This window comes from Emys orbicularis, chromosome 7, assembly GCF_028017835.1.
Source record: "Emys orbicularis isolate rEmyOrb1 chromosome 7, rEmyOrb1.hap1, whole genome shotgun sequence".
Taxonomy (NCBI): Eukaryota; Metazoa; Chordata; order Testudines; family Emydidae; genus Emys; species Emys orbicularis.
The window spans coordinates 8,591,477-8,661,249 of record NC_088689.1 but is presented as its reverse complement, the minus strand read 5'-3'; the positions used below and the strand labels follow the sequence as shown (position 1 = coordinate 8,661,249).

Below are 69,773 nucleotides of genomic sequence, written 5' to 3'. Positions count from 1 at the left end.
CAGTCCCGCCCCCCCGGAGCACTGCTTTACCGCGTTATATCTGAATTCGTGCTATATTGGGTCGCATTATATCAGGGTAGAGGTTAATTTCTTTAATACAATTTAAAGGTTTGACTCAAAGCGGTCAGCAGAAAGACTCCTCTTCTCCCACTGACTTCAGAGGCTTGGGATCAGGCCCTATGTTCGCACAACCATAATATTCACTCGTATTTGTATCTTCCAGGGTCGATGAACAGAAATTACTCATAGGCTGAGTTCATTCTCAGTGAAAACATGCAGATCTACTGTGTCGTTCCCTGATAGTTAAAGTGCCACAGGCCACTTTATTATATTACCCTGTGTGAGCCACTTTGGGGAGTCCCCTGGAGAGACCCCGTCTACAGCAAACTTAACTACGGACTGGAAGCAACTGAAAACCAGGACTTTTGCCTTAAATTGTAGCCTTGTTCTTCACAATTCTATAGCAGCCGTCAGCTCAGCATTTCTATAGCAAGCTCCTATATTTTCATTGGGGTTTAAGTTATAATGCACCTGTAAAAATTTGCTATTGGCAAAGTAACTTGGCAGACAGAATTTCCACTCAGGAGCGATCGGGGGAAAGGGATCAGATTTCATAATAATTGATCCTGTCCTTTTTATGCTACACAAATCCAGAAAAAATTGAAACTGAAAATTGATAATTTATCCAGAAAAGTGGACCGTGACTTTTCTGATGAGGCACTAAGTGAAGCAATGGAATGGTGACATATTTCGGTAGCTAGAGTCCAAGAATGAGGTCATTCTGCAGCTAAACTCCACGAGGGACCCTCATTACAGAGGGAATCAATTTAAGTCACCAGAACCTACGAAAACATCTGCCATCCATAGGGACAACATGGAGCTTCATTCTCCTCTCACTTGACACTGGTTTGAATTGGGAGCAACACCGCTGAAGTCAAATGAGCTATGCTGGGGTAAAACCAGAGCAAATGAAGGGAGACTCAGGCCCATTTGCTACAGTTTGACAGGCTGCTGTGAATCCTCATCAAGAGCTTCAGAATGCTCCTAGTGAAGTGAACCAAAGGAACCAGGGATAGAAGCTGAAGCAGAGGTCCTCAGGCTGTGGTCTGCAAAGCAGTGCCAGGTAATCTTTAGAACTGCCTGTCACCTTGGGGAAGCATACATCATCCTTCAAGGAATTATGTTTCCTGCTAGTTGTAACATACTCAGGGATCTTCTAGGTTCACCAGAGGCTTTTTGGACCATCAGAAGTGAAAGACACATTGCACAGTCCTTTCATATCTTCACGAGACGTTCCTTTTGTGTAATTTCAGCCATGATCAAATTTTCAGGTGACATCATCACTAGAGGAGTTAGAAACATACAGGGGGACAGGACCAAATTGCAAGGTGACCCGGACTCCTAGAGACATAAGAACAAACAAAACGGCAGGTAACGAAGAGATACTCAGTCCTAATGAATGAGAAGACTGAGAGGAAGGATACAGGAGAGATACAAAATGGCAGAGGAGGGAAGTGGGATTCAATCACTCCTGTTGCATGAAAGTGAGTTTATTTTCACCTTGTCTCCTTAATACTATTTTCATGTAATAATCAAACACTGTATTTGCCTCAGAGAATTGTGAGATCGGGATTGAGAGGAATAGTGTGGAGTCAGGAGGAAAGGGACGTGTCCACAAGAGAACATGTATCTTGATGTTACCCAGCATATGAATTCCCAGGTTGCTGAGGGTCAGCATGGCTAGGGAAAAGGGGGCAAGGTGAAGGAATCAGAATTTCTGGCCAGTCCTCAGCTACTGGAATGGCCCATATGGATGATAGGCAGCAGGACAAATAGTAGTGAGCTTGCTCTGTCCTGTGCCTGAGACCATCCTAGTGTCCAATTACCATGGGATCAGGGCAATATACAGGTGGCTTAGAGCCACCTTTGTGCTCCCTGAGTTGTTCCAGAATCTGGCCTCGAAATAGTGATGTAAAATGTAACATCAATATTTAATACCATGAAAACCCTGTCTATCTGTATTCAGGTGTCTGTTTTCATCCTAACATGGCACACTATGCTACTTCTACCATTATGATCCAGCTTGGGCAAGCAAGGAAGGGGGTTTTCAAAGGTGTGTGTAGTTAGCAATATCTGGACCCAGACTAGAGTTTGCATTATGTTTCTCCACACACAAGTTGCAAACAGATACTTTCAGACAGTGACCCTTATTTTAGAAAGAAAGAACGAAAGTAAAGCTCCCCCCCGCAACTAAACTGAATGCACCCATCTATATGTAGCTATGATTTCAAATGTTATACTGCAGTTCTGTCTTTTACATTTTTTTCCTCTCTCCCCTTCTCCACTGAAGCTTGGATCCCAGTTTAGCTATCTCCGGTAGGAAAATGAGGATTATTTAGAAGTAACAGTCTTGGCCAAGGTTAGAGGGGAGTAAGAGTAATACAGAGCATGTTGAGATGGGGCTAAAAGTTAGTAACCATTAAAGGCAGGCAGCCTAATGTTCACACAGCTCCAGTTAGAAGCCTGTGAAGTTGATCTTCTGTGGGTGTTCCCAAAGGCCCCATGGCAGTTGGGGTAATCAGGCAATAGGAATAAGATACCGTCAATGTGGGGACCAGAGAAGTTGCGACATGGCTGTGTAGTTTAAATGTCACAGCACATTTTTAGTTTGCTTAGCAACACCTAGATAAATCATTCCTGAAGAGCATGTTATTATAGAATCATAGAAATGTAGGGCAGGAAGAGGGACCTCCACAGGTCATCAAGTCCAGCCCCTTGTGCTGAGGCAGTACCAAATAAACCTAGACCATCTCTGACAGGGGTTTGTCCAACCTGTTCGTAAAATCCTTCAATAGTGGGGATTCCTCAACCTCCCTAGGAAGTCTATTCCAGAGCTTAACTACCCGTGCAGTTAGAAAGTTTTTTCCTAATATCTAAACTAGATCTCTCTTGCTGCAGGTTAAGTCTATACTTCTTGTTCTACGTTCAGTGGGCACAGAGAATAATTGATCCCCATCCTCTTTATAACAGTCGTTAACATATTTGAAGACTTATCGGGTCCCCCCTTAGTCTTTTTTCAAGGCTAAACATGCCTCTTTTTTTAACCTTTCCTCGTAGGTCAGTTTTCTAAACCTTTTATCATTTTTGTTGCTCTCCCCTGGACTCTCTCTTCAATTAATCCACATCTTTCCTAAAGTATGGCACCCAGATTGGACACAGTACTTCAGTTGAGGTCTCACCAGTGCTGAGTAGAGAGGGACAATTACTTAGGGGCCTTACATATGACTTTTCTGTTAATACACCCCAGATATTCTCAGTCCTTTTTCACAACTGCATCACATTGTTGACTCATATTCCACTATATGTGATCCACTATAACCCCCAATTCCTTTTCAGTACTACCACAGTGCCAGTTATTCACCATTTTGTAGCTGTGCATATGATTTTTTCCTTCCAAAGTGTAGTACTTTGCACCTGTCTTTATTGAATTTCATCTTGTTGATTTCAGATGAATTCTCCAATTTATCAAGGTTGTTTTGAATTCTAATCCTGTCCTCCAAAGTTTTGCAACCCCTCCCAGCTTGGTATCATCTGCAAATTTTGCAAGCATACTCTCCATTCCATTATCCAAATGATTAATGAAAGTGCTGAACAGGACTGGGCCCAGGACTGGCCCTAGCAGGATCCCACTAGATACGCTCTTCCAGTTTGACAGTGAACCATTGATAATTACTCTTTGAGCATGGTCTTTCAACCAGTTGTGCACCACTTCACAGTAATGAGGCTGGCTATTCCTTATAACCCTATTATCCTCTAGGTCAGTGTTTCCCAAACTTGGGATGCCGCTTGTGTAGGGAAAGCCCCTGGCGGGCTGGGCCGGTTTGTTTACCTGCCGCGTCCGCAGGTCCGGCCGATCGCAGCTCCCACTGGCCGTGGTTCGCTGCTCCAAGCCAATGGGAGCTGCTGGAAGCGGCGCGGGCCGAAGGACATACTGGCTGCCGCTTCCAGCAGCTCCCATTGGCCTGGAGTAATGAACTGCGGCCAGTGGGAGCCGCGATTGGCCGGACCTGCGGATGCGTCAGGTAAACAAACCGTCCCGGCCCGCCAGGGGCTTTCCCTACACAAGTGGCGTCCCAAGCTTGGGAAACACTGCTCTAGGTGCTACAAATTGATTGATTAATAATTTTTTCCAGTATCTTTCCTGGTATCGAAGTTACTGACTGATCTATAATTCCTTGGGTCCTCTTTGTTCCGCTTTTTAAAGATAGGTACTTTGTTTGCCTTTCTTTAGCCCTCTGAGACCTCACTCATCCTCCATGGGTTCTCAAAAGATAATTGCTAATGGTTTGGAGATTGTTTCAGCTAGTTCCTTAAGTACCCTAGGATGAATTTCATCAGGCTGTGCCCAAGGGAATACATCCAACTTATTTACATATTCTTTAACCTGTTCTTTCCCTATTCTGGTTTAAGTTCCTTCCCCCTTATTGTTAATATTAATTGTGTTGAGTATCTGTTCACCATTAATCTTTTTAGTGAAGACTGATGCAAAACAGGCATTAAACATCTCAGCCTCCTTGATGTCGTCAGCTAGTAGCTCTCTTTTCTTCCTGAATAGAGGACCTACACTTTCCCTCATCTTTCTCTTGCTCCTAATGTATTTAAAGAACCTCTTCTAATTGTTATATCCCTTGCTAGGTGTAACTCATTTTGTGCCTTAATCTTTCTGATTGTGCCTTTTGTCTTCCATGCCGTGCTATTCGTCTGTACTTCTCCTTAGCAACTTGTCCATGTTTTGATTTTTGGTAGGATTTCTTTTTGATTTTCTGGTCATTAAAGAGCTCCCGATGGAGCCATATTGGCCTCTTACTGTTCTTCTCCTCTTTCCTTTGCACCAGGACAGCATGCAGGTGTGCCTTTAACATTGGCTCCTTGAGAAACTGCCAGCTCTCCTGAACTCCTTTTTCCCTTAGATTTTCTTCCCATGGTCCCTTACTTACCATTTTTCTGAGTTTGCCAAAGTCTGCTTTTTTGAAGTCCACTGTCCTTATTCTACTGGTCTCACTCCATTCCTGCCCTAGCTGCACTTGTTGGGTTGCCTGGAGACTGACTCTCCTGCAGGCCCCGATCTCTGACAAGCAGCCAATGGTCAAGGAAATCAACATCATACTAGCAGCAGTGTTTCCAGAACCTAGGCTGGGCTTGTCTGATAATTCTGGTTAGTCTGCTAATGTGTGGCCAAGTGATATGATCCTGTAGGGTGGTGAAGGTGGATGCAGGTATTTCTGTGCCCTCCAGCTAAGGAGGATGGCTACAAGAGCACACAGCATGTGTCTCCTTTGCCCTGAGCTGAACACAAAAATGGGTACCTGACACTGCAAATGGCAACATTCCTTAGAGGTTCCAGGATGTGGAACATAGAAAATCAGGGTTGGAAGGGACCTCAGGAGGTCATCTACTCCAACCCCCTGCTCAAAGCAAGACCAATCCCCAGATAGATTTTTGCCCCAGTTCCCTAAATGGCCCCCTCAAGGATTGAACTCACAACCATGGATTTAGGAGGCCAATGCTCAAACCACTGAGCTATCTCTCCCCCTGTAATCTTTACGCGCTAGTAAAGTAAAACATTTTTGAGTGTTCAGATGTTTGAACTAGGGCTGGTCAGTACCCAGCATTCCTGTTCTGCTGGAAATGCTGAAATGTCAAAAAAATGTCATTCTGTGTTGAAACGAAAACTCAAGATTTCAAAATGCCACACAGAATGGGAGTTCCAAAACCACGTTTAGGAAAACATCCCAAACAGATGAGACTCATCAGCCCGCCTGGAGACCCAACAGCCCTGCTTTGATCCCTGCTGCACTGCCAGGGGACTGGCTGTCATTGAAACCCTGAGAGCCCTGATTTGAGCTGGGACTCTCAGGGCTTCCAGAGCTGGACTATCAGAGCTTCCAGGTTCCCTGCCTGGGGAATCTGCGTGTCTCTGTTGAACTGGCATTTTCTGACAGAAAACTATTCAGCTGGAAATCTTCTGACCAGCTCTAGTTTGAGCCTCTCAAAATGCAATTCTGCATATGAGCTAAGACGAGAGGAGGAGGGTGGACGGGAGGAAGAGGAGGAGGGTGGATGGGAGGAAGGAGAGAATGTAGCAAAAGACCAGAGGGATAAATAACTGATTTGTCATGAATACCGTCATTGCGCTGTTCACAGGCCCAGTAGGCAAAATAGCTGGGACTCAGTGGTAGTGACCTTGAGTTAAAGTCCCTTAAAGGCTCTCATTAAGTGAGGGGACTGGAACAGAAAGCCTTGGCCTAACTCGTTAACCTGTGAGTCTTACCCCTGTTTATAGAGGGGGGAGGAGATGAGAGGAAAGGCACAGAGTGGACACAGTAGCCTGTCATGGGCTGACAGAGTTTTAGAAGAGAGGGGTGAACAGCCTTGTGGGCACCAATTTCATCAATCTACCTCCTCTGCTTCCCCCACACTAGGAGGTTCTTGCTACTCATCTTCCCTCCCCATGGCTCTTCATTCTCATTCACCCCTTCCTTCTGCCCACCTAATAAAGTCAAACGAGCTGCATGGCCACTGCCAATGGCCCCAGCATGATGTCAGTGCGGTAGAGGCAGCATGGCCTAGTGGGTAGAGTGCTTGATGGGGTTTCTGGCGACCTGGGTTCTATTCCTGGCTCTGCCACTAGCCTACTGAGTGACCCTGGGCAAGTCACTTGCCTCTCTGTGCCTTAGCTTCCCTGATTGTAAAATGGGGAGAATAATACTGACCCCTTATTGGTTAAAGCTAGGTGCTTTGCTGGATCTTGACCAGAATGCTCTCAGCAACTGGCAGGATCGAGCGCCTATTCAGAAAGCACTGGGGACACCTCCCATGAAATCAGTGGGGCTCGAGACTTAGTGGTATTGACTTCAATGGAATTACTTGCATGTTTAAAGTGCTTTGAGAGCTACTGATGGAAGTGCTGTATGAGAGCTAGGTATTGTTATCTGGCTGCCAAAAAGCTGCCACAGACAAGGTAGCAAGCACTGTTTCCTGCGACTCAGAAATGATGAAGTCAGCGGTGGCTGTTATGGGCCCAGGCAGCCTGTGTATCAGCATTCTCCTGGCTCTCCAGGGTACGTGTGCAGTAAACAACAACACAGTCAGGGCCCGCTCTCCATCCCAAGTGTGCCTGCTTATTCCACCAGGCCGCTGCTGCAATGAGGTACAGTTTATTCAGCAGTATGTAAACAAGGGGTTAAACCCTCTGGTATAGCACAGAGATACTTGCAGGTGTCTGGTTAAAAACATGCTGTGTGCAACTAAAGGGAAGCACAGAGGACGGGGATGAGGTGCTTCTGGTAAGAAGACAGGTTGTAAGTGTTGAACTCAAGTGAAAGGGAATGAAGAGACGCTGAACCGTTGTCTGTTTGTTGTGGCCGTTGTTAACAACAGCTGCAGTGAGTTCCCCAGCCATTCTCATCCCCATGGGGCAATCACTAGGGAGATCAGGTTGAGGGGAGGGAGAATTCGGCTAACCCGAGGTTAGAATCCTAGGTTCTAGATCCAGTCAGTCCCTACTGATCTGATCCACTGCATAGGATCAAGGCCAGAATGTGTACTCTTCACTTACTTTCCAGCCAGCACTTGCCTGAGAGTTCCCACTCTCTAACGGGACAAAGCCCAGCCATTGTAATGTGCTCTATGCACAACACCAAGCGAGAGGACGGAGCTTCAGAGGTCCCATAAGTGAGCTGAAGATCCAAGTATTAGATTGTTCTGTTAAAATCCAGATGGCCCTGGAAACTCTGAGATGGATGGCCAGGATTGATTTAGGGCTCAGTCTACAAAGGTGCTGAGTTCTCAACCCACACTGACTTCAGGGGACATGTCCCTTGCTCTTTGTGAATAGGTGCTCGATCCTGCAAGCTGCTGAGAGCATTCTGGTCCTGATCCAGCAAAGCACTCAAGCAAATAAATAGTCTCATTGAGTACAAAGGGCCTAAGGAAGGAACTTTGAGACCTGGACATGAGGTATGGCCCGTATAGGGACCCAAATTCAGCAATAAATCAATTAATAATGGAGATATGCTATCTCCTAGAACTGGAAGGGACCTTGAAGGTCATCGAGTCCAGCCCCCTGCCTTCACTAGCAGGACCAAGTACTGATTTTGCCCCAGATCCCTAAGTGGCCCCCTCAAGGATTGAACTCACAACCCTGGGTTTAGTAGGCCAATGCTCAAACCACTGAGCTATCCCTCTCCCGGTTCCTAATCCTTCACACAGAACACTGCCGTTCAGTGAGCACAGGGCATTCAGGCTCCAAGAATCTACGGGATGTAGGCACAAGGGAAATTCAAGGCACAGGGAGGGAGAAGCTGCATGGGGGAAGGAAGCTGAAGAGATAGCAGGAGACCAGGGGTAGAAAGAAGGGTTTCCAGGGAGGATGGGCAGCCAGTCTTTCTAATAGGCCCCAAATTATGGTGACTCTGCTTTGACCTTAATCCACCCCTGCGACCATCGCTCATAGCAATTTTTCTGTGGATGGCTGTAACACTAAGTTTGGCAGAACTGGGCATCTTTACTGAAAATTAATTTTCATGGTATTCTTGGATTTGAGTGGGGGGCTGGGACCCCAGATTAACTCACAGCCACTATTTCTCTCCACCCAGGACTAGCTGCAAGCATGAAAATAATTTAAAGTGACAATACGGACAACTGCTGGCACTAAATCAGCAGGTCTCTTTGGAACAGCCCTGCTGCTTTTTTATCTCTGCCTGGGTTTTCCCTCTCCTAGTTGCATAGCAGCACAAATAAATCTCAGCCCCCAAAGCTATGCTTTTTTTTTTTTTTAAAGGCACAACTGAAAAATGTAACAGCTCTCTCCTTTTCTCCTGCTTTATTAACAGTCCCTCCCTTTGAGGAGACACAATTTGCAGATCAGTTGCAGATCAAAAGTTCTGTTAGCCTTAAAGGTGCCACAGGACTCTCTGTTGCTTTTTACAGATCCAGACTAACACGGCTACCCGGCTGATACTTGACACAATTTGCAGAGGATTTCAAAATACTGCTGCTGGAGAGAGAGACCACAGCCATGAAGAGCTGCACAGTCTAGGTGTGGCCTTTCTAAAGCTGTTCTGTGCAAGCAACGAGCCCAGCCCCTCTGCATGTCTCCTGCCTGAATCTTTAATGGAGGGAATGAATGGGAGCCTGCCTGATTGCTACTGATGTCAGCAGAAGCTTGCGGAGGCTCTGGTGATGTCACTGGAAGACGCTAGCTCCACCCCTTGCTTCAGCCTGGACTGCCCACGTGGCCTGGGACGTCAATTTTGCATGGCAGCCTCCAGGAAGCAGTGACAATCCCAGGTGAGGCAATTGAGGGGTGCAGAGCCCAGCGGCATCCTTTGCACGCAGGAGACAGGGCACCTTTTGGAGCCCTCCGCCAGGTGCACATTGGGGGAGCTCCTTCACCAAGAAGGCTGCAGGGGGGTGGGGGGAGAACCTGATGGTGCTAAACAGGGTGACAAAGGTAACAAACAAGATCCAGTGCAGGGAGATGTGTGCAAAAAGCCCCAGGGGGGCTTTCGACTTTTCATGTTTGCACAGCTGGCTAGATAAAGCCAGCTTCTGTGTGTCTTACCCAAACAGAGCCTACTTCAGACTGCAGCATTTCAGGCTCATTTCCCCAGACACTGAGTAACAGGAAAGAGGAGCTGAAGCATGAAGTCTTTATGTATGGGATCCTGTATGGCTTAAGAAAGCAGATGCTGTCCCTTGGGAAGTCTGGACTATGTCTCTGTGTATAGGGTTTATGTGTGGGGGAGGGAGGTGTTGTAAGAGTTGCTGATAACTTTGTCAGTTTCAGTTCTAGCCTTTTTTTGGTTTAGCAATGTTCTATAGAACAGAGAAGGGATATTAGATTTTTGTCCTTGAAAAGAGATTGCTACATTTTATTAATATATGGCCCCTTTTAATACCAAAGTTTTAGACCTCACATGTGCATATCGGTATGAAAGTAAATGTTAGGCATAGTTGGGCAATCTGGCACCAATAATCACACATCACTGATACATATATTTTGTAAGCTTAGTGCTAGATATCGATTTTTCTCTAAAGGGCTATAGTCAGTGCAGATCCCAAGTATGTCCTGCCCCGTGGAAGAATAGAAGCGTTTCATTTAGATTGTGACAAACACTATCCCTGAGGCTCAGCTATCATGGAGATGAATGTGGTGTGAATGATTAATTATGATTACTGTTATTATTTATTTATTTACTATTTGTATTGCCATAATGCCTAGAAGCCCCAGTCATGGAGCAGGGCTGTACACAGAATAAAAAGACAGAATATCTAGGGCATGGAATAAATACACCATTTGAACTGACAATGGTAATAGTCCCAGAATTTTTATTTTTAGACAGCGTCTGCCTTGGAATCTGAATGTCAATATATTGTGCGCATTTCATTTTTTTATAACACACAGATTATACCATGTCTTATCAACAATCCTAACCCTCTTCCATGTCCCAGCTACTCACAGCTTTTCATTAACATAAAATGGCTACTCAGAAAAAAAACATACATGGTTTTTAAACTGGTAAGAGCGGGCTATTTGTTTTTAATTTCAGATGCATTGGCATAAAACAATAATAAAAGGTAAGTTGCGTGGTGTACATTTTCAAAAGTGACTAGTGATGATTTTGGGGTGCCTAAATTTTTGGGTGCACAACTTGAGATGGGGGGAGGGGTGGAACAATTTTGATAGAGGGGGTGCTTGGAAGCCCAGCATTTGGTTGCTATTATTACTTCAAGCCAGGGTGGAGGGAAGTGCTGCACCCTAGTTCCAGTGCCCCTGCTTGAGATGGTTTAAAGCAGCCTGATTTTCAGAGGGTTGGTGGTCAGTGCTTTCTGAAAATCTGGCCCCTGTAAGGGGTCTTAAGTAAGGCACCCCAAAGTCACTTATCAATTTTGAAAATTTAGGCCCGCCTCTAACCTATGTGCTATCCTGTAGACACATGAGAACTTATCTTCTGCTTCTACAAACCTTTACTAATGGGCTCAACATTAAGCCTGTGAGTAGTCATTGACTTCAATGAAATTACTTGCATGTTTAAAGTTGAGCATGCACAAAATGTCTACAGGATCGGAGTCATAGCGACAAACCTTCCAGCTGTATCATGTGCATTTGTGCAAACAGATACTGTTACATTTTGTCTTGCACACAGAAAATACTCGATAAATCAGAGTTGCTGAATAGAAATTAAAAACAAATCTCCAATAATATTAGATTTATTACATGACCCATATATTGGGGCTAGACATGCAAGATTGCAATCCAAACATTACCTGCTTAATGTGGTAGGATAAGTTATCTCTGCACAATAGAGCCATTGGCTACTGTCTCCTATTTTATGAATGGTTTCCTGGTGCTGTCAGTTAAGCCCATTCTGTCAAGATAGGAAAAGTCTATAGATGACTTGACCAAGGATAATATTAGACTAAAATCTTTTATGACAGGAAAATATGATTTGTCCCAATTTTCTTTGTTCCTTTCATCCAAAATGAGTTATTTCCAAAATAAAGCTGTATGATATAACCCTCCATAGAGGACAAGCACCTGATCTGCCATTTTTCTGCACAGAAACTTGCTTTGTATGTTTAAGCTGTCAGTGCATGTTTACACACACACATTCTAAACACGAGCAGGCTTAATAAAGCAGAAATGTACTGCTGAACATGGATTAGAGATATAGGCTTAGCATTTTGATAAAAGAGACGTGAGTCTATTTGATGATTTAAATTAGTAGAATGCACACTGCATTAGGCACTAGGAAGTCCTGAGATCTAGTCCTGACTGCCACTTACTCGCTGATTGGCCCTACTGATGTTACTGCAACTCTGCCTCAGTTTCTCCACTGTAAAATGGGGAAGGGAACACTAATCTACCTCATGGGCTTGCTGTGAAGCTTAATGTCTATACAGTGCTTCGAATGTGTGAAGCTATATATGAATGCGAGGATTAAATTATTATAGCTTGATGACTGAATACATTATCTGTGCGGTCACTGACATTACATGCTGCACCAGCAGTATACAGTGTATCCATCAACAGATTAACACAAGAGAAGTATAAGAGAGATCGCTAGCACTGGGTATGTCATACTTTTCATAGGGTCGAGACCATCTTAATAGAGCTCATGTCTCACGGATGTGAACTTCCTTCCTTCCTCACAATCATATAACATCTAAGTAATAACTGCAGCAGTTACTTACATGGGAAAGGAGTCTGAAAAAAGTGTTGAAGCTGAGACTGAAATTCAGTGGTTTTGGGTGTCTTTGTTTCACTAAACTCCTTTGAAAATCCCAGTCTTAATGTATTTTTAGTTGCTTTTCTTGTAGTATAATAGAAGATGGATCTAAAGAGGATGCATCTTCTGAGTTTCCAGCTGTCCATGGACCACCATCAAGTGCTATGCAGACCACCAGTGTGCATGGGCCACAGTATGAGCATCTCTGGTCTAGAATCTTAGGTGGAAGTTTCCTGTACTGTAACATTCGTGCCTTCAAAGCTGTGCATTGTGGGATAAGAAAGTTTATTGTGGCCAAAGTCTGGTAGACCATTCATATTTGCCCTTTGCTTTCTCAGGCACGGCTGAGCTTGTTAAGGGAGAGCAAAGGGCCAACTGGTATTTGTTCCATCAAAGGCCAGAGGAATCAGGACTTGAGGGGAAAGCTACAGAGAGCAGGTAATGTGGCTATGGTTATTTGATGGCTTTGAAACGTCAAGGTGGAGGATTTGGTTGCATCTTTCACTAGTGGGACAATTACTTTAATTTCAGTGCCACTTGGTTTTAATCACTGAGTGAGTAAATAATTACAGAGAAGTGATTTTAACTTAACACATGATTATATTTACTGCTGAGGGGAAAGGTCAGCTATGCTCTTAAAAATACAGAGTGACCAGGTTAAATGACCCTCCAAGGAAACAATGACAAGAATTCTACTGGAAACCTTGGGGATACTTTAAAATGGTTACTTAGAAAGCAGGAGTTACTGATGACATCCTTCATATGGGTTTCACTGCTAATAGATCTGAGTTTCTAATATTGCACTGCAGACTTTTTATTAGGCTTGTGCTTGGGGACAGTCTTTCCTGCCTTCTTCCGAATCTTTCGCTTGTCACTTGCAGGATTCATTAGCAGTTAATCAAACCCTTGTTCTTTGCTTCTGCAATCAGTGTATCACCATCAGTTTCTATTTCAGGCTTGTGGGGACAAAGCACATGCCCAGAAAGGGAACTGTGTCCTTAAGAGTTAAGGGAAGGGTTTCCTTTCTTTTTCTAACTGTCCGTCAGATTGTTTCTGTCTTCTTGTGGACATCTATCCTCAGTGAAGGGAAATGATCAGCTCATTATATGGGACAGAAAAGAGTGATCAGAATAAGACACTGTACACCATCGCGTACAAACAGTACATAGCCTTGGAAGCTTGCTGTGGAAATAGCTAGAGGGTGAAATCCCGGCCCCATTGAAAGTCAATGGGATTTTTGCCATTGGCTTTGTTGGGGCCAGGATTTCACCCAGGGTACGTATTAGCATTTGGGGTTTGTTTTCTCTTTTTTCCTTCCAAAATGTATTTGTAGAATAAAAATACTGTGCCTTGCTGCAGACAGGCAGAAGAACAGCTCACAAGCACCACGTGTGGCTTGTTCCCCTTGGTTAGGAGAGGAAGGATGATCACGTGATTAAGGTGTTGGAGTGGGTTCAGAAGATCTTGGGGCAAGTCCTGACTCAGCCACAGACTTCCGGTGTGACCTTTGGCAAATCACTTAATCTCAGTTCTCTCTGTAAAATGGAGATAATACTATTTCATTTCTCCCACCCTTTTTTCCCTGTCTTTCTATGTAGCTTGTAAGCTCTGTAGGGCAGGGACTGGCCCCTCTTATGTGTTTGTGCAGTGACAAGCATGGGGCCTTGAACTCAGCTGGGGTTTCTAAGCGCTACTGCAGTAGAAATTGTACATTAAAATAATAAGTGTTTGGGACTTTTAAAAATAGATTAGGTAGACAAAAATGTGACTAACTAAGATCCATCTCTCGTGTGCCATTATTTTCAAGCAGGGATTCACTGCACGCCACTACCTGCACTGCACGCCACTACCTGCACTGCACGACACTACCTGCACTGCACGACACTACCTGTACTGGCCCTAGGGAGATGCCCTGTATGAACTAACTGAAGTTAGAGACAGAAATGACCTATGCAGAATTCTACGTCTGTGTCCGTTTCATAGCTCAGATCTACACTACCCACTTACTTCGGTATAACTGCTTCGCTCAGTGAAAAATCCACATGCCGAAGCCATGTAGTTATACTAACCTTAACCCCCTGCCCCGTGTAGACAAAGCTACGTCGGTGGGAGAGCTTCTTCCGCTAGGGTTGCCGTTGTCTGGTTTTCGACCGGAACACCCGGCCGAAAAGGTACTCTAGCGGCTCTGGTCAGCGCTGCTGATTGGCCCGTTAAAAGTCCGGTTGGCGGTGCAGCGGGGCTGGTAGGCGAGTCCCTACCCGGCTCCGCGCAGCTCCTGAGAAGCGGCAACATATCCCCGGCTCAGGGACGGTCACGGGGGTTCTGCGCGCTGCCCCTGCCCTGAGCACTGGCTCCGCAGCTCCCATTGGTTGGGAACCATGGCCAATGGGAGCTGAGGGGGTGGTGCCTGTGGGCAGGGGCAGCATGCAGAGCCACCTGGCCGCCCCTGAGCCAGAGGGCCATGTCGCTGCATCCCAGGAGCCACCTGAGGTAAGCGCTGGGCTCGCTGCCTCCTAACCCCCTGCCCCAGCCCTGAGGCCCCTCCTGTACCCAAATTCCCTCCCGGAGCCCACACCCCTCCCGCCACTGTGCCCCAACCTCCTACCCCAGCCCTGAGTCCCCTCCCACACTCCAAACCCCTCAGCCCCAGCCCAGAGCCCCCTCATGCATCCCAAACCCCTCATCCCTGGCCCCACCCCAGAGCCTGCACTCCCAGCCGGAGCCCTCACACTCTTCCAAACCCCTGTCCCACCCCGGAACCCCCTCCCGCACCCCAAACCCCTCATTCTCGGCCCCACCCCAGAGTTCGCACCCCCAACTATACCCCAACCCCCTGCCCCAACCTGGTGAAAATGCGCGAGTGAGTGAGGATGCAGGAGAGCGAGCAACAGAGGGAGGGGGATGGAGTGAGCGGAGGGTGGGGCCTTGAGGCAGAGGTGGGGCAGGGGGCAGGGCAAGGGTGTTTAGTTTTCTGTGATTAGAAAGTTGGCAACCCTACCTCCTGCCCACATAACTACCGCCTCTCACGGAGGTGGACTTATTAAGTTGACGGGAGAGCTCTTCACCAGAAGCGCTACAGCGGCACCGATGCACGTCTGTAGTGTAGACCTGCCCACAGATTTCAAGGCCAGAAAGGACCCTTATGATCACCTGGTCTCACCTTTTGCCTAACACAGGCCAGGGAACCTCACCCACTAATTTCTGCCTCAAGCCCATAACTTCTGGCTGCGCTATGTTTATTTTTGCTAACACAATAAAACAGGTGGGGATTCACTGCATGACAAATGCTCATGACAAGTTGGCAACGGGGCCGTCCGTGCCAGAAAGGACGGGTGCCCGTGATATAAAAAATCCTGAGCTACTAGTTTTTTGGATGATAAACCTTCTTTTTAAAATGTGCTTTAATAGGGCTGCACGAAATAGAATGTGAGAGTAAATAACGCACCAACGTGGGTGCCTTGGTGGATAACCTTTTTATATTTAATGGTCTGTACCCTCATCTACTTCTTGATTGGGACCGGCAAGATATCATCTCCCATTCCCCCCCTCTTTGCCCCTCTCTTGTCCTGCTATCCCCATTTGAGACCCTGTATAGCAGCCACTATGCTTCTGGTTAAGGAAAGACGAGACAGGATTTTCTTCACGGTCCAATGCCAGACAAACTGCGACTATCACCACTGCACTGCAGCTCAAGCCAGAAAACTGCACCCTTAGGTGATTCATATGGGTGCAGCAAATGGACAGAGCCACTCAGGGCAGTCCGTGCTCCTGTAGAATATAAACTACAATGTCTGTGCACAGCAGGGTGAGGTAAGGAGTAAGGGCTCATTCCTGCATATGTAACAAACCATGGCTGCGTGCAGACACCACGACCCACAATGGGAATTGAACCTGGAAACGTTGACATCAGCACTGCCGAACTCTACCACTGGAGCTAAAGGAGAAGGTATATAGGGGCTGGTGCCAGCTCCTAGAAGGAGTGCAGATGATGCATGCTAGGCCAGTGTATCGCACAATTACACATGAGTAACTTACTGATGTGAGAAAACATTTGCACAAGTGTTTACAGGATCTGACCCTAAAGGATTAAGCCTCATCTCTCAGCCTTAACATTGGCCAAAGAACCAAAATGGGAGACAACAAGGAAAACAAGAGGGCAAGAAGCTGGAAACCGGAATTATGGGGCCTGATCCTTGCCCTGTTGACACCAAAGTTTTGCCACTGAGTTCAATGGGAAATGGATCAGGCCCTTACAATCCACAGGGGCTGGTGCAGAAGTACTAAGACAGTGTGCTTAATTTATTTATTAGAGCATAAGCTTTCGTGGGCTACAGCCCACTTCTTCGGATGCATATAGAGTGAAACATATATTGAGGAGATATATATACACACATACAGAGAGCATGAACAGGTGGGAGTTGTCTTACCAACTCTGAGAGGCCAATTAAGTAAGAGAAAAAACTTTTGAAGTGATAATCAAGATAGCTCAGTACAGACAGTTTGATAAGAAGTGTGAGAATACTTACAAGGGGAGATAGATTCAATGTTTGTAATGGCTCAGCCATTCCCAGTCCTTATTCAATCCTGAGTTGATCGTATCTAGTTTGCATATCAATTCCAGCTCAGCAGTCTCTCCTTGGAGTCTGTTTTTGAAGTTTTTCTGTTGTAAGATAGCCACCCGCAGGTCTGTCATAGAATGGCCAGACAGGTTAAAGTGTTCTCCCACTGGTTTTTGAGTATTATGATTCCTGATGTCAGATTTGTGTCCATTAATTCTTTTGCGTAGAGACTGTCCGGTTTGGCCAATGTACATGGCAGAGGGGCATTGCTGGCACATGATGGCATATATCACATTGGTAGATGTGCAGGTGAACGAGCCCCTGATGGTATGGCTGATGTGATTAGGCCCTGAGATGATGTCACTTGAATAGATATGTGGACAGAGTTGGCATCGGGCTTTGTTACAAGGATAGGTTCCTGGGTCAGTGTTTTTGTTCAGTGATGTGTGGTTGCTGGTGAGTATTTGCTAACTCAGGATTGAATAAGGACTGGGAATGGCTGAGCCATTACAAACATTGAATCTATCTCCCCTTGTAAGTATTCTCACACTTCTTATCAAACTGTCTGTACTGAGCTATCTTGATTATCACTTCAAAAGTTTTTTTCTCTTACTTAATTGGCCTCTCAGAGTTGGTAAGACAACTCCCACCTGTTCATGCTCTCTGTATGTGTGTATATATATCTCCTCAATATATGTTCCACTCTATATGCATCCGAAGAAGTGGGCTGTAGCCCACGAAAGCTTATGCTCTAATAAATTTGTTAGTCTCTAAGGTGCCACAAGTACTCCTGTTCTTTTTGTGGATACAGACTAACACGGCTGCTACTCTGAAACCTGTGCTTAATTTGCATTGCAGGTAGGAATATGAGTCCCAAGATTACTACAGAGCTGCTCAGGCAGCTGCGACAGGTGATGAAGAGCTCCAGGTACGTCGCAGAGCCCATCCAAGCCTATATCGTGCCGTCCGGAGATGCACACCAGGTAGAGATTTCAGTAGTAAGGATGTTTCCTTCTAGAGGAAAAGTAAAAGTCTGTAGATGGCCACAGTTACTTTTTGGTTTGCTGGTTTCAATCATTCCAATATAAAAGCTTTGGTGAGCCGGGGAATGATGCAAAGGGGAGCTGTAGATGGAGTTTCTAGAGTCTTTTTTCTGATGGTCAGTGTTTATTTTTCTGTAGGAAGTCAACTTTGCTGGTTCTGCTTTCTCCAGGGAAGCCCATGGCCTACAAAGGGGAGCGTACCAAAGAAATGGCTGCTCCCATCCTGGCCCTTGTAGTATATTTTCTAGCGCTAGACAGCCCTAACCTGCAGCTCTCACATAGAGGGGCTTCTGGGGTAGCAGTAGGGAAGGCAGCATGCAGCAGAGGCCCAGGTCCCCTCCCATCTGTGCCCAGATCCCTGTGTGCCCAGAGTTACTCCTCTCTGCGCCAGCCGGAGAAGGTGACCCTGGGGCCCGCTGCTTGGGTGTTTAATTTTCATGGTTGCGGTGATACTTGGCTCTCTCCAGAATATTAAGATTGTCTTGATCTGGTGTAGTTGTTTAGCCCAGGGCAACTTTAAAATGTTGAACCCCCTCTTGCCCACATAAATGTGTATATGCGGTGTCCTCAGTCTTCATCCGAGCTCTGTTTAGAGAGCATCAGAGTTCCTGGGGGGCGAAGGGGATCTTCTTCTCTCAGCCATTTTCGGAGATAGAGGGCCTGACCCCTCACCTTCCCATACCTGGGGTTGGAATTTACCCCTGTGCAAAGTGGGTGTGAAATGCTGCCACATCAGAGTGTTTCACACCCTTTTTGCACAGATGCACGTGAGGACACAAGGTGCAAGGCAGTGGTGAACGTGGCTGTGCCCCGGGAATAGGTGCGTCATACGTTTCCCTTTAAATAGATCAACTCCTCAGTTCTGTGCGCTGGGTGAGGGGCTCCCCTGCAGCTGCTACATTTTGCGCCTGAAGCTACCTCTCTGTCCGTATGTAACTCCAGTTACATTTTGCTACCCTGGAACTGTGGTCACGTGAGTTAAGGAATGTGACCTGCAGGATTCCTGATTTTTTCCCCCCCTTCTCTTTTGGTCTTTGCTACAGTGAATGCAGTAATGCAAACAACCCTGCTTCCTGCTGGGCAAGTTCATCAGGTTTCGACACAGAACTAAACAGTCTGAATGGAACTGATTAATGAAAACGGCTAATTATACAGCTTCATGACTCGCATGTGTCATGGTGGGTTGCCTCTGCAAGGTCTTGTCTGCAGTGGGGAATTGCCCCAATTTCAGCCATTGTTGAGCTTCACCAATACAAACCCCCCAGTGCAGATCAGGTAAACCACCCTAAGCTGCAGTTTCCAACAGCACGGTATAGCCTGAGTCAAGCAGGGGTTCACAGCATCCATGCAAATACTAGCTTTGCTTTTCTACATTCGGGACTCGCACTTGTGCAGCACCACCAGCGACTGAAAGAGAAGCAAATCAGTAATGCGGACAAGGCCTAAGACGGGGGGAATTTTATTCCATTGCTTGGCTGCTCAAAGTACCTGCATTTTGCTGACATTTTAGGGCCCTGATACTGTGACATGCTGAGTGCCCTACCTCTCCTGGGCTTTGGTGTGAATTGAGGTCTCTCAGTAGGTTGCAGCAACTTGTCCATGTAAGCTCTAAGATCCCTGCAGTGCTTTTAATGTCAGGTTCCGTACCAAGGCTAACATAATTTTTTTCCCCCCCATTGTATTATAGACCTAATCAGATCCCCTAGCTTTCCAGGTTTACTTGTCCTTTCAATTCCATAGACAGAGAAGCACAGAAGCATATAAACAGAGGGCTGGAAGGAACCTCAAGAGGTCATCTAGTCCATCCACCTGCACTGGTCCCCCTAGACTACCTCCGACATGTGTTTGTCTAACCTGTTCTTAAAATCTTCCAATTCCAGGGATTCCACAACCTCCCTAGGTACCTGTTCCAGCGCTTAACTATTCTTACAGTTAGAAAGGATTTTTCTAATATTGACCCTAAATCTCCTTTGCAGCAAACTAAGCTATTATTTCTTGTCCTGCCTGCCGTGGACTTGGTGAACAATTGATCACCATCCTCTTTATAAGAATCTTTTACGTACTTGAAGACATTTATCCGATCTCCCCTCAGCTTTCTCTTCTCTAGACTAAACTTGCCCAGTTCTTTCAGTTCTTTCTTTGTAAGTCATATTTTCCAAACCTGTTATAACATTTATTGCTCTTTTGGACTGTCTCCAGTTTGCTCACCTCTTTCTTAAAGTGTAGTGCCCAAAACCGGACGCAGTACTCCAGCCGAGGCCTCACCAGAGCTGAATAGAGCACAGTTACCTCCTGTGTTTTACATACGATACTCCTGTTAATACATCCCAGAATGATATTTGCCTTTTTCACAAAAGCATCACATTGCAGAGCTCTTAAACAGAACCATCTTTTCCTAGAATCTCGGAATCCAATTTATATCCTTTCCAGAGACTGCCAATACCCTGGATTGGTGTCTGCCTTAGCCAGTGCTGAATATTGGCTGTGCTACTTACATTGATTTCCTACAGTGTATTATACACTGAGCCTGACTTGTATCTCTAAACCAGTGGTAGGAAGTCAGAGGGAATGGAAGGGACTCTTTTGAACAAGGTAGCGCAGTGAGGTGTGATCACTTCAGACGGGTCTCTCACAGCTAGTAAATGTCTGCCCAGCTCATACCCCCACGTTTGGGTTGGCTGGATCGCCACTCTCTGCTCCAGACTGGAACAGCATGAGGTGTGGTTGTTTAGGACTGATGAATGGGCAGAATTGTAGAGCAATGGAGGAGAGGAATTTTACACAGCATCCACCTGACCTGTTCCAGCTCTGACCAGCGCAGGTATTATTACTGCTGGGGCTCCTGATGCACCTGCCAAGCAAGTGGCAGGGTTTGTTTGAAATGCTCAGAAGATCAAGGTCACCCCTGTAAAACCAATGGGCTACCCACCTAATTGCTGCTGTACATTACAGCTGGAATGCACCTGCAGTGCTGCCGAATGCACTCAACACAATAGATTTGAGCGTTAAAGGGCCTGACCGTGCAAGCGTTTACTCAGATGAGTAACACCATTAACTTCAAGGAAGTTTAGCGAAGACGGCTCACTTGAGTGAGGGCTTGCAGGATGGGGCCCTAAAATTCCACAGGTTTGGACAGCAGCCCAGCAGGTGTGGTGGGGAGCCGCTTTAGGGTCTGAGCTGGGATGAAATCCAGTCCAGTTGCAAGAGGAGCTCCAATTAGATGGGTTGTTTCGACCGTGCAGTGGCTCACGCTCTGTGCAGCATTCACAGGTGCACAGTGCTAATTTTAGCACAGGTATGATTATCACAAAACACTGGGTAATCTTAGCACAGTAGGGATTGCTGTATGGAACAGGAGATGAACTGCTGCTCAGATACGGTGATGATGCGGCTCTGTAAGAACCTAAATAGATAGATAGCTACAAAGGGCTTTTGCTTAAGTCATCTTCCTTCCCATGCAGCTCAGAGCCACTAATTGTACTTTAAGGCCCATCTATCCCTTTGCTTAGTTTCAACTCTCCCCTCTCTCCCCCTTTAAATGGTTCCTGCATGTTTCCCTGTATGGGACACTGTCAGGGAAGATTTTTTCCTCAAATTAAGATTCTTATTTTTTTTAAATAAGGTTTTACCAAAGCTAAGACCAATAGAAATATTCCCCTGGGGGAGGGGTGTTAGAAAAATCACTGTTATGTTTTGTAAAGCCATTAAATCTCCCCCTGTTGTGTTTGTCACCCAGACATTTCAGCATTATGTTAGTCCGTAAGACCCGGAAAGTGAAATTAACTAGATAATACCTGCCCATGTAAGTGAAACAGACTGACGTCTTTCCTCATTGTGGGAGCTGAGAGAGAGGGAAGAGAAAACTAAATAAACTATGGGTGGGATCTTCAGAAGTGTCCGTGACTTAAGAGCACTGCAAGTCAATGGGACTTATGGTCCCAAATCACGCAGGTGGTTTTGGAGCTGCCCCATATGAATAGAGAGGAATAGATCCAGATTTTTAAAAAATCTTTTATATTTAATGTTTGAAACATGGTACAGGATTTAAAAAAATATGGGCAGATTCCAAGCAGAGATTAAAGGAGCCCCAAGGAGCTCAATGATCGCCTTCCATTCTGCTGCGCGCTCTGGAAGCTAGACACAATAGAGGATCGGGCCCATGAGATTTAATTTGACTGTAACCCTTCAGTGTTTCTGATTTGTTCCTGGCTATTCAGTGCTGCAGCAGAATCAAGGAGGCAGGGAATAATCCCATGCTGATTTGCAGACTTTTGTCTTGGATCATTTGCCTGGTACTCTATTGAGCCAAGGCTTTTAAGGCTGGCCAGGATTAAGTTGATTTGCTGAATTGTGCTGATAATTAGAGGCAAGTTTAGCAATCCTGACCTCCGACCTTGGTTGAACAAGGTCCCAGAACAGGGTGTGTTGGCCATTTCAAAACACAGGAACACCTTGGCTAACAATTTTTCTTCTTCCATTTTGGCAACAGATTGTGGACGTTGGGAGTTTCTGTGTCCCCAGCCTATTCAGTTATTTAGGGTTTTTGCTGAGACTGACAACAAAGGTGCCAATTAAGATAGTTTTATGATGTGGGGACTTTAGAAGTTACCCATCTCTCTTCCTTCCCCCTCCCACTTGTTTCACATAGGGAAGTAAGCACTCATCCAATGGTAACCAATAACTTCTGGTTACTTCTGACCTGGGCTGGATTTGAACAGGTAAAGTAGAAGTAAAAGACTTGGTACCTAATTACAAATCTCCTAAAGGTTTAAAAGTTTTATGGCCTAACAACCTTGACTTTCTCCTTTTTAATGGCATTGTTGTAGAGGAAAAATTCTAAAAGGGCTTCTTGTAAACTCCAGTTGGAGGACATAAATAAATATAGTGGCATTTAAAGATTTAATGGCCCGTATACTTTCGTTTCCAAGATCAAGGAATGCTTGTGTGTTCTCTTCTTCTCACTTTGCAGCTTCAAAGGCAGGATCTGTTTGTTGCCAAATGGGAGGTTGAGTGTGAAATAAATATCAGCAAACTGCAGCACTTCACTGTTTACAGAAGTTGGTGGGAGAAAAGTGCCGGAGGTTTAAAAAAACAGGCAGATATAAATACAAAGTAATCACAGAGACTTAAATGTCGCAAAGGAAAAAATTTTAAACACTTGTTGGGACTTCCAGAGGAGCAGAGCCCAAGCTTGTAACTTGTTTGTTTCTCTTGACAGTGTCCTTCAAGAGAAATGAAGCTTTTCAATATACTTGTCATCAGCTGCTTTTGTTGTTGCTGATGTAAATAATTAGCTGCGTCTTCTGTATTCCAGAGTGAGTACATCGCGCCCTGTGATTGCAGACGGGCATTCATCTCTGGATTTGATGGCTCTGCAGGTACATTACCAGAACCTCTTTTGTTGTCTGAACCCATCTTTCCCCTGAAAAGAAGTGATCAGATTCACAACATGTATGCTGGATGACGAAAACCGAACCAAAATGTTTGGACTGTTCCCTTCCCATATCAGCATCTGCAAAATTACGTGTTGGCTGCCAGCTGAAAATTATGTAAGATCGATGCAGTAATGGGCTTTCACAAAAGACTGACCCCCGAACAAACCTCCCATAAAGTCAAATCCTGTTAACCGTTTAATGCAGTGCTCGCAGCCTGCTTTTATGTTGCCTAACGGGAGGCCACTATGAACAGATTGTACGTTGCCCAACAGAGCTGGGATTAATGGTAAACAATGTTTGTCAGCCACTTTCAATCATCTTAGAATGAAGCTAGTGCCAAAATACTGAACTGTGAAGCTGAGTTTATGGAAAAGTTTGCTTGTCTCACAGAGGCACGGGATGTTCTTTTGGCTGAAGCATAGGACTGGAAGTTGGGAAGGCAGACTTCTATCCCAGGCTCTGCAATGTACTTGCTGTGAAATTGTGGACGAGTCACTCAACCTTCCTATGCCTCCCATCTCCCAGCTGGAAATCAGGGTTAATAACAAATACTGACTTCCACACAGGATGCTGTGAGGCTTCGTGGGTCAATTTCCGTAAAGTGCTTTGAGAGCCTCCTGTGGAAAACGCTCTATACAGAAATGCAGAGCAGTGGTGCTCTAGAACACGAGTCCTGCATCCCGGCCTTCTTTTCTTCAGCCTGGCGCTTCACCCTGCGGTCAGAAGGGCGGTGGCTCCACCGTCAGACCGTGGCAGGATTTGCCCAGGCTTGGGCTCAAGCAGTGTTTGCTGAATGAAAACTCCGTTTTTAAATGGGTTCCGGCTCCACCAGCGTCATTGTGTGTTTGGCCAGGGGAGAGGAGGCTGAACCGGAGTTTGCGAGCTGTGCTGCAGTAAGATAGACTGCAATCATTGTAAGAGAGAAAATAGGTCATGTGATATGACGCTGGGACTCAGGAGATCTGGGTTCAATTCTTGGCTCTGGCATAGACACTCTGGGTGGCCTTGGGCAAATCATTAGATCCCTCTAGCCTTGAGTCAGCAAGTTAGGTAAGCACATGCCTAACGTAACCATGTGAGTAGTCCCATTGATGTCCGTTCCCATTGCTTACATACCTGGCTGAACCAGGGCCAGCGTGCCTCAGTTTCCCACTGTAAAATGGGGATAATAATGCTTCCCTTCTCTCACTTTGTCTTTTCTGTTTAGATTGTAAACTCTTTGGGGCAGGGACGGACTCTCTGTTGTGCAGTTCCCGGCGCAATGGGGCCCTGGTATCAGTTGGGGCTTCTGGCTCTTTCTCTAGTAATGATAATTTGTAAGCCAGGCTTCAGCTCCTCCATGCTGGCTGGCTGAGCTGTGTTTAAACTGAATTAGTCTGAGGAGATTTAAAAGCAAGTTCAGCAAACCTGGTTCCTGGTGTAGAATGGCCTGGCCAGAATTGCAAAGGAGTTTGCCTCTTAGTTGTGGGGAACAATTAGTATCTCCATTAATACCCAAGTGACGTTAGAACTGTGACCTGAGCTTTCATACGGACTATCCGGCATCTGTGTACATTTCAACCAAACCATGTGCAGTCCATGTAACTGTGATGCATCCAATACCTCTGTATCTGCCCCTCTGTGTTCCGATGAACCACAAACTGACTTATCCCTTTTGCTTCCTGGCCAGGTACTGTCATTATAACCGAGCAAAAAGCAGCCATGTGGACGGACGGACGCTACTTCCTGCAGGCAGCACAGCAAATGGATAGCAACTGGACGCTCATGAAGATGGGTGGGTGGCCGTCCAAAATATTGCTCCACTAATATACAGAGAACTAAATAGCAGGGTATGGGGGTGCTCTATGCACTCAGGTTAATTAATTGCCAGGGCATGTGAATGAACTAAGATCAGGAGAGTGCCTTTCAAAAGGAAAATCAAAAAGGAATAGGAGGATCGGCATCTGCACAAGATGCTGCTGCTTTAAGATATGTCAGGGCACTTGCATTTGAGTGTGACTTATATGTTAGCTTGTGCTGTAATTTAAGGGTCTGTGTGAAACCTCTTCTGCATGGTTTTTTCTTTGCTCTTGGAACTACATTTTATCCCCTTTTCCACATCCAGGTCTGAAGGATACGCCGACTCAGGAGGACTGGCTAGTGAGTGTGCTCCCAGAGGGCTCGAAAGTTGGAGTGGACCCTTTCATTATTCCAGCTGGTTAGTTTATTTTATGCTTTCCAGGTTGGGTGATGAGATTCTGCCTACCCAAATTCCCCACGCTGTTTCAAATGGGCAGAGGAGCCTTCTTCACTTTCCATGTTACAGCCTATTACTGCTACACAGCTAAGAGAGTTCTTCTTTAGCTCAAGCATTAAGGCCTGTGCTTTTGGTGCCAGAACTCTGGTTCATTTCCCACTGGTGACTGTGATACCTCTGTCAGTATGTCACTATGGCTTGTTACATCTGGATGTTGCTTTTCTTCTTCTCCTCCTCCTGCTGCTGCTGACCACGTGGAAGGGGCCGGGGTGGAGAAGAAAGCTTAGACTTTTCCAGCATCCCCTAGCACAGGGGGAATTCCTGTGTTTCAGACATTTGTGGCCAGTGCTCTTAGCTCTCTCCCCTTTGGCAGATCAGTGGAAGAGGATGTCTAAAGCACTGAAAAGTGCCGGCCATGTTCTCGTGCCGGTCAAAGAGAACCTGATCGATGCAATCTGGATGGATCGGCCCCAGCGACCCTGCAAACCTCTGATGACCCTAGACCTGAGTTACACAGGTTAGTGGGATCCGGCCCTGAATTGAGTGGATTCATTTTCACTCCTCTCTTCTCTCTTCCTTTCCCTTTATAAAGTGACAGGAGAAATATAACTGCAGCCCAGCATGATGTGCTGTTTGATTAAATTAAGGATCTAATTAGACTCTGTTTATTCTATTCAATGATCTTTTTGTTTTGGAAACCAGACATAAGCATTGATTGTGCCTAGATACTACAGCGATGGTTTATAATAAATGCACAGATGTATCTTTCTGGAAAAAGGAGAAAAAGCTTGAAGCTGGTGGTGTATGTCATAAAGGAGCAGTAAGGAAGACAAGCCAGAAATTGCGTGTTTGGCTTCTAGGAAATTCTACTCTCATCACATTAGGGCTTCATGGCTGTATGTCTATGCTGTTAGTCAATAAATTAGGCGGTGATAACATTTGCAACTAAAGAACCAAACCCATCCACAGTCAGCAAATGTATTGTATTTCACAGGGATAGGCTGGAAAGAGAAGATTGCAGCTCTGCGTGCGAAAATGGTTGAGAGAAAAGTCCTTTGGCTTGTGGTTACAGCCCTGGATGAGGTAGCTTGTAAGTATCCTGGCTGGGTGGGTTATCAGATCTCCCTGTCAGTACAACAGAATTTTCTCTCATGGCTGGGAAATGGGAAATCTACCCAGTGCCAAGAGGCACATGGTACACCAGAGGGGTTTGTTATAAGTCGATTAACCTGTATCAGAAGCAGCTATGGGACAGGGTCAGGAGCAGTCTCCGTTCTTTACTATGAGCCAGATTTTGCTCTCATTTACATCTGTGAAAATCCAGAGCAATAGAGCAGATTTAGGCCCAGTGTATACAACAAATCACCACACTTGAAAAACAGGCAAAGAGAAGGAAAAGGAAGGTGATGTATAAAACCGCGGCAGCTTGAGGAAAGAACTGACAGACAAAATGTTCTAGCATAAAATATCCTTACGCCCTCCCACCCCCCCACCGGGAAGCGGAAGGCTGTTTTAAGCCGTGAAACCTTGCCATCACTGAGGCAGTACTGTATGTGGCTCTAGGTACACAAATAGACACACCACCATTTCGCATGCAACATTTGTGATTTCTAAGCATGTGTGTGTATGTGCTTGTGATTTCCGCAAGCCTAGTTCTAGTTTTCATACTTATTAAAAGGAGTCCCCCGATCTCCTTTCCCCAACAGTCTGCAAACTCCTGTAGCAAAACAAGACTGCAATGGACTTCATCCTCGTCCCCACCCATTCCCCTTTGCACTGGACTGGCAGCCAAGGGAGCTTAAACAACCCGCAGGAGAGTCTCCAAGTAGCAAAACCAATGTAGCCAGCTCTAAGTCCTGTGATTCTGGCCTCCCGCCCCAGCATAGTAGGCATTCCCAGGGTGGGTGGAGGTCAGGCCAGAGCTCATGGAACGGCCCCAGGGCTCAAGATAGATATGATCTGGGTTGCTCTAAACCTCAGAGTAGGTCCAGATGACCCATTGTTGACCACACCAGAGGCCTGTGTGCACTAGCACTCCTGCTGCTGCACCAGTGGGGCTGCGCCTGTGTAGGAGATGTCCCAGGAAATCTGAGTGCAGGCCAGGCTTGGGTGTATGATTAGCATACGCTGTAGAATCTGCATCACCTGCTCCAGAATGTAAATGATCTTGACAAATTCCCAGCTTCAGTTTGGAAATCAGTAACTTGGCGCCAGCCACGTGGCATAGTCAGGGTCCTCGGTATTCGCTCCTACAATTGTGAAACCAAGCACAGCGCTTCCTGTTTCATGAAATAAAGACATCCAATAGCAGTGAGACCTGCATTAGCATTAGCAGAGATGGCGGCTTTCTGTCCTTATCTGTACAGACCCTGCGGCGTGTGCGCCACTTTATAGACAAGTAAAACAATGTCTGATCCTGGTTCTCAGGTGGGTACAGTCTGAGTACACCTACCAGTGCAAGGGGTGACCCATGAACAAAGGGGTGAGGAGGGGCTAAGGACAGCAAGAGATCGTGAGAGATGTTTATTGCTAGGTGTACATGTGGTGCCCCTTTCCTTTACTATAGATGGAAAAACCCATTCATCTTATGTTTGGCCACTAGATGTTGCTCTATTAAAATCTGAAAGGGCATCTGGGGGGAGGGTTGAAGAGGAGGCCAGCACCATTCCACAGCATGGAGACCCTAATCTTGCTCAGCTGGGAGATTTCTACAGCCCCTTCCTGGAAGCCCTGTATGGGTCTTTGTAACTTGGGAGAAGCAGGGTCTTTCCCAGGAAGCATGCACATACCCCACAAGTGTCCTACCTGATGTTGCATGCCCCAGTGGACCCAGCCCCAGACTCTTCCACCTCCGCCGGCTGGCTCGCCGCGTCACCAGGAGCCGCTCTTTCACGCGAACGTTTCCAGGAGTGAGTCCCTGGGTTTCGGAGGGCTCAGCTTGACTCCTGAAACCCGGCGCTCAGAGAGGCCGAGCGCCCGCCGCGCTGCTTGGCATCCCCCTGAGGCGTGAGCGACCTGCGCGTTTGACAAGCAAGGCCGAGCAGCGACAATCAAAGGCCGTTTTGTAATGTTTTGGCCTTAACTTCTCTGTGCCTCCCTTCCCCCGTGGGTCCCCTGGCTGACAGGGCTCTGTGGGAGCAAAGTACTAAGACTTGAGCACTCTCTGGAGAGCGAGGGGTGATCTGCGGTCACGGCAGAGACGGGGAAAATCACTTCCTTGCCATTCTGGTATCTCCACTGTAGTCTAGCTACTGAGCCAGAGCCTGAAGAGATTTTTCTGGCATCATTTAGTACTCACAGTTTTGGTGCCATCTAGTGGAGAAAGCAAATTACTGCCAGTAAAGCTCTGGGGAATTACAACAGCTGGACTCTGGCTTACAGCCCTTGTGTGAACCTGCTTTCGAGCCAGCTGAATTTGGTTTTGTTTTTCTTCTCTAATATTGTTGAATTTAAATGATGAAACAAGACACTGATTCTGGGCTCTCTTTTCTTTCCTAGGGCTGTTTAACCTCCGAGGCTCAGACGTTGAATACAATCCAGTATTTTTTGCTTACGCTGTCATAGGAACCGACACAATCAGGTCTTTACCGCGCCCCTTCTTTATCGTTACCAAGTGTTGCACTGACGTTCCAGGCGTGTTTCCTCCGAGAGACTGGCTGGCTCTCGCGTTGTGTGTGTCCTTTTAAACTGCGTGTGCCTCGGCCATATTAATGTCCCTTCCTAGCATTTTTATATTCCATGATAATCCATTTATCTCCCCCTGCTCCCCTCTCATCATTGTGGTGGTGGAGTCAAGAGCTTTTGCTTCTGTTCCCAGGTCTGCTACTGTGTGACCTTGGGCAAGTCCTTTCACCTTCTCTGTGCTTCAGTTTGCCCCTCTGTAAAATTGGGATCATGTACAATGCTTTGAGATCTTTGTACCAAAGGTGCTATAAGGAGTTGCTGATGACTTGGCATCAGCAGTGGGGCAGGTGCTGGAGAACTTTATCCATTGTGGGGTTTTCGAGGGGTTAACTTAGCAGAAGATTCCCTCCGAAACCGCAAGTAATGGTTGCTGCTGTGCTCTGGGATTTTGGGGCTTTGGGTGCCAAAGATCCTTCTCTTTTTGTTTGGTGCAACAAGCTTCGGTAGGACACAAGAATCGAGGCACACAAAGCTACTAGCCAAACATGTGTGAGCTAGTGGGTGGAACACAGGCCTGGGGGTTCTGTTCTCAGCTGTGTGATGACTAAGGCTAAGATTTTGTCACGGATATTTTTAGTAAAGGTCACGGGCAATAAAGAAAAATTCACGGAAGCCATGACCTGTCCCTGACTTTTACCAAAAATATCTATGACAAAATGGGGATCTGCGGGTCCCCTCCCCACCTGCAGTGGGGCAGTGTGCAGTGGCTAGGAGTTCCGGAGGCCCCAGTGCGGGTTGGGTGTTGGAGCTCCAGGGTCCCCCGCCAACCATGGCTGGGAGCTGCGGGGCCCCTGCCGCCTGCAGCAGCTGGCGGATTGTAGGGTACCCCTGCCGCCTGCAGCTCTGGGGGTCCCCTGCCACCTGCGGGGGATGGAAGCTGCGGGGTACCCCCACTGCTTACGGTGACGTGGAGCTCCGGGGGCCGCCAGAGGCAGCAGGGGACCCCACAGCTCCCGAGCGCCGCAGGCTGGAGTCAGAGGTCGCTGGAAGTCACGGATTCCATGACTTCTGCGACCTCCATGACTAAATTGTAGCCTTAGTGATGACATGCCCCCTCTGTATAACGGAGGGATAACTACCTCCCAGGGTGATTGTGAGACTGGATTTCAATGCAGGGTGCAAAGTGCATGGAGATCCTTGGATAAAATGGTCTGGATCAGTGCACAGTATTATTCTTAATAATAGCCTCTCTCTGTTAAATGTGATTAGAACAGTGTGATTTCCACCCCCTCCCACTTCCATCAGGCTGAAGCACAAGTCACACCCACGTGCTCTCTGCTGATACATTTCTGCAGGCTGTTTATCAGTGGTGACCGCATGGCAGACCCGTCCACGAGGGAACATCTGCTGCTTGATTCCGCCCTGGAGGCTGAGTTTAAAATCCAGGTGGTGCCATATGAATCTGTCCTGACGGAGCTGCAGGCCATCTGTGTGGGTCTCTCCCCCAAGGAGAAAGTGTGGCTCAGCGACAAAGCCAGCTATGCCCTGACCGAGGCCATCCCCAAGGTTGGTGTGTCCTGGCAGATAAAAGGACTCCTCCTTCAAACCCAGTCCTGTGATGAGTGTTTTTAATTAGGGCACCTGCTCTCAGATTCCCAGCAGTGCTGGGTGCTGCAGGTCTCATTCTCTGCTGGAGGGTGGCTTTGAAGAGAATGCCAGACTATCAGAGGGTTGTTTAATGCGGGGGTAGCTGTCCCCAGGGAAAGCATTCCAGCTTGTTAAGCCGATTTACCCAAAGAATTCTCAGACAAGAACAGGGGAGGCAGAGGGTTGGGGAGATCTGGATAAATTAGGGTCACTGCGCATGGATCTTGCGAATGTCCCGTGCATGGCATAGATTAAATACACCCAACTGTTCAGGTGTAGATAGAACCCAGGGGGTGGGGAGGGTTGTGCTTGGTGGGAGAATCGAAAGTTCAGCTGGACCTTAGCTGAAGACCTTGTCACATGTGTCATAACCAACCAGTACAAAGAGTGGGTGTAAAAAGCTCGGGAGAACACAAGAATCAGGGATAGAATGGGATGTGTAAAGCTCTTTTATAGATTTACTCAGTTGGATTAATTACAGTAAGGGACCTTTGGGACCTAAACTACTGGGTGAAGATTTAAAGAAGAGTAATTTTCATGATGGTGACAGATACCAATATAGGACATCTAGGACCTGGATCTTCAGAGAGGCTGAGCACCTACATATCCATAGAGCTAGGGCAGCTTCCTCCACTCAACCTTTGGGGGTGCTTTAAACCTGTCAGAGGGTACTTCAGTCCTCTACAGGCCCATAAAATCCTTGGTCCCCTTTCCTGAGTCTGCAAACAAGGGTGCCAATGGGGAGGGCGATTTGCCATGTAGGCTCTTGCCCATCAGTACAAGGAGACACCCTCAGCTCACTGCACGTAGGCCACCAAACAGCCACTGATGGCAACAGTGAGGAGCCATTATGGATTTGTGCTAGTGACCAAGAATGGAAAAATCTCCATTGCCACCCCATCCCAGCCTTTGCATTCCTTTAAAACGACTGTGCTCATGCTCTCCCTTATTAAGGCTGTCACTTAGACAGGCTGTGGCCCTGTCCCCATCAGATTAAGGGGCATTGGAATAATCAGCTGGGTGGAAGGGTCCCTCGTGGAGGGCCTGGGTGAAACCTTGGGTGGGATTTTCAGAAGTGCTCAGTGCTGGCCTCTCTCCACTCCCGTTGAAATCAATCGTTTCCCCAGCACTTCAGAACAGGCTTGGGACATAGCAGCAGAGTGGTCAGGGAAGCTGTCACTGTTGTGTGGCTAGAGAGATGCTCAGAATCACTGAGGTGGGCATCGTTCACCAACATAATCACTTGATTTTAAAAAAGAATCGCGTAGACGTTTAGGTCCCAGCCATCCCCTTCCTGTAACTAATCCCACGGGATAATCTACAAGGCAGCTGTACGTTGACCACTGTGTCGCTGAGCCGTTGTGCTCAACAACCACCACTCTGGGTGGGTGTCATTTTTAATTCTTGTCCTGCAGCCACTCTCTGCTGTTCCCAGTGACTCTAAAGGGACTACACAGTGTAGTGAGCATTTTCAGGGTAGGGCTTAAAGTTGCAGTTTGGCTGAGACACCAGGGTTGAGGGCCCTTTTCCTGCAAAAAGTGCCATGGGATTTTTAAGAACAGCCTAGGTTTTATGTCTTCTGAAAGAAACCTCTCCAGCTGCAAAGGCTGTTTATATATCCGCCTGTTGTCTATTTAGTTATATAGACAAGCTAATATCTGCCCTGTTCAACATGCCAGTTCCCGCGGCCAAGAGAACAGGTATTGTGTATTATTGTTTCTCTAACAATGACATTTGATTATGTATGTTGGCTGCATCTCTGCTCTTTGTGCGTTAGTACAGATGGGGAGATTGTAAAGCTTTATCATTTACACAGCAACAAATCTCTTCGATATATGCTGGAGCTCTTTGTATCTTTCTGCCAACTCCTAAGAAACATGTGTGCTTTGCCTGATACAAAAACAAATCATCGGGATGTAGAACATGTGTAACCCAGATAAATCTCTCTGCCTCTTTCCTTAGTCAAACCTGGCCTCCCGACAGCGTCAGATACATTGCTCTGTGCCTATTGCTGTCGCCCTGAAAAACTGCTGCAAAGTACTAAAACTCACTCCAACACCTCTTCTTAGAATAATTGGGTTTATTAATTTTGGGCATTAGAAGCAAGGGGTCAACTCTTCATCTGGTGCAAACCAGTGTAGCTCTGTTGATTTCAGTGAAAATATTTTCTGCCAAACAGCGGAGCAGAACCTCAGCTTGGATCAATTGAAATAGCGCAGTTGAAATCTGTAGCAGGGTGCCATCCCAGAGCACCTCCCCATGGCCTGGCATGGCCCTGCAGGCAGCTTGCCTTCAGTTTCCCCCTTTAGTTCTTTGCAATGATTGAGACTCAGGCCAGAGTACGCAGCCCTTTTTGTGGGGCCTTCATTCGTTCTCTTCCAAATACAGAGACTTTAACCCTTTTAGTCCCATCCCTCTTCTCCTTTGATCAGGAGTCCCACAGCCCTCCTTCTGGGGTCCGGCTGATTGTTCAGGCAGGCTTCTCCTCCTGGGCTGAGGAGTCCCGCAGCGTCCCTTCTCAAGGCTGTGCTCATTTCAGTCAGCTGCAGCCTTAAACCAGCTGGCCCCGTTTCCTCGCTAGGCTGGAAGCAGTCAGTAGGCAGCACTCATTCCCCTGCCGGTGTCTCCCCTATTATCAGAGAGGAGGCAGCATATATATGCTGCCCTCCTTCCCAGGGCTTGTCCTGGTTGGCTGGGAGAGAGGGGATCCTTGCCCCACCTTGCACTACAAGGGTCCTGGTCCCTTAAAGAAACAGTACCCTGGGTTTCCCCCTAGCATTAGCTGTTCCCCTAGGTCAAACCACCTCTCTCCCAGTACCTGCCTCTGCCCTTCCATAGGACTTGGTCCACTCCAAAATCCCAGGAACCTTAAAGGGACATGCCTTGGAACAGGGGTTGGTTGAACCCTAATTTGTACTATACTTAAAGGGGACAGCCCCCCTGTTGCAAAGGCAGTGCAGTTATGGTAGTTTATACAGCTGAGGATCTGGCCCGTACTAAGTCATTTAGGATGATGATTATTGATGATTAACTTACGTTATCTTAGCGCCTAGAGGCCTCAACTGAGATCAGGGCCCCGTTGTGGGAGGCGCCGTGCAAACGTATAGCGAGAGACAGCCCGTGCCCTGAAGAGCGTACGGACAAGACAGGCAAAGGGTGGGAAGGGGAAAAAGAGTTAAGTGACTTGCTCAAGGTCAGTCTTCAGGTGCCTGGCATAGAAACCTGAGTCCCAGTCCTGTGCGACTCATATCAGCTGAACGTCCAAGCAAGGGTACGGTAAAGCTTACTCACGCACGGTGTAGATTTACCCCGCTCCTCTATCAAAGCCACATATTGCTGGTGTAGGCAGGAGTCCAACATCGTATATAACACAGACCTTGCAAACCCTGTATAGACTTGCTTGCAAAGGTGCATAAATATACTTTTATCGGAAGATAAATAGACCCCGACGCCATATCTAAAAATGTCAACCGATGTACTGCATAGCTTGGAGACTATCCTGACTGATGAATGTAATTTCATAGGAGCGTTCGGCACTTTATTTCCTCAGAATGTAGCAGTCGGTCTCCTGCTCCTGTGAAGTGTTTGGAACTGGTAAATCATAGAATATCAGGGTTGGAAGGGACCTCAGGAGGTCATCTAGTCCAACCCCCTGCTCAAAGCAGGACCAATCCCCAGACAGATTTTTGTCCAAGATCCCTCAAGGATTGAACTCACAACCCTAGGTTTAGCAGGCCAATGCTCAAACCAGTGAGCTACCCCTCCCCACTGATTCATCTAGTGGTCAGAGCAGAGGACTGGGAGTCAGGAGACCTGGGTTTTATTCTTAGCTCTGCCATTGACTTGCTGGGAGACTTCAGGCCAGTCACTTCTGACAGAATTTTTTAAAGGCTCCATTAGTCCCGGGTGCCCAGCTAGACTCTGATTTTTCTACCGTGTCCAAGCATAGATCAGACGCAGTGGAGACTGGCAGTGGGAGGGAACTGGTTGTGGATCCCTGATTCAGAGCCATCCGGCCCTGGCACAAGTGAGATCCGCAGAGGGGCAGTCTTTACTTGGCATCGGTGTAAAGTCCCTTGGGGACGTTGTGCCAGTGGAGGATTGATCAAACTAGAGCTCTCCTCTGCCACACCTTCTCTGGGGTTGCCAACCCTCCAGGATTGTTCTAGTGTCTACAGGAATCAGCAGGGAGGGATAGCTCAGTGGTTTGAGCATTAGCCTGCTAAACCCAGGGTTGTGAGCTCAATCCTTGAGGGGGCCACCTAGGGATCTAGGGCAAAATCAGTACTTGGTCCTGCTAGTGAAGGCAGGGGGGCTGGACTCAATGACCTTTTGGGGTCCCTTCCAGTTCTATGAGATAGGTATATCTCCATATATTATATTATTATTTTAATCAAAGATTAATCTTCAATTAAAAATGATGTCATGTGATGAAACCTCCAGGAATACGTCCAACCAAAATCGGCAACCCTAACCCTCTCCATCTTCTAGTCTCCCTCAACATGCCTCTCCCCTTCTCTGAGGATGGGTGGCAGCTGGGCTAGGAGGTGATGGAGCCATCTCCATCAGTTTTATGCCAGCGGAAAGTTCTGCCCAAGGGGGGATTCTCCACTGGCCACCTCTGTCTGCTTTAAGGCCACTTTATGGCACAAGACCAGAGAGTCGAACTGTTAGGGCCTGATTTTTAGGAATGCAACTCACCATAGATTTCAGTTAGAGCAGCGAGTGCTCAGCCCTCTGAAAATCAGGTCCTATGTGTCTCAACTGGCGCACCCAAGATTATAGGCGATCGTTGAAAATTTGGGCCTAAGCCTCTTTGTGCTTTAGTTTTCCCATGTGGAGCTCAAAGTTAACGGTTCTGACGTACTGCATGTGGCAGTCATGGCTCTTCGTTCTTTCTCTGAGTTATAGTGAAGGCAGTAAACTCCTCAGAACAGGGACCAGCCCTCTGCCATGTTCTGGCCAGCGCTTAGCAGACCAGCAGCCATCGGCACAGAACAAGACCGTTCGCTGAAGGCTATTGTAGAAGTACAAACTGCGGTGATGCTGAAGTCCAAGATATTCAACATGCAAGATCGTGCAGTTTGAATAATCAGGATGTAATCCCTGCCTTTGTGCTCTAGGCTCACCGCTACCTCACCCCGTATACCCCCATATGCATCGCGAAAGCCGTGAAGAACACAGCCGAAACAGAAGGCATGAGAAGAGCACATGTAAGTGAAGCACCAAATGCATTTCAGATCATCTCCCAGAGCCGGGGATTATGTTTCCCTTTCAGGGTTGGGGGAGTGTTTCAATTGGACTCATGTCTGGGATTAAGAAGCAAATAGTACTTTGGATGTTTTCTTTCCTAACCTTCTGTCGCACTCCTGCTGCTATTAACTTGGTCTTCTGCCTATTTGGTGCTCTCTTTAAAGCTTTCTGAATCTGAATCCTTCTTGTGCTCGCAGACATTGCTTGGGACACAAGCAAGGCTCTGCCATCCCTTTCCTGCAATGGCTGCCTTGGTGCATTTCTGTCCCCTAACTTTTTACAAGGACCGGGCGTTGGCTGATCGCCCAACCCCCAGCCCGGAAGAGCAGTGCACTGCTTTTTGTCTGGTCCCTTCCCTTTGTCCTCGGGGACCCTACCAGGTGTTGAAATCCCCACCGGCAGAGCTCTCAGGATCATTGGAACACGCAAGCCTTCCCACCACGTTTAAAGCCCCAGTGAAGGCTTTAAAGCTATGAACAACATGTATAGCAGTGCTAGTCACCATACATGTTTTCAGTGGGAACTATACAGCGTTCCAGACCCATATTTAGCAGGTGAGCCCTGCAAAGCATGGATTGTCCCTTTGCTATGTCTATACAATGCCCAGTGCAATGAGGCTCTGATCTGTACTGGGGTCTTAAGGCATTACTGCTGTACAACCATGAACTACTAATATCGTGGGGTAGAAATAAGGAACCAAAAGTATACTCTCTAAACCCTAGTACTGAATACTCTGGCCCAGACCATTACAAGGGGCTAATCATTTTGGATGCCTCCATTTTTGGGTGGCCAAGTTGACGCACCTGAAACAGGGCTGATTATCCGAAAGTGCCGAGTTCCCCGCCTTCGAAAAAACGAGGCCCCCTTTAAGGTGTCTCATGCTGGGCCCTTAAAATCGCTGGAGCTGCTTTGGAAAATCATGGGCTCTTGTTTCTCCAGTTCGCCTTCTCATCTATAACCGTCAGGCATCGGGCATCAATCTACTTTATTTTATGCCACTTTGGGCTCCGGGACCCCCAAGCTGTAATGCCATCCAGGATGGACTTGGAGCATCCATGCCAGTTTTATTATTCTTATTTCCAGCAGTGTCCACAATGTGCTAGGCACTCTCCAGACATAGCTATGCTTGCTGTACTCACTGCCAGGCAGTCCCATGGCCTTCATGTCTAGTTCACATTTGCAAACAGGGTATAGTATTCCAGTGAAACTCTTCATGGGTTCGGTCTGTCAAGGCGCCAATATCTTCCTGAGAGGCGTGGAACCCTCATCTCCCAGCTCAGAAGGGGTGCTCAACCCCTGACAGGAGCAGGCCATGTAAGCAGGTGGAACCTGCTAACCAGAGTGACTCTCAATCCCCCTCAAGTGGCTAATCCATCTATGGAGGTTTATGAAACTGCTACTGCATTTGAGCTACAGCATGTGACTCCTTTTGCTCAGGCAACAGAGGACCATTTTAGGTCCAGAGGTCCTCTGTTAAATCCTTGCTACTGATAACCCATCCAGGGTGGTTGCAAAGGTACTTGAAATGCAGTCACTTGAATGGGAAGAGCAGGAGTGGGGTGACATATAGATAGCAACTGTGAAAAAACAAGACAGGGGGTGGGGAGTAGAAAATATGCTTTATTGCAATAGACTCAAGAAGCTCTGTCTGTTTAGCTTACCAACAACATAATGGCTCTTCAGTCGGACAGAGAAAGTATAACATGATCCAAGGGCTTTAAAATTCAGACTGGAAATAAGGTGTATATTTTTAACAGTGAGAGTAATTAACCATTGGAACAATTTACCAAGGATCATGGTGGATTCTCCATTGCTGACAATATTCAATCAAGATTGGATGGTTTCTAAAAGATCTGCTCTAAGAATTATTTTGGGGGAAGTTTTATGGCCTGTGTTATACAGGTCAGACTAGATGATCACAGTGGTCTCTTCTGGACTTGGAATCTATGTATGAATTTCTGCTGCTTGCATTAATCAGAGAAGTTAGAGGCTAGACAGACTGCTTAGAGATCACTTACCTCATCTCCCTGTCAGTGTACCCTGCGTTAATATCTAATTGTCTTTGCATAAAAAAGACTGTTTCCATTGCAGCTTTATAAATCGTACGTGCACTCAATTACTTTTTTTCTTTTTTACCCATTTTAATATAGATTAAAGATGCTGTCGCTCTGTGTGAGCTCTTTAATTGGCTAGAGAAAGAGGTATAGTATTGATTCCTCATGTTTTAATGTAGGGATTTTACTACATAACAACATTTTGCATTAGCATAAGCTTTTCAATACTATGAATATTCTTTTGAGTAGTTCTGCTAGGAGAGGAAGAAAAAGCGCCTGTTTTTCTCTGATTTTCAGGCTGTGGATTTGATTCCGGTTTCCATCAAAGGTGGAATGAGCTTTTTGAATCATGCTCACATTTATTAAATGCGATCAAAAGGCAGATTAGGCAAACTCGCCTAAGTGGGCGAGGAAGGATCTGTCCAGGTCTAATATCGGAGATACTGTCTGCCTGCTGACTTAGTGTAGTAGATCGTAGAATAGTGTCGCATGTTACAGTGCAGTGTTACAGGGACATTCTCAAGATAATCTGTATTGCCCAGTGGCTAGGGCAGGTTAGGTGTCTAAGTCCCACTGACTTAATCTGTTTGGGTGCTTTTGTGAATCCCACTAGGTGTCTCTCTGCATCTGTAGATGCCTAAAGACCTTTGTAAACCTGGCCCTACGTCATGTGACTGGTCTCCTGCTCTCCCTTTTGCCCACTGGGTGACCTTCGGCAAATCACTGCATCTGTGTCTCCATTTCCCCCTCACTAAAATGGTTAAAATAAAAGTGACCATATATTTTGTGCAGTGCTTTGAGATCTGTGGCTAAAGGCACTATCTGAGCATGGCTAGCTTTTATATATAAGTATTGTATGTTTTAATAATATTTCCATAAGTGTAGTATTAGTATCTTAGATGCAAATAAGTATTAGTGCTAAAAAATACAGATTATGGAAAGAACTGGTTAAATCTAGTTTGATTTTCACCATTATTTGTTCTAAATTTGTACATTTCAGCGTAGTGTCCAATCCCAGAAACAGCTGCTGCCATGTGTGACATTATTCCTATGCATAATCTCATTGAAGTCAAGACATGCTGTAGTAGCTGTTTGCAAACTGGGGCCTAAAATTCTCTGATTCTGCACTGGTCAGTTTCACTTCCTGGCTCTGGCACTCTTAGCACAATGCTGCTGAGTTTGGGTTTCTATCACTGCAGGGGGACAGTGAAATAAAACACCAAAATGTGAATGTCCCTGTAAGATTAGGTTGTGTAAAGGCTAAAGATGGAGCCTCTTTCATAGTTTACTGGTTTCCTTTGCTAGTTGGCTTCCGAGGCGCCGACTTCCCCAGTACCTGGGAGGTGCTTGATCCCCGCTCTGCCCCTTCCCCCAAGACCCCGCCCCCACCCTGCCTCTTCCTACCCCTGCTTCTCCCCTTCCTGCCCCCAGTGCCTCCTGCATGCCACTGAACAGCTGATCGTGGCAGGCAGGAAGCACTGGGAGGGATGGGGATGAGCTGATTGGCGTGGCTGCTGGCAAGCAGGAGGAGCTGATCTGCGGGGCTTCGATGGGTGCTGAGCACCCACTGTTTTTTTTCTGGGGGTGCTCCAGCCCCAGAACACCCACAGAGTCGGGGCCTATGGTTGGCCTGATAACTTAGCCAAGATCTTGTCCATTAGGTTCCAAAGGGATCGGTTACTGAAATATCAGCTGCGGACAAAGCAGAGGAGTTTCGCAGGTAAAAAAACAAAAACAAAACCTCAATCCGGATGTTTTCTGGGTGGCTTTTGGATTCTTATTCTGTGTGAATTTACCCTTTCCCTGGTGCCTGTTATCTGAGGACAAGTCGCTTTCCTAGGGTTTTATTTGGGCACTAGAAAAAGAGGGTTTGTGTCTGCTGGGTTAGCATCTCTTGGGAGGAGCAACTCCTGCCTTGCTGGATCCCATTTGCCACCTTTCCCTGCCTTCCTCTGCTGCTGGTTACTGGCTTCTCCCTTAGGCGGGCTGGGTCATGAGATTTGCACGGGGAGGCAGGAGGCTCTTGTGAACTTGCAAGATGGAGAGGATAATACTTCCCCAATTCACAGGGGAGTCGTGAAGGGAAATTCATTAGGGCTGGATTCTCCAGACTCCTAAGGCCAAGTTGTGCCTCGTAAGCAACATGCACAGAGTGGAGAATCGGGGCCATTAATGTCTGCCAGGTGCTTGGATACTGCAGGGATGGTGCTATAAAAATAAAGAATGAGTAAGAAGCAGGCGTGGCGTCTGAAGGCCGAGATTTGGAGCTGGGGAGGATGTTGGCTCCCTAGGAGGTGTGGAGGCCAGGCGATTTGGGAGAAGGCAGGACTCCAGCTAGATATGAGGCTAGGGGCTGAACTTACTTGACTCCTGTCTCACTGTAGAGCCACCTCTAAGCTTGTCCTGATGGGTGCGGGACTGACCTGATCTTTTTATGGAGGGGAAGGGTTTGGGGTGAGGTGAATTGGAGCGGGGGAGGAGGTTGGCTGGCTAGCTAGAGACTGGTTTATTATCTGAGCTGTGCTGGGGACACCCACCTGCTCTGGTGCGTGTCTCTCACTCACATGTGCGTGTTCACGGTGTTTCCTTTCAGCCAACAGAACGGTTTTGTCGACTTGAGCTTTGCTACGATTTCGAGCACGGGTCCGAACGGCGCCATCATTCACTACAAGTAAGAGAAGCGCAGCCCCTGTGCTCTTCAGCAAACGCACTTCCAATAGCCTGCATTGCTTCCCCACGGAGCTACAGCCGAGGACAGAAGAGTGAGATTATTTGGTTCAGACAAGGAAAAATATATCCCCGTCGCTCACCTTTTTTGCTTTATATTGGCCCAGCTTCCTTCCCCAGGAGATACGGATCCCAGCGCACCACTTGGGATGCTGGCGCTTTGATGCCAATGTTGTACCAGGACTTCATGGCCAGCAGAGGACCATCCCAGGTGGTGGCTGGCTCCGCCTATCCAGCTGGCTCCACTCCAGTGTTTGAGTTGGAATTGGAGGTGAAGGCAATAGATAATTTAACCCATGGAATGGATCAGTCATCATGGCTGTGCTGGGGCAATGAAGAGGTCCTCTGCTTCCCGCATAGCATCAGCCAAACCTTGGTCTGCAGAGTTTTTTCTGAGGGGAGGGCGGGTTGGCCAATTCTGGCTGCCTCCTCCTGGTGGATGATTTGGATTCCTTGTGTTGTGAGGAAATTGCTAATTATTTTGCAGAGCGGGATGGCTCCTGACGACAGACAGGGAAGAAGGTGTGTGTGGGGGGGGGGGGGGGAGGGAGGAGGGGTTCATTCTGACTGCTCAGGAGTGCGCGGAGATGGATTACCTGCAGTGTCTAGGAACTTGCTCCTTCTGAAGAGGGGAAGGAGTGGGGGAGGCAGAGGAACTGTGCTGAAATGGGGCCGGGGGCGCATGTTGAAGAATGGGCAGAGAGGATCATGTGCCGTTCACTCGGCACATCCCACGGCTCAGGCGCTGTGCAAATTCCAGCATTCAGAGAAGAAGTTGGAGCCGACCGATCCGAACTTGCACCTGACATTGTCGCTCAACAGCCGCCTTGGGCTGGAAATGTTGAAATTACGGAACAAACAATTTTTCATTTAATTCAATAGGCCGGTTCCCGAGACCAACAGGGCTTTGTCTGGGAATGAGATCTACCTCCTGGATTCTGGCGCTCAGTACAAGTAAGTGGTGCAGGGTCGCTGTAACTCTTGTTTCAGTTAGAATCAAGAAACGTTTAGTGCATAATCTGCAGGGCGGGAATCTCCATTGCTTTGGTGATGGCTGCAAAGGGCTAGATTTGGTGCTGACTAAACAACTTGACGAGCTGTTATTTTTAAAGAACACCTGTAATGCAGGTCTTGTCTCTGTGTCCTGAGTGTAGCAGTTGGTGGGAAATTGCACCATAATGTTTAAAAAGAAAATAGTTTCTAGGCCACCACTGTGACTCTAGCTAGGGTCACTGGGCTGTGAAAGGAACAGGTGGCCTTGCTGGCATTCGTAAAGGGGCAAAGGATTCAATGGGCCATTATCGTTATTAGGGCTCGCTGATATGATGTTTACAGAACTGTCATCAGGTCGCCGCCTCATGGCAGGGCGCGGTGCTGCTGTCGCTCTGCCTCCGTGTCCCTGATGCTCCAGTGGCTTACGGCTCGGCCCTCTGGTTGGGTCACTGTGAAAGTTCAACCCTCCTCCCCCTTCCTGGATAGCACGGTCTAAAGTCACCTTCCCCAAAGGAGTTAGACTCCCAGCTGTCCCACTCTGTTATTGGCTTCAGCTAGATTCCTCTCCCCAGGTGAGAGCGGCTGGTCTGGCCTCTTTCCTAGCCAGCAGCAACCAAGCGAGCTCTCCCCTTTCCAGCCCCTTCCTGCAGTCCAGGTTGGGCCGATTGTGCTTGCCACAGCTCGTTAACCCTCCCCAGCCCATGTGGGATTTATGTACCCCATCACAAGAATGGACAAAGAGGGATTCCCTGCCCAGAAGATGCCAGTATAGTCTGGCTGTGCCAGCTCAGGAGCAGACCAGGGAGGGAGATGTGACTCCTAGTTACAATTGATCTTTGATTCCCCCGTAGGCCCAGCGAGGATGTCATCTGCTAATGCTCTTGGCCAGAAGCAGGTTACTTCACCCTCCAAGCTGTCTCAGCTCTGCTAGCTGGTGCCCTGGGGGCAGAATCAAATCCCTGTCCATTCCCCACTCACATGCCTGGGAGGGTGGAGGTACAGCCCCGCCCACCTGCCCCTACACTTCAACTAGTGATGCCGGCATCCTGTGCAGCAAAGTAAGGGCATGTTGGGCAAGTAACCATGCTGCTCACTGTTAAGATGATGCCAACAGAGGGCCGTGTCCAGGACAAGGGCAGTACTATTGTGCATTCACTCTGAAACCTAATGTTTGCCTCTTGATGCCCCGTGGAGTCATGGAGACTGAATTCCTGTCTGATTCCTAGAGGTAGCTCAGGTACGAGCCATACTGCTGGGGAAGCTTAGCGTGTGCTGTACTTGTTTGATAGATCAAATTGGTGGACTACGACTCTGCGGCTGTTCCACCGGGACCTTTCACAAGCACTAACTAAATAGATTAAAGACGTTTTGATCAGCAAGGGAGCGGGGTGGACCTGATCTCTCCTTTGAGAGGAATTGTCTCTTTGGCGCTTTGGCTATTGTTACAGTCATTTATAAAGGGCTTTGAAAAGGAAGCGCTTGAACATACTTTGATATGATTTTTACGAGTTCTTTTCCCCCCGCGGCGGACTAATTAACCATTCCTTTAGTGTCACAGTGAAAAGCAGCCCCTTGAATAAAATATGAGTTAGACATTGATGGTATTTAGCACAGTACTGGGGCAGAGATGCTGAGTTTGCCGCTGCTGAGAAGTTAAATCCTGAATGCTTTAGGAGTACGACCTGTGTGGGCCAGGATCAAATGTATGCGCAGGGATTGACATTTCAGAAATAACTAGTGATTTGGGGTTGAATGCCAAACTTGAGATACCTTATGGGGTCGCATTTTCAGAGAGCAGGACTTCAGCGCTTTCTGAAAGATCAGGGTCGTTTGAGGGTCTCAAACTGAGAAGTGAGTAATGATCGGGGCTGCCAAGTATTTATCCCATGGTCAAAGGGGATTTACGTGTCTTTTTGCAGCCATTAGCTATCATGTATGCATCTGTTTTTCTTAAAGAATGCAGCTGTGGATTTAGTCTGCTTCAAAACCACCCTTGATACAAATGACGTGTAATGGTCCCTTCTCAGCACTATTGAGCATCATGCTATGCATGAGTTGTCCACTCTAGAATTAGTTGCATTTTCGTGGCACTCCAGATGTATAATTTGCGAAATGCTCTGGGATGAAAGATGACATTTGAATGTCAGTCAATACTGTTCCATACGGGGCATCAGTGTGTTTGGGGACTCATAGATAAGGACCACTATGATCCTCTAGTGTGACCTCCTGCATAAATCGGGGTGTTGAACGCTTTGCTTCAGTTACTGGAAGTGACTAGCGTTACAGCTTTATTATTGGGGTAAGATGTACTCTCTCCATTTGAGCTTGCGTTCTGTGACTTCATTTGCTCTTGTTTCGAAGGGATGGCACGACGGATGTGACTCGGACAATGCATTTCGGCACCCCATCGGCTTACGAAAAGGTAATTGGACATCTTGTGTTTGGAGAGCAGGCTCACGGCATTAGAGATATTTAAATGATCATTACTTTTTAAGGAAAAAGGGGTAAAAATGATATGAAAGTAGTAACTGTGGAGTCAAAGTGGCTCATTTTGTACCATCCATTTGCTAATAAAATCAATGAGGATTCTTAGATTCCAAGGCCAGAAAGGACCATTGTGATCATCTCGTCTGACCTCCTGTATAGGCCATAGGACTCCCCGGAAACAATTCCTGGTTAAAAAGGAAGCTGCCAGGATTCAGAGTACCAAAATTTAACCTAAGAAAATAAAATATAAAGAATAGCACCCTCCCCATCTCAGAATCCACACTTCCTATCTGGAAAACGATCTGGCTTCCCCCAGAAAAGTTCAGTGGCAATGTGCCGAAAGCTCAAGCCACCTTGCTGGGTAACTGACCCTACAAAAACAAAGCTCAAATGGTGAGGTGTGGCATCAAGGGCTTGTCTAACAAAGGAGTCGCACTGGTTTCACTTAAATCGGTTTAAAAATCAGCTCTCTGTGTGCATGCTTTTATAGCACATGCTCAGCAGAGCACCCCCTTTCAGCATTGTGCGGCACACTATCCACGCAGCCTCAGGTTCCCATTCCCAGCTGGTCTTCCCCTACTCCGCCCAGCCTCCAACGCCTTTTGGGGGGCAGAGATTTAGGCCTGGTCTGCACTAGAAATGTAGGTCAATTTAACGACGTCGCTCAGAGGTGTGAAAAATCCATGCCCCCGAGCGGTGTCAGTAAGCCGACCCAAGTCCCCTTGGAGACAGCTCTAGGTACAAGTCCCTGGCCTTAGCCAGCCTTCTGTCCACATCTGCTCTCTCTCTGCCTGTTCCTTCCCCAGCTGAGCCTGGCTCTAAACCCCTCCCTGGAAGCCTGACTCCTGCCCCAGATGTCTCCATTTGGGCTGACTACGTTTTCTGGAACCCATTAACCCCTTCCTGCCATCCATGGAGGCTTGGGTCCCCCATTGCAGAGGCTCTTATATTGGTTTAAAACTGGCGTACGCTGTTATAAGCCAGTTTTAAACCGATATCAGAGAATTCACACTGGGATTTCAGCGATGCCACTAAATCTGTTTAAAATCCCATCGTTAGTTAAAATGAATGCAACTTTGCATTTATACCAGGCCTGTCTGTCTGGGTACTTACAGTAGAGCTCCTGTTTTACGAACTATTCAGGCGGTCATATAATCAAAAAGTTCATAAAATAGAACATCTTAAAATTACAGTGGGTACGGTGCATAAATTGCCATATGGGTGCAATGCATCACTTCTTGTCTTTCAAACCACTGGAAAGCTATTTCCAACACGCTGAAGGCATAGGACTGTTAGGGGATGTCGACTTGTTCTTTGACATCATTTTCTGTTATGGGATTTTTTTTTTTTGCCTGCTGTTGGGAAAAATGGTTTGTATAACTGGTGGTTCGTAAGACTGGTGTCCACCTGGCACTTGGTTTGGAAGGCTTCAGTCCAGTCATTATTAGGGCCCTACCAAATTCACGGTCGTGAAAAATGCGTCTCGGACCGTGAAATCTGATTTATCCCGTGAAATATGGTCTTTTGCATAGGGTAAAAGTATACAAAAGTACACGGTGTTTCTGAAACTGGGGGTCTTGACCCAAAAGGGGGTCACGAGGCTATTGTGGTGCGGGGGGGTCACAGTATTACCACCCGTACTTCTATGCTGCTGCTGGTGGTGGCGCTGCCTTCAGAGCTGGGCACCGATCCAGCGCAGAAGTAAGGTCGGCAATACTGTGACCCCACCACAATAGTCTTGCGACCCTCTTTTGGGCCGGGACCCTCAGTTTGAGAAACGCTGAGTCTTAAGGGCTTTACATGTTTATATTTTGCCATGTTTTGTTACAACACCATGAAATTTAAGATTTAAATATCTGAAACCGTAAAATTCAAGATTTTTAAAATGCGATGTCTGTGCAATTTACCAAAACGGACCATGAATTTGGTAGGGCCCTAGTCATTATTGATTCTCTCAGTCTGTATCTTTGTTCTCATGCTTTGCTATAGCATCACCTACTTTATGGGTTTTGCTGAGCCTCTGTAATGCTCTGCTGACCTAGAACATGCAATCGTGTTTTCAAAGCAAAGAGGGAGTTGGTTTTTATCTTCACGTTACTCAGCGGGTGCTTTTCGTTGGCAGGAATGCTTCACCTACGTCCTGAAGGGTCATATAGCTGTGAGTGCAGCCATCTTCCCTAACGGAACCAAAGGTTGGTCGCTTGCTTTGTCTCACTTCGTTCTGCAGCTGCAGATTGTTCTGAGCAGATAGGAGCCCAGACGACTGATGTGTTTGGAGAATCATGTGACCATTTACAAGAATATTATGCGTGACAGATACAAATGAAGTCGGCAGACATAGAAGTTTTGTCTTTAGTTGTGTCTCCTTGTATAACCTTTACATTGCATCATATTTATTGATCTAGCTCCTTTAACACCGTTTGGCAATGAAACTCTTGGATTGGAGTGAAGGGAATTTGTATCTCTCTCTAGTTCCACGGGTGTAATATTTTTATTGCTGAGTTGCATAGGAACAAATCACTGGCCACCTAGAACTTTACAGTTGTCTGGGTACTGTATAACATGGCCACAGCCTTAGCAAGCAGAGATCTCACATCGCCTGCATCAAAGGCAGAGGTGTTCATCTCAAGCTAAAGGAGAATCCCTTTTAGGGGTTAGCAGTATAGGGCCTATGACACACAAATAAGTTATTCCGATTCCATCCAGTAGAGGGCAGTGGCGCACACACACAGCAGCCAGTTCCTTGCAGTGTTGTTCTGTCCCACATAAGATACTCAACAAAGATGTCTCTTTTTCAGTTGGGCTCAGTTTGCATTTCTGATGCAAATACAGGTCAGATTTTCGCATCTGGATGCTGTCATTGGGCAGTCAAACCCCAGGGTTTGTGTGTACGAGGCATGTGTGTACCAGGGTGAGGGAAGGCCATTTTGTCCTCTTAATCCCATCCCCAATTCTTCTGCCTCCAGTGTACCTGGAGCGACCACCTCTGAGGATGAGCGTTCTGCAGAGGCATTCAGTCTCTGGATACTCTACTGAGAGAGCTGGGGGCTGCTGCGGCTTGTTTTTATGAGACAGACGCTGTTCTGAAAGGCCAGGGGATGTCGACCCTGGAATTCTGTAGTTGGGAAGAGACTTGGCTTGCTACCCTTGATGGTGTGGGTGGTGGTCTCACTGCCCTGAGACACTCTCTCCTAGTTCACAGTAAGCCCTTTATATTTACCTGGTCCAGCTCCCCCTAGGTTGGCCGCAAAGATCTTTCACAATGAAATTACCTCAAATGCAAAAAACCTTGATTGCAAAAGTCCTTCCTCCCAGTACTCTTCTGGGGGCAAGGAGGTGGTTTCTAGCTATCTTCCCCAGCCTGGGAAGGGCACTCCGGGTCACCCCTTTTCCTCCCAGTATTGAAGGTCTACTGGCAGACACGCCCTTTGTATTGTCACCTCTGCATAATGAGAACAGGGAGCATTTTGTCCCCTCCTCCAGGGTTTTCGTCTTGATTGATTGGGTGACCGATTGACTGGGAGAGAGAGGAGCCTTACCCCACCCCGCCAGTAAAAGCTCACCTCGGGCTCTTAAATAAATAGTCATCTCTTCTCCCCAAGACTCAGTCTTCCTCCAGGAGCATTTCTTCTCTCCTCACATTGGCCTTTGCTGTCCCACAGGGTCTTTGTTTGGTTGAGACTACTGTATTTGGAACGGAATAGCCTGGACCCCATCCCCCATTCCTCTTTTCCTTAAAGAGCCACTATACCCCATTACAGGTCTGTTTTATAAGCCGGTGACTTGGTTCTCTCTTTCATGTATGCTCCGGTGTCCCGTGGTAAGATCTGCAGGTGCGATCGTCAAAGACTGACTGTGCGCAGCTGGTTGGGGCCCTCTCTAAATGTCTCTCTCTTTCACCGGTTTGCAGGTCACCTTCTGGATTCTTTTGCCCGCTCTGCATTGTGGGACTGTGGTTTGGATTATCTGCATGGCACAGGACACGGCGTTGGGTGTTTCCTTAATGTGCACGAGGGTCCATGTGGCATCAGCTACAAAACCTTTGCAGATGAACCCCTGGAAGCTGGCATGATCGTTTCTGATGGTATTTAGTGTCCTTGACTATATTCTGTAGTCAGATGAGGACCACTGTGTTAACAAGCTGCTTAGGGAACAAATCTGAAAAGCAATGGGGGTGGAGGGATGTTTCTTGCCTTTTCAGTTGCCAGGTAATTCCTTGTTTAAGATATCTAGAGAGAGACCACATCCGGTTATACCTGGGGTCAGGTGTCTTAAGACCCCGTCTTTCAATTATGATACTACAGGCCTGATTCTGCTCTCACTTCCTCCTGGTGTACACCAGTATAACTGCTAAAGTCAATGGAGCTATTGCTGGCAAACCAGAGCCTCAGACATATTTTCCCATTCTTCAGGGGAAGGATGGTCTTATGGTGACCACATAGGAATGGGCAGCAGGACTTGTAGGACCTAATCCACTGACTGTCTGTGTGACCTTGGGGCAGTTGTTTAACCTTTCTATGCCTCAGTTTCCCCAGTGGTAAAATATGAGGATAATAATACTTAGCTACCCTGCCCGCGGGGGTGAGAGGGTTTGTGAGACTAAATTCATTCAAGTTTGTTAAGTTGAGATCCTTACATGGAGGGCACTGTGTACAATGAGCACCCCTTAAAACAGAGTGGGATGTTTTGGCCCGTGGTAACTGGATTAGTAGTGTTTGCAGAATTCCAGTGATTCGAACAGACGTGACACACACTTTGTATTCTTCTCTTGAGGTTGGAAGGTGACTCCCTAAACTGGGGCAGTCTGTCTCTCGGAGAGAACTCAGCCTGTCACCTTGCTCGGGCTGTGCATGCAGATTAGACGGAATGGGAAATTTGTTCCCCTCAGTGGGTGCCAGATGTCCAGACTATTTAGCTATGCAGATGAACTAAAGCCCCAGGAGGAAATTCACCTGTTGTGATAAGTGGCTGTGCTACACGGCAGGGATTGGCTGATTGTTGTCTGTCTCTGCAGAGCCTGGGTATTATGAAGATGAGTCTTTTGGGATCCGCATAGAAAATGTGGTACTCGTGATCCCTGCCAAAACCAAGGTGAGTGACTTCTGAGCATGCTCAAGAAGCACCTTATCACTTGGTGGTTGTAAAAACACAAACGTCTCATGGATTTTGAATGAAAAGCCTGGAACTGGAAGCAGGTCAATATTGCAGGTCGTTGTACCCACAGGTCGAGTTTTCCCACGGGGCTGGGTTACTGCACTTGCAAGTGTTTCACTCAGGGAAAACGTATGAGGACTTTTCTCTGTAACGAAGACCGAGTCCTGGTCTCTTCCTGTAAACAGATATAATGAGGACAATGCTGGTGCTGCTGTGATCTGCACCGCTCACTAGAAAAGGTCAGGCAAGGTTAAAATCTGCACAGCACTCCTCCTAAATGTCCTCTCTCTGCTCCGGAGATCCGGGGCTAGAGTCTCTGCAGTCCAGCCTCTTTGTGTCACTGGGGGGTTGTAAAGCTAATGGGTCCCCCCCCACCAGCTGGAGATTCCTAGGCATGGCAGAGTCTCCAGCTGGGGTAGAGCTCTGCTTCAACACCAAAACCTACCTGGTTGGGGGGATTATGCTTTCATTAAACGCAGGTGATTTCAAAAAGGAACATTTAATTGTCTGCTAAATGTCTTAGGGTGAAATGTCACTAGAAATGCCAAAATGAGCAATTCCAGGTAGCTGCCCCCCTACAAGACGATCTCAGTTTTGGGCTTGAGGGGTCTGATCTGAAGCCCAAATGGAGACTTCCATTGACTTCAGTGGGCTTTACGTCCGGCCTTGCCACGTTTGGAACGCCAGCTAAATGTTTTCCCTTCTGAACCGTGCGTAAGCCACGCCAAGCACCGGGGTTGTACAGAACACTCCTATCCAGCTGGAGCAGTTTCCAATGACTAAGGATGTCTTTCCTCATTCCCCTGCAGTACAACTTCAGTAACAGAGGGAGCCTGACTTTCGAGCCACTAACCCTGGTTCCGATCCAGACTAAAATGATCAGTATCCCTTTACTGACACACAAAGAGGTAAGGGAAGTAGTAGATGGAGGGGAGCAGACTCATTCTAAAGGGCCGAAGGATCCTGGTCTCCTAGGGCTACCTTCCTTCTGACGGTGATGTGACTTTGGCAGCTCACCTAAACTAATCTCTGCTTGACTCTCCTCTTACTCCCTACGCTACCTGCAGCCCTATCATGTTGCTACCCCCACTTTGTTTCCTTTGCTTCAGCCCTTCTGTCATGTTGGCCCCCCCATCTCTTTTCCAGTACATGCCCTCTCCACTCTTCCTTCCTACCTTCTCCTGACCAATAGCCCCACCCACATTCCCTTTTCTGCATGTGTGTCCCGTGCAGTATCTTCATTGGCCTTCGGGCCCAGAATGGTAGCCCCTACCTAGGTGTATAGTCCCATTCAAGGCAGTGTATGTAATGACCGCAGGGCTCTCAGGTCCAAGTATTAAAAAGTGGCCACTGACTTTGTTGGAGACACTCATTTTTAGAGACGCGAAAGTAGCCACAGATCCAACTGAAGGCAAAGGGAGGAGCCTCAGCACCTCTGAAAATCAGGCCCTAGGTGCCTCAGTTTTGACACCCACAATTACAAGCCATTCCTGAATATATGGGCCTGGCCCTTTTGCCTTCTGCTTTAATGACCCGGTCAGTTCCCCACTGAGAGCTGACGATGTTGCCCATGCAAAGTGCAGGATGAACAGATCAACCTCCGCTCCCCCACTTCTTGATTTGCATTAAACGTTGCTCCTGTCCCTTTCTCTAGTGCGACTGGGTGAACGATTACCACCGGAAATGCAGGGAGGTGATCGGGGCAGAACTGAAGAGCCAAGGACGACATGAGGCTCTCCAGTGGCTCATCAGGGAGACGGAGCCCATCACCAAAATGCATTAAGACCAACTTTTTTTAAAAATAATAACTTTTTACATGGTGACAGTTAGAATCATTCAACCTTAAAATCCTCTAATCCCCCGCCCCTCGTTTTGAAAAATGAACGTGGATTGAGGAAGAGCCTTTGATAACCATTTGGAAATAGTGAAGGGAAGGGGGCTTTTTGTTTAGCTTTTGTTTTCCTTTGTGGGGGGACAGGAGCATTCCATCTGTGAACAATTTTTCTGATAATGAGCAAATCTCAAAAGTGAAGTATTTTGCTTTTGCAGTCCGGGCCTTGCTGAAACAATCATTCGAGGAGACAATAACTGGAGTGTTTTATACATTTTGGTTTATCACTGTGAAAACCCAGTGGTTTTAATTCTTGGGTTCCAGTTGCCAATACACTGCTGACGTTAACTGTTATGCTGATGAGCCTATGTTTCTGATCAGCTAATAAAAGCTTCAGAGCCCTGATTTGCTCTGTTGCGTTCAGTCTGTCTGGTCTCTGTCAGTGGTGTAACTGATTTAATTGGCCTTTAAACTCAGAGCCAAGCCCAGTCCTCACCCACCATGGGCACACCTGGCTTGAAATACATAGACACGCCTTTCCCTGTACTCGGAGTTGGAGAGGTGTTAAGAAACATCATAGGAGTATTCTACTTTGTGGCAGATCTCTGCACAGCATTGCAGACAAAACCCTCTGGAGGTGTGTGCATGCAAAAGGCCATGGCTGAACCGCCTGCCCGTAGGCTATAGTATTGGTCTGTCTACTTATATGGCGCCGATCAGTGCAGTATATGAGAGTACAGTGTCATGGAATCATAGCCCTTCCTGTGGTAGGTGTTTAAAGCAAACAGCTAAGGTGGACACAAACCAAACAGGCATTCACAATACGTTGTGCTCAAGTTCCAGCTCAGTCTGCCTTTGTTTACCAGGGACTTACTCCGTCTGGATCTCAGTACAACACACAGAGACATCTAGTGGCTAAACAATAGACTGCAAATAAACATAATTATGCACAAGTGCCCTGCACCCTGCCTCCATGATGGAGAAAAAAATTCCATCCTCCACAACCCACTTGTAGATCGCCCATGTAAAATCCCGGTGCTCAGCGTTTTTTGAAATGAAATCAGAGTTAGGCCCATAATGTGTAATGATATTGTGACAAAGTATTCACTAAAGCACTTGAAGTAACAGTTCAGCCTCTTGATGGAAACAAAAATTCTGAAACCTCCCTTAGAAACTGCAGGAAAACCAAGAGTTTTCCCAGCCAGGCAGTATGTCTGATGCTGACGAGATGCTGCCAAGTCCTTGTAACTCAAATGTATTTCTGTAATGTTTTTGAAGGTGAAAACAGTAATTGAGCCACACTAAATGGCATAAAGCTTGTTTAAATATTCCTCAGCAGTGCTGAAAACCGAAATGCGGTGCAGGTGCCTGAGAACCTGCAAGTGAAACTGACTAGAAATAGGCAATGAAACCAACCAGTCTCATCATTACACAATCCAAGCTGAGGAAAAAACCAAAAGTGAAAAACAAACATTGAAAAAGCCGGCCACTCAGATTTTTAAATTCACTTTATCCAAGGCATAAAAACTCAGATGAGTGGTTTTTTTCGAAGTATTTCTTTTATCTTGATTGTGTCCCTGTAAGGTTGTGATAATATTTCAGTGCAAATCAGTGTTATTTTTTTCTTGTGTGCACAGTTTTAGTGCAGTTATAATCCTGGGTGAGAAATGTCTTGCTTCCCTTTACTGGGTGCTTCTTTGCCAAATACCTGACATGTGATAGGACATGCTCAATGTTCGTACAAGTGCTTTCTCAACAAATCATCACATGGAGATGAATCTGTGTTAATTGCCATCCAAATTAACTTGTGGACAGCTGGGAATGAATGATCAGAGAGGGACCAGTTCCATGCTTGCAGCCATACTGCCTCAGGTTGTGATCTTGTCTGATCCCAGAAACTAAGCAGGGTCAATAGTTGGATGAGACACTTTTAGGGAAATCCCAGCGGTAGAAAGCAATGACCTTGATAGCTGAATTAGGTATCATACACTGAGCCAGTATGGAGACAGGCTGCTGCTGAAGGACTAAAGACTGAGATGTAAAATGAAGATCCTAAGCACTTGTAATTGCTAAACCTCCCCAAAATAAGGCTTTTCAAGGCCTTGGAGTCCTGCTCAGCTTCCAATCTGCATTAGCTACTTCCTGCCAACTCCTTGGCTTCAGTTGATCACATTCTTCTTTACGTTGTCTCTTCTGCTCCATGAGTAGAAAGACAGACACTGATAGCAGACTACCACAGGTTAAATATAGTAGCCAAGAGTGAGGCATGTCCCCTGTCCTGCATTGATGGGAAATTGTCCCTCTTGCGTGACCCACATGGGTCTCTGTTAGATACCAAAAGTAGGTGACAGCAGGGAGAAGTGAAGTCTTCTAGCTGGAGCTGGTAGAAAAATGCCAATTGGCTTTTCATGGAGAAATTTTTAAACACTTTAGGGTTTTTTCCTTAAAGTTCCCACAATTTCCCCCCAACTTTTCAGAGAAAACTCAAAAGTGAAAATTTTTCTGGTTTTTGCTTGTCAGTTTCTGCCTCTCCTCCCCTTGCCAGTGTCACAATGTAAAAAGGTAGAAAAAAAGGAAGAGCAGGGAGTGGGAAACAGAGGGAAAGAAGAGAAAAGGCAAGAACCCTCCCCCAAACTCTGAAAAACAATTATAAACAGTTTTTTTGTTTGTCTATCAAAAAACCTCCCCAAAAATGAAAATTTCAAATGGAAATTTTTATTTCATTGGAAAATTTTCCATGGGGAGGTGGGAAAAAGGCTAATTTTGGTAGAAAAATTTGATGGCAAATTTTCAACCAGCTCTATTTCTGAATGCATTTTCTACCACGTTGGGCGTATGGTCATTTAAGATGGTGCCACAAGGCCAACTTCTGTTATAGTCCCGCATGTTACTGCAAGAGTTATGGCAGGAAGAAACCTGCTGTTCTGATGATATCATTATATATGGGGGAGGGATTGCTCAGTGGTTTGAGCATTGGCCTGCTAAACCCAGAGTTGTGAGTTTAATCCTTGAGGGGGCCCCTTAGGGATCTGGGGCAAAATCAGTACTTGGTCCTGCTAGTGAAGGCAGGGGGGCTGGACTCAATGACCTTTCGAGGTCCCTTCCAGTTCTATGAGATAGGTATATCTCCATGTTGACTCCCCGCTGTGATGTCATGCTCAGGACACCCAGAACTGAGAGCCACTATGTTACCCCTCCGCCATCTCAAGGGAGCACTTTGTTGCTGCTAAGCTCTGTGTCAGCTCCCTGACACACCAGCCTATCTGCCTTGCCAGCAAACTCTTCAAGACTCTGTCAGTCTAAACCTGGCCTTGCCGGTATCAGTGAGCCAGAGTTCCCCAGAGATGTCTCCCTGCAGCGTCCAGTCCTTCTCACTGGACATGCACAGAAATGATTAAGTTTGCTGCATCCAAAGAGACAGAGCACTCATCAGCCTATAAGGTTAGCTGAAGACTCGCATGTTCTAATGCACAACACTGAGATGGTTTTGTAATAAAATAAGAATCAGTTTGTTAACAAATAACAGATTTAGGTGATACCAAGCAAGAATAAAAGACAGGTATGGTTAAAAATCAACCAAAGCACACTCTCTAGTGATTAAAATTTTATCTTAGCAAGTTACAATCTTTGCCTAAGCAGTTTTCTTACTGACATCAAGTTACCAGTAGCCCTACCCTGCCAGTCTAGGAGATCCAACTTTCATAGACTCAGTGTCCCCTCAGTGCTGTATAACTAAAGGGTCCTTTTGCTCTCCTTATATTACCCAAAATCCAATGTCTCTGCTGCAAGAGTCAGGAAGGCTTCCTAGGGTGCAGATTCTGTCCCCTAGAGTCAGTGTTAAACTCACTTAAACCTAGGTATAAATAGGTAAGATATAGGTACAGATTAAGGCAGTAATGCAAAAAGCCTATGGGTCCCAAGCCTGTAAAGACAATAGTTTAGCCAAACTAACTAAGGACAAAGGCCTAATGACTTGACATGAGTAACTCATATTTGACTCTATAGCACGGCGTGAGGTTATAAGTAAGTGTTGCTAAACCGCTGACCAGTAACCACAAGTTGTCATTTGGTATCAGCGGTAGCTGTGTTAAGTTAGGAACATCAGCAGAGGTGTGACCACAAGCATGACATAGTAACTAACTACTGTATATGCTAATAAACTTGAGGTGAAAGGCCCAGTAACCTCTGGGTAAGGTTAAGATTCTGACATGGGTATTTTTAGTAAAAGTCAGGGACAGGTCGTGGGCAATAAAAAATTCACAGAAGACCGTAATCTGTCCCCGATTTTTACTAAAAATATCTTGGGAAGGGGGGGGGGAAACAAATAGAGCCCTGCTGGGGGCTTGCAGCTGCTCCAGTCCTGCCACTGCTTCTATGGCAGGGGCTGGCCACTGTTGCTCCAGCCCCAGGAATGCTGACCCACCCGCAGCTGCTGCTTCAGCCCTGGGGCCAGTGCTCTGTCGCCCCGGGATTGACAGCTGCTCCCGCCCTGCTCCAGAAAAAGTCACGGAGGGCCTGGAAAGGCATGGAATCCGTGACCTCCATGACAGAATCGTATCCTCACCTATGGGAGAAGGTCACCCCAACACTAGTCGGGTGATGAAATGCAGAGAAGGCAAAGGGACTGACTATACATTTGGCATAGTGGGGGTCAGTGTAACACATTATAAAAGCTGTGTCCTAACCAGCGTGCCTGGGGAGATGCCAGGATGCCGACCGCTGGTGGTGCTGAGAATGATGACTAACACATCAGGTTTTTCCACAAGGGCTGATGTGAGTACATGGATGCTCAGAGGCAGGACATTTTGACCATTCTGTATTATCTCTGTCTACTTTTCTGGGTTGGTATGTTTGTGCTTTTGCTACCTGTGCTAATAAAACTATTACAAGGCCAGAACCGATTTCCTAAGTGTGATTGTCTCTCTTGTGCACACAGGGTCCTCGTCATAACTCAAATACTGTTGGGTCTGATCACCAGGCAGAACTCTGCTGAACTACGGAGTGTTAATTGGCTTTTCTGATTCATCACTATAACTAATACATAATCAGTATATTAGCCAGCATCTTCCCTGTGTGTTTAGCTTGATGGCTTTATGTAAATGCACTTTCATTATCCTCTGCCAGTAGTCAAGCTGGTCAGACAGGTAAATACACATTCCTTTGTCTAGGGTCGGCTGGCTTTATGCACTGCTGCCCAAACGCATTTTTCAAACATATTTCCAGCACACATCTGTAGCTCTTTGTACACAACAAGTACATACAGCATGCAATGACTTCTGGGACCAGCGTGTCCCCAGTTTACACATGGTACCTTACACGACACCTTGGAGCTACATATTATGGCAAAAGCGTGTTGGGGCTGTGGCCTGGTCTACACTGGGGGGTGCGGGGGGAATCGATCTAAGTTACGCAACTTCAGCTACGTGAATAACATAGCTGAAGTCGATGTACTTAGATCTACTTACCGCGGTGTCTTCACTGTGGTAAGTCGATGGCTGACGCTCCCCTGTCGACTCCGCCTGTGCCTCTAGCTCTGGTGGAGTACTGGAGTCTACGGGAGAGTGCTCGGCGGTCGATTTTATCGCGTCTAGACTAGATGCGATAAATCAACCCCCGCTGGATCGATCGCTGCCTGTCGATCCAGCGGGTAATGTAGACAAGCCCTATAAGTGTGTTGGGCCTGATGTGAGTTACAGTATTCGGGGGGGGAGGGAGCCCTCTACCATTTGGCATTGAGGGCATCTCAGTGTCACACCCATTGAAGTCAATGGGTAGTTTTGCTTAGCCATCGATAGCACCGTATGACTCAAGCTTTTGGGGCCAGCTCTTCAGCTGGTGTAAACTGGGGCAACACCATCTCAATGGCACAATCCCACTTTACATCAGCTGAGGCATTGGCGCCCTGTGTGTACAAGTAGTGTTACTGGAGTAGTAAGAATATTAGCAAGCTGGAGGCATTCTCCAACTGCATTTGGGGGCCATAAAGTTTTTCGTTGCCCTTCCAGTGAAAATGTTACGAGAGGAGCCGGTGCTTATTTTTCACCTAGGAAAATCCCCAGAGGGGTCTCTGCTCAATCAAAAATCATGACCGGAGCTTGGGCACTGAGTAGTGGCAGCATGCCCATTGCTAGCCAAGGTTTTTCAGACAAATAGACCATTTCTCCTTGAGTAGGAAGCTTCGTGTTCATTTATCACAGGCAGAGAGCTCCGACAGCCTGTAAGTGTTTGAGTAGCTGTCTCCTATGAAATCTTGCCCTCTGCTCACTCTTATCTTAAGTGTCCCTGGCAGGGGCGAAATTCAGTTGTTTTGGAGCTTAAATGGCTCATAACTCACCTGCAATGGGAACTCCAATATTTGCTCACGCGACTATTAAATCTGTCACTTCCCCCAAGGCAGCAATTGGCCCTAGTCTTGATTTAAGCAGACCAGGCCTCAAAAAGCCAAATGCATCCAAGAACGGTGGGATTTAGGAGCTCCTTGGCAAATCCACCTAAGTGAGTTTGGCATTTAGGCTGAAAAAGATAAATTAGCTGAGAACACCCTATACAGTTGGAGAGCCGGGCTACAAAATGGCATCATTCCAGAGAACTGAGGAAAGATGGAGAAGCTGGCTTCCCCACTTTATATACAACAGTTGCTCTGCCTGACCATTTTACTGACTAGTGAACCTCTCCTAGGGACTAGACCAAAGGTGATCATAACTTGTTGCTTTCATATGGGGCAAATTCCCTCTCTAAATTACATGGAGCTGTCAGGGGCTTCTCATATACAGGGCATACCACAGGGACTGTTTTTGAAGCATCCCACTTCTTGTCGGTTGTTAGCAGGGGGTTGAATGAGGAGGTGCTGATGCACAGGGTTTCCATGGCACTGGGAGAGCGGGGACCAGTGGATAACAGGAGCACTGTAGACTTGAGCGGGGTGGTTTCAGTTTTTTTATTTAAATACACTAATGAACCCAGTATAACGAGCAGTGGCACATTCTAGCTTGGTGCTTACATGGCCCCATTCACCATAGTACATGAGCACCTCATAATCATCAATGGATTTTTATCCTCATAATTCCCCCGCCAAGAGTATTACCTCCATCTTACAAACAGGGAACCGAAGCACAGGGTGACTTGACCAGGGTCATACAGTGAGTCTGCGGCTGAGCCAGGGATTGAACCCAACTCTCTGGAAGCCTAGACCAGGGCTTTTGCACGAGGGTCTAAGGGCAAGACAGTGTAGTGCTGTGTATGAGATCAGGCATATTGCCTTGCTCGCAGGGCAGGACGAGGCTGGGGAATCTGCTGAGGTAGTTAAATGAAGATGCCCATTGGTAGCTCCTAAGCGTGTTTTACATGATAAGGACAAAACTCCCCATGGCTTTGGTTTTAATAGAAGTTACTGTAGTAATAAGAGAAACATGAAACAAGAGCCTCTAGAGAGCATAAAAATGAACTGGGTTGATGTTTAATTAAGTTGCCTATTAACAGTTGTGTACTGGCCTGGAAGGATTTTAATGCAACAATTAAAATAAGGAGCTATCTTCTCGGCTTTCCGTCTTCTCTGGGGATGCCCGCAAGAACAGCAGGCCGCTCAGATCAAGAGCCATTTGTTTTCTTCTATCCAGCTTGTTAAAATTATTCTAAATTTGGCATGCAGCAGATGCACACAGACTAAAAAACAGCCAAGACATTTCTCTCTTGCAAATTTTGGCATAAAAAACAAGGACTCATTTTATAGTAGTCCAGGAGGCAAGAGTTTAATACAGTCCTGGCTCTTTAAAATGCCTCCTGTTTTTACAGGAACTCAGTGTCATTCAGTGGAATTCACCCTGCAAGATGGGAGGAATTTTAAAGGGCCAGGACTGTAAGATGCATAGTGAAGAACTGTAGGGAAAATTGTTAAGGATTTTGAAAAAAAAAACCCAAAACATTGTAGATGGGAAAAATCAAGGTCACGTCACGTGCATGTTAATGAAAAATTAAGACTTTCATTGACTGTTGGGATATGGTGATATCTAGGACATTGCAATGAACTGGGGTGTGTGTGTGTGTATGTGGTCATGAGCACCATTCCCCTCTGTTGAATGGAATGTCAAAAGTGTGGCCATGCAGGGTAGTTGTAGCTGTGTCTGTCCCCGGAGATTAGAGAGACAAGTTGGGGGGAGGTAATATATATTTGTGGGCCAACTTCTGTTGGTGAGCGAGACAAGCTTTCAAACTTACACAGAGCTCGTCTTCAGGCTGTCAGTGTCCCCATTAAAAGTGGAGTAGAGCTGCAACCTTATCTCAGTTAAAGGACTATGGTTTTTTTTTTTGGAGCCAAAGGTCAATTTTGATCCTTATTATTTTTATTTATTTATCATGGACCAGGACCCCATGGTGCTAGGTGCTGTACAAACACAAGGAGCTTACTATCTAAGTGTTATGTTACATGTATGCAGTTCACCAACGAACTTACGTACAAGGCTATGGATCAGTAAGGACATACTGTGTGACTGCACTGAGACATCAGTAATGTCTGTGGGGACACAGTCTGTGTCTAGCCAGGCACTGTTGTGGCAAGGTGCTGATAGAATTACTTTTGAAAGACGGTCCCAGGCTTCCTCACCCACCTGACGGAATCAGCAGTGTGGCTTTTGGCCTTGTCTGTGGTGTAGCTTAGCTCAGATTTCGGCAGCTGGGGCACAACCCAAGTGTAGACAAGGAACGCTGTGATGTGCAGTGGTGCAGCTTCCCCTGGGCTCTGGCAGAGAAGTCTTATCCTTACATTAGGGGTCTGAACTGAAGCAGTTACGCAAGTAGCTGATCACCGATGGCTGAAATCAGGACTAAACCCCAGTATAGACAAGGTTTGAGTTTGTAAACCATTTTCTAGTGTTACTTACAACCACGTATATCCAAAAAAAACCCCAGAATATAAGGACCTGTAACTTTATGACAACACTCACCTCACTCATGTTACAGAAGAAGAACAAAAATAAACAACTATTTGTTTTTGGAAGCACCTATGCACTGATTTGATTTTCTGAGTTAGAGTTGGTCTTTGCAATCTAACTCCATTAAATAACAGGAATTTCCGTCAGGTGTTTAAAATGAAGCCATATAATCATCCTCAATCCAAGGAGAGAAAAATATCTGCAGTCTCAATTCACTCATCTGTGAGCCATGCCTTCCTTATTTGCTTAAAAAGGCAAAGCATCTACCACTATAACTCCCTAAATATTCTATAGCCCAAGATCCTTCTGATGTTTGAATTACTCCAGAAATGAAACTAACAAATGGAATTTTTTTAAAAAAATGTGACAATAGAGCACGATGGTTTCTGAATCACCCTTTATAAATAGCCAGAACTCTCGCCTAGGTCTGCACTAGATAATGAAGTAATTTAGTCAGCAGATGGCACTCTTTGTTTCAATGTTAACCGCAGATGGGCTTTGATAAGAAAGTGGGTCAGCTGTTGAAATGTGCTTTACTCCCTTAAATCCTAGTGCATGGATCACACGGCTTACAGGGGATTTGCTGGCAGTCATTAATACCAAGTGAACTTTTAGGCATGCTGCCTCTCTATGGGCCCAGCCAGGGCCGGCGCAACCCATTAGGCGACCGCGATTTGGGGGGCGGTGACCGCGGCGGAACCTTCCATCGCCTCTGTGGGGGGGCAGCATTTTGGGGCGGGACCTTCCGCCGCTTAGGGCGGCGGAAAAGCTAGCAGCACTCCTGGGCCCAGCTGCCCAGTCCTACAGACATGTCCTGCTTTTCACCAGACCACTGAAGTCTCAGGGTAGCGAGCATTGTGCAGGGTAGTGGGGTGTTTGTGGGACTGGGCCCCACATCGTATATCTGGACCATGATGTCCTAACCTACTCTCACACTACAATGCGGTTTCAGTCCAGGGCCTTGGACCATTGTTGTAACAGTGGCTGGGGGGCTCCCTGCCTCAGTTGTCCCTATTCAGGATTCGTTCAATAAATTCCATCAGTCCAGAGCCCTTAAAACATTTCCCTTCTGTGTTAAATGTATTTATAGACTTCAAACCAAAAGCTGCCCGAGGGATTCCTCCCTGCTTTTGGCCAGCCACTCCCTGCCCTCCCTGGCTGGAGTCTTTTGGTTCATGAAGCCTCAACCTCTCCTGCAGCCTTCTGCTCTCTATAGCTCATTCTGCCACAGCTTCCCCTCTGGCTCTTTATAGAGATCATCTGGCCCCTATCAGGCCCCATCACAAGGCAATTAATAAGGCACAGGTGGGCTGGACCATTCCCTCTTAAAGGGAACTGACCAGTCCACCCTCTGACAGTCAGGATACAAAAGGCCTAACACAATGACATTGCACCAGTGCTGATGTTAATTGTGGGATACTTTAATGGTTCACAAGTGTTCTTTGCAGGATACTGGAAATGGTTCATCCAAGCTTGGACAAGATACAAGGTAGAAGGTGATCCCAGCCCTGGTAAAAAGATCATGGTCCAGCAGAGGAGGCCTCTGTATATATGTGGAAACAATCAGCACACACTGAGGAAGACTCTTTGTGTGTGTGTGTGTGTGTGTGTGCACATAACACATAAACTGTCTTAACTAACCAGGCAAGGGCCCAGCAAAATTGATTGCTCAATAGGAATGGTCTTTTAATAGCAAGGGAGCAGATCAGAACAGAGTATGGGTGGGGATATTTTAAGGTGGTCTCAAGACAGTATGTTGCCTAATAAAAGTGCTCCCTTGTGGTCACTGTGTATTGTTGTGCTGCTACCAATAAATAGCTGTCATGTTCCACCACATAGATGGCTGCTTTTCAGTGCTGAATGAAGTGAAACCTGTACATAGCTATCTATCCACCCAAGTGTCTAAGATTTGCCATTGTTCCTCTCTCTGGAGCAGAAGAGGTTAGCTGAATGAAAGCCTTATAGAAAATGTATAGCACATGGCTTCAAAACTAATGAGCTACATGTCTACAAGTCTGTAACCTAACTGTACATGTGAAATGTAACTGGGGTGTCTGTTGGAAAACAAATGTGAACTCCTACCAACTTCTTGTCTTCTGAGGTTGCCAGCTCTCCTGATTTTATCACAGGACTTGTGATATTTAGTTTTCCTTAAAGTTGCGGGTGCAGAAATCAAGAACTTGTGTGAAAATAATCTCAGCTTTTATCAAACAAACAGAGAAACTGAGTTTCTAATCCTAGTTGCAGAGAAAAGCTTGAAAACTTGAAGCAAGTGCATCCTAAAGGCTCAGAAACTGGAAGGCAAAGAAAAAGAGTCCAATCATCATTATTTTAAAAATAATCTCATGATTGGTTAAAGCAATCTCATGATTGCTGGGGGCCTGATTTGTGATTTTTGAGTGTTGGCAGTACTGCTTATGAATATGTGGTTCACTAACCAAGTTGTAATTACAGATCAGATGCAGCTTTGAGCCTTGAATTAGCTTCTTGGTAGAAGAAATGTAACATAGGTCTATAGGTATGTTCAACCATTATTGAACAGGTGGGTGTTGTGTTTTTGATTTGGATGAACCTAGCTAATCAGTTACAACCCGGTGTCCTCCAGGAAGGCAAGACTCAGCAGTAGTAGCTGCTAGGAGGAGTGGTGGTGGTGAGTTAACTGAGCTGCATCAACCTATGGAGCTAGGACTTTGAGGGCACATACACCAATAGCTATTCCCTTCCCAGGAGCACCATCTGGTCGGAATCTCTCTCTGGAATTCTCCCAGGAGGGATGTTCCCAGCATGCTGAAGAGACTCAGCAGCTGCAGTTGGAGCCACTGCCAGGAGCACGGGGGGCAGGGCAGTAACCAGTTTCTCCCCAGTCCTGCTGTTCAACAAACAAGGACTTGGAGATCACATAGCCCCAGCAGACTCCCTCCCTTCTCACCAGCACCAAGGGCAGTACGCTGACTGCCTCAGAAGCCACAATGTTGTCAGTCATTTTGGACTCTGACAGAGGTCTTGTGGGATTGGGGACTGACTGTGGGATTATGGGAAATGGGGGTGAATGAGTAGGGAGATGGGCAGATCCTAGTAAGGGGGTTAGGTAATGGACAGGCCCTTCATGGCCTGTTCCCTCTCTAACTGCCATCCCTCCTATGCTATCGTTATAGGAGCCCCGTAGCACTGACCGCTCTGATTGACAGACGGAGCAGCTCTAAGCAGATGGATCTCGGTTTAGTGTGATTTGCGCAAACTGCCAGCAGTTCTTCCAGCTGGAATCCTGCTGCACCGATCCCCCTGGAGCGAGGCCTTTCCGATTAATCACGTTGCGAGGCGGCGGCCAATGCAAAACTTGCTGATCTCTCCACACCCAGTGTATGAATTTAATAAGAAAAAGCTCGACCTTCTGCAAAACATTAGGCTGTGGGTCACGTCCAGTTTTAGTTCACTGAGCTATAGCCCACATCAGTGTACAGAAATGTCAGGCTCTGCAGAGGCAGAATCTGCCCCATTCAGCTTGGCTTAACATTTTCTGCTCTACAGGTTGTCGGCCATTGCTGAGAATTTGAAGGGAGTTACTTATTAAAGTGATACTCAACACTGTTTAGGCCACAAACATTGTTTTTCTTTTCTTCCTGAATCAGGATGGTACAAAAATAAATGTAACATGCTGGCCAAGTGTGTTGAAGCCCCAGCTAGTTCTCGGTCACTATAGATGATAAGAAACTACTCTTGCTACCAGCTAATAGAATTACTCCCTTGGTTCAAGTGGTGAAAGTTTGTGGTTTGGAGCTGGAGATTCCAGGTGTAACCCCCGTTCATGGAAGCACCTTATGCAGATGTGAATAGAGGTGTGTAGTGAGGCCGAGTGGCCTCCCTCCGAGCGGGAGAGCGAGGGTCCACTACAAGATATATTAATAAAAATAACAGTGGCAAACTTTCTTATATTAACTGAGTAAAGATTCCCATCTAAAGCTGGGAACCCCACCCCAAGAACACTATATTCCAATTCTTATTAGCATTATAAACATACATAGAAACTTCAGCTGAGATCAGCACTGTCTTACAAGTGCCGTATAAACACACAGTAAGAGACAGTCCCTGTCCTGAAGATCTGACAATCTAAAGGCAGAGACATGGTGGAAGAGGAAACAGAGGCAAAGAGAAGTGAAGTGACTTACACAGGGTCACACAGCAGGTTAGTAGCAGAGTCAAGATTAGACCTCAGATGTCCTGACTCCTAGCTCGGAGCCCTGTCTGTTGGACCTAATAGATGTTGATGTTAAATAGGAAGTCAGCCTGAATGTAGAGAGAGAGGAAATTGACTCTTCTGGTGTTGTGGTACCAAAAGGGTGAAATGCAAATAGTAAACAAACGAATAAAGGGATTATATAGAAAATTAGCTTTTATAAAACGATTTCTTTCATGTTAACTGTCTAAAGTGCCGTTAAAATGCAGAGGAGGGATTGTTTGTTTCAACGTGTGATTTTTCTTTTGACAGTGTCCCCTTTTACTGTGCAGACTAGCTTGAGTGGGCTCAGGCTGGTTTACTTTGCAGGGAGCTTGAAATACTGTTTTAACAATCAGCAGGCTCATTGTAAATGTAACCGACCCAGATTTGGCTGACAGTGGCATCTGAACCCTGCGCTTTCAGAACCAAGAGCACATACTGCTCCTCTTTGAGCTAAAACAATAAGTGCCCTAAACTAGAACCTGGAGCAGAGACCTAGACCACTTAGGTGGACCAGCCAGTGGGGGGGGGGGGGGGGGGGGGGAAGACCTGCATTCTCCCAGTTCTGGGTTACACACACACTTTGGGCCCTATCATGCAATCCATTGCAAAGGGAAGCCTGCTTAAAAACTGATGCCGTGAGATGGCCCATTGGATTCATTTTGTCTTCACACTCTCTAGAGATGGAGACTGGAGGAGTTAAATTGTGGGCACTTACTAATAAATCACAGCATCCCTCAGCTCCCTCTTAATTACACCCAGCAGCAGTATCTGTGCCGCCCACATCAATTTGGTTATTCAAATTAACTCAGGGGTTTTGCATAAGGATGCCACGATCAACAGCTTTGCTGCAGATACGAAGTGGCTGATTTTCGCTGCGTCTCACACTGTGGCTGCCATGTCCCAGACTCTCTGCTAAAGTTTCTGGTTTTCTTTCACCAACACTGATTGGTCTGTGTTTTGTATGCGGCAGGGGACGCAGAGAGCATCCCGAGCTGCCATTTGGATTGGGATCACGTCTCACTGTCAAGTGTCAGCGTTGCTGTTGAGGTTTGACTAGAAAATTAGTGAAGCAGTGTTTGTTGAGAGCGCACACGTTTTTCAGGACAGGTTTAAAGAGCTCATCTAGTGGGTGTGAGCGTCTCCCTCACAATCCAGGCAGTCGGTTCGGTTAAGTGCAGAGCTAAAGAAAGTCTCCACTTCTTCTTGTATCTTATTAATATTTAGGGTCTGCCTTCAATTATTCATTTCTCTAGGGTGTGCTTTTCTCATCCGAGTGCCACAGGATTGACTTGTGTAACTTCCCCAGGCATTGAGATAAGAACTTTCCCCTGCATCTGCCAAGTTTCAGCGCCGAGTGCACTTTTACAGGCAAGCTATAAACTAGGGAGCGGAGGATCGGGATAGGAAAGTAGTGGCGGCCCCACTGCTTAGCTCATTTAAAATTGGTCTGGATAAAACACTAGTAAACATACACTAGGGAATGATCCTATCCTGGTTGGGGGAGATAGGCTAGATTAGTGGCTTCCAAATGTCATTGGTTCTTGTACCACTCTCTTAAAAAAATTGTTGGGAAATGAACGGATGGAACATTACACTCATGTTTGGGAACCTTGAAGTGGCTCATTTATTAGATCTTTATTGTATGAAATAAAGGCACAAGTCCAAATCTTGAACCTCTTTTTAAGATTTGGGAGGCAGGATGGGGATATTGTGGTTAAAGCACCGGATGAGGCCACAGGAGACCTGGGTTCTGTGGGCTCCACCACCGACTCTCTTAAGCGAGTTACTTAATCACAATGTCGATGCGCTAATAGAAGGTGCTCAGTACTACGGTGATGACTGAACATGGTATAAGAGCCGAAATAGAAATAGAAATCTCCCTGTCTTAGATTGAGAACTTTCAGGGCAGGGAGTGACCCTCATGAGCTACACATTGTCTAGCACAATGGGATCCTGATCTCAGTGTTAGCGTAATACAAATCACCAAGATAATTAAAACAATAAAATATCCCCACTTTTCCTAATCCTCAGTCTAGCCCTTTCCCCATCATCTGCTCTGTCTGTAAATCCATATCAGCTGTTCTGGCCATCTCTATGGGAGCTCCCTGCTCTTTTCATCTCTGCCAAGTTCCAAGGCCTATGTATTCTGAGAGGATTATCCGTAGAAGATATGGGACAAATGGAGAAGAGAGTGTCTGACGTCGGAACAGTTTCCTGGGGAAACATCCCTAAGGAGTGGGTGGGGCTGGTTGTAGAGGAGAGGCTGAGGGCTAGAGAGGAACAGATGGAACTGAGGTCTAGGGTAATCAGTAATGAAGATAGATGAAGTTGGTTAAATAAAATAAAATAAATAAATTAATGGAGATATCCCATCTCCTAGAACTGGAAGGGAGCTTGAAAGGTCATCAAGTCCAGCCCCCTGCCTTCACTAGCAGGACCAAGTACTGATTTTGCCCCAGATCCCTAAGTGGCCCCCTCAAGGATTGAACTCACAACCCTGGGTTTAGCAGGCCAATGCTCAAACCACTGAGAGAAGCTGGAGGGAGGATGGATGCTTGGGAGCTCTCTGGACATACTGGGACTTGTTCACACTGAACCTCGACCCTTTGGGGGCCAGCAGTCAGTGTTACAATCCTGGGAAAACGATGTTTATACTGGAAACCCTGACACACTCCTCATTGTTGTGGTAACAGGCAGGCAGGACTTCCCCTCTCACGCAGCTAGTGAGAGTTTCCAAGACTAACAGATCTCCCCCCCAGCCCCTTTTTAGTTTATTCTTCCAAAAGACTGTAACTAAATCCCCAGCGACAGAAAAATAAACTTGAGTTTGTTTTGGCTGGAAGCGAGGATAATACAGCCTTTCCAACAAAGGAAGAGCTGGCCAGTCAGGACACTTGCAATCCAAGTACATGTTCTTAAGAGATCACTTCAGAAAACAGTTATTCCAAGATGTCTGGTGAGAGGTGGAGTGTGCTGTTTACGCACTGGAAGGTGCATAAGTTTCCATGCTAACAAAACCCAGTGACCCTCCATCACCTTGAAAGGAGCAGGAATAAAAGACAGCCTTGCTGAGCGAGATGAGAAGAGAATTTAGACTCCTTCCATTTCCCTTGTGTCACTGCTGTAACCCGTTCTGTACGAGGGGCACAGAGGGGCTGATTTTTAGAAGGTTAAGTGCACAAATATGTGTCCATTATAATTACTCAGGCCATCAGAACAACAACACATGCAAAAGACCAGCTGTGCAACAAATTAGTTGTGTGCATGCACAACTCCTGAGGTGGCAACCACACAATTCGGGTAATTTTGCACTCTGATCAGATGCACACTTCTTCTTCTGAAGATCAGCCTTAGGTCGCTCTAAGTATCGGGCGGTCAGCATGGAAAATACTAATGTTCATTCTCAAATATACAAAATAGATTTTCTAAAAGGAAAACTGGACACCTTTGATCAAGCATTATTATTAGTTTTTCTATTACAGCCGCCCCAACCGAGACCAAGGTCCTATCGCACTAGGCACTAGTGAGAAACTGCCTAGGCCCTTGAATGGATGAGATATAGGAAGGGAAACAGAGGCAAATTGACTTGTAAAAGGTCACCCAGCATATCAGAGCCAGGAAGAGAACTTAGCTCTCTCCTAAAGCCACATCTGGCTCTGGAGAGATATCCCAGCCACCTTCCAACAACTTCCTTTCACCTGGAGCTCAGCTAGGAAGGTGGATTCCCTGCCACACTTTGCTGGCCAGCCCTCAATACCAACCCCACATAACCACCAAAAGTACAAGGCAGTTCAGAGTGTAATCTCATCCCGTTTCCTTTGCTCATGACCTAACTGATTGCATGAGGGGGACTGGAGTTGCCTGGTTCCACGCTCTCTGACGGCCCAGTTTTTCCCTTGCAGAAGCCAGGAGATAAATTTGAAAACAATCCGGTTTGAAATGGGAACAGGATGTGCTGCTTTCTGGTTTGGCTCTATCTGTTGTTTCCCTTCTGATTGCTCCTGTTATGCCAGGTCCATGACCAGGAGAATTCTCCTGGAAGCAGGGAATAAACTGACTGAACTCTGTGCTCCTGGGTGCCAGCACTACAGACCCCCAGCCGCTAGAGATGCATTAGTCCTTCTCCCTCATTAATTAACAGAGGGACACACCCTCCGACCCACTCCTAGGAAAGTGCAGGCCTTTGTTTCCCTCGAGCGGCTGGGCCAGGGGGAGGTTGGTAAGCATACCTCAGCCAGCCCCAGGAGATTTTGTCTGTTAGCTTGAGTGATACAGGCTTGTGCTTTTAGCGTTGAAGGGCCAGGTTCGAATCCCACCGTTGGCCCAAGATGGGTTGTTATATGCCCCCAAGGGGAGGGTACTTTGGCTGAACCCACAGCTGCACAGCGCCCCCTAGCACCACACTGGCTGGATCCTGGCTCAGGGGGAAGAGCACCACTGACTGCTTTAACACCACCGCTTGCTGCTCGCTGGAGGTCTTCCATCCTGTTACAGTGCCCAGGGGAGCTCTGCTTAGCCGACGCCACTCGAATGAAATCCCAGCTCCAGGTGGTCCAGCTCACAGAAGGCTGAGCAAACAGATCACGAGGAACAAAAGAGCTATTTTTTGAAGAACACGGGCTCGGCTTTTTTTCTCTTTTCTCGCGTCGGCTAATAGCGCTGCATGGTGTCTTTGATGTATGCATCCCAACGAGCCATCCTTTCTGCTGATGTGCTCCCACGGAGGAGCGGCTGCATGGTAACGGTTCCGCGACTGTGGCTTCGCGAAAGCCCCCCTGGGAAGAGAGAACACTGTTGCTTTTGTTGATATTATGCAAATTGAAAACATGAGAGGGGTTTTTTTGGGGTGGGGGCATGTGGAATATGCATTATTCCTTTTCTTTTAGCCTTCAGAAAGCAAGAGATCAGTGCAGCAAGACTCTGCAGGCTTCACTCGCTCCACAGGCCCCATGCTCCAGTCCCCAGCATCCCTGTTTTGTATTCCATATCCATTCCTATGCAAATAGGGGGCAGGGTGGGCGTTAATCAGATGGCCTGCAGGCTGGGACACACAGCTAGGATTTTTAATTTGGCATTTATTTATTGCTTAGCAAATTGCCTGGTGGGCTTACTCATCCTGCTCTGCTGTGCTCCAGGTTTGCAGGCCAAAGGGCATCATCTTAGCAAAAGCACTGGACCAGCTCCATTGACTTCACTCCTTCATCCCCGCTGAGGCTCTGGCACATGCCTTGATTTTAGGCCAATCAAAATAGGAGCCGATCAAGATCTTCTGGGAAGCTTGTATTCTTTGA

The 69,773-nt window shown here is 46.7% G+C and overlaps 1 protein-coding gene across 1 annotated transcript; it reads left to right on the top strand.

The window, feature by feature from the left end:
- The first annotated feature begins 12,694 nt into the window (after positions 1-12,694).
- On the top strand, positions 12,695-51,720 carry XPNPEP1 (X-prolyl aminopeptidase 1). Its single transcript, XM_065407605.1, has 20 exons — positions 12,695-12,731; positions 17,711-17,835; positions 23,210-23,273; positions 25,000-25,104; positions 25,435-25,527; positions 25,940-26,083; positions 26,561-26,656; positions 29,065-29,146; positions 30,546-30,756; positions 35,961-36,050; positions 38,241-38,291; positions 39,806-39,864; positions 40,738-40,815; positions 41,754-41,825; positions 44,226-44,286; positions 46,474-46,543; positions 48,262-48,435; positions 49,366-49,442; positions 50,315-50,413; positions 51,160-51,720. The coding sequence occupies exons 2-20, from the start codon at positions 17,719-17,721 to the stop codon at positions 51,286-51,288; spliced, it is 1,872 nt and encodes a 623-aa protein (XP_065263677.1). The 5' UTR covers positions 12,695-12,731; positions 17,711-17,718; the 3' UTR covers positions 51,289-51,720.
- The last annotated feature ends 18,053 nt before the right edge of the window (positions 51,721-69,773 follow it).

Excerpts from the sequence above, each read along its gene's own strand:
- XPNPEP1 (XM_065407605.1), top strand. The coding sequence starts at position 17,719 with ATGAGTCCCAAGATTACTACAGAGCTGCTCAGGCAGCTGCGACAGGTG. Across the intron at positions 40,816-41,753 it reads GGCGCCATCATTCACTACAA|GCCGGTTCCCGAGACCAACA; the intron begins GTAAGAGAAGCG and ends TTAATTCAATAG. Across the intron at positions 48,436-49,365 it reads TGGCATGATCGTTTCTGATG|AGCCTGGGTATTATGAAGAT; the intron begins GTATTTAGTGTC and ends CTGTCTCTGCAG.